Source organism: Petromyzon marinus, unplaced genomic scaffold, assembly GCF_048934315.1.
Source record: "Petromyzon marinus isolate PM22_M1 ecotype Great Lakes invasive population unplaced genomic scaffold, UKy_Petmar_22M1.pri1.0 PM_G_Scaffold_25, whole genome shotgun sequence".
Classification (NCBI taxonomy): Eukaryota; Metazoa; Chordata; class Hyperoartia; order Petromyzontiformes; family Petromyzontidae; genus Petromyzon; species Petromyzon marinus.
In genome coordinates, this window is record NW_027422817.1 from 1,171,310 (window position 1) to 1,243,398 (window position 72,089).

At 45.8% G+C, this 72,089-nt stretch overlaps 2 protein-coding genes across 2 annotated transcripts; both read left to right on the forward strand.

The window, feature by feature from the left end:
• The first annotated feature begins 28,220 nt into the window (after nucleotides 1-28,220).
• LOC142913396 (E3 ubiquitin-protein ligase Mdm2-like) lies at nucleotides 28,221-46,907 on the forward strand. Its single transcript, XM_076060936.1, has 6 exons — nucleotides 28,221-28,276; nucleotides 31,821-31,897; nucleotides 36,773-36,835; nucleotides 44,308-44,417; nucleotides 45,909-45,983; nucleotides 46,770-46,907. Exons 4-6 carry the CDS (start codon nucleotides 44,316-44,318, stop codon nucleotides 46,905-46,907), a joined length of 315 nt encoding a protein of 104 aa, XP_075917051.1. The 5' UTR covers nucleotides 28,221-28,276; nucleotides 31,821-31,897; nucleotides 36,773-36,835; nucleotides 44,308-44,315.
• Nucleotides 46,908-53,507: 6,600 nt separating this feature from the next.
• LOC142913397 (cyclin-J-like) lies at nucleotides 53,508-58,285 on the forward strand. The gene is made up of 6 exons (XM_076060937.1): nucleotides 53,508-53,537; nucleotides 53,849-54,059; nucleotides 54,174-54,286; nucleotides 55,298-55,469; nucleotides 56,027-56,186; nucleotides 57,937-58,285. Exons 1-6 carry the CDS (start codon nucleotides 53,508-53,510, stop codon nucleotides 58,181-58,183), a joined length of 933 nt encoding a protein of 310 aa, XP_075917052.1. The 3' UTR covers nucleotides 58,184-58,285.
• The last annotated feature ends 13,804 nt before the right edge of the window (nucleotides 58,286-72,089 follow it).

The following is a 72,089-nucleotide window of genomic DNA, read 5'->3' on the forward strand; positions in this document are numbered from 1 at the left end:
TTTGCAAATTCATCAAATCTTCAAGTACACCAGAGAACACACACGGGAGAGAAACCCTTCAGGTGCACTCCGTGCGGTAAGGCGTTTTCACAGCAACAACATCTTCAAGTACACCAGAGAACACAAAAGCATCAGAAGATCCACAAGGAGTGGAGTCTGAAATCAGCTTGTGAAAGTCAAAGTGCCGCAATAAGCCCATCCCTCATGAAACACGAACTGGAAGAAAATCCCAGCTTGGACACTTTTAAAGGTATCGAGGTGAAATGTGAAGAGGTGATGGTAAAGAGGGAAGAAGTGATGGTGAAGAACAAAGAAGTGAAGGTGAAATGTGAAGATGAAGATTCAACTCCAAAATGGGACCTTCACATTGATGGAGACAACGTGAAGCAGGAGGAGAATTCTGACTGTGAGGCAGAGCGAGGCAACTCCCAGCAGTTTGTGGAAGTGGAGGTGTGGGTGGACTTCCTCCGAGAGAATACAAAGTCAAGTGGAGACCCGGTAGATGTGTAAGCTTGAGACGATGTCGCTACAATAGATGCACCTTTGTCACAGGCCTTTAATGACAAGAATGTGAAGTTGGACACTCAATTCCTAGGTTCAACCTGCAGAGTAAGGGCGGCCAGTCTTTGTGGGCCCGTGGGTTGAGTAGATCTTTAACCAGGAGTGAGAGACAATAAGCCCCCAAGCATTCACTATGTTATAATAATTGCATTTACACGGTGCTTGCTTAACCGCCTCAGCAACTCGGAGTTTCGTGTCGTATCTCGCTTGAAACACTCGAAGAGCATCCCCAAGTAGCAGCTGCCCCTGTGTGGCACAGGGTGGTGGCCCTGCACTGGCCTGCATGTGGACAAGAGCCTGTCAGTAGGGGGCCATGATTGATGCGTCATCTCAATTGTGTAGTTTGTAGGCAATCTTGATTCGAAGCTTTCGTGACTGCAGGAATCCACACTCTTGAGTTCTTTCGGTAAAGTCACCACGTGGGTAGAAACATAACAGGTCACGGCGTTTAGATCACAACACAAGCAATCGTCATCAGGTGGGACAACCACAGCAAGAGGAACTGCTGAAGTAGTAGGCGCCTACTCCAGCAGTTTCCTCTTATTGCTGCTGTGCTTGTCCCACCTGATGACGATTGCTTGTGTTGCCATAGAAACGCCGTGATCTATTTGTAGCGTAATGGTTTAAATTTGCTACATTTTGACCCAGACGCCAGCATGCAACGGCCTACTCGTTTTGAATGACGCAACAATAGTACGTTGTACATACACTGTTAAGTAGACGGTGCGTATTTGTAAAATAACTTCTTGTTAATACGATGTAACGTGATGCAGTCAATTTCGCTGCAGTAATTCAATGTTGTTAATATGCCCGTCAATATGCCCGTCAATAATTTAGAATTAATACTTGTCTGATTGTGCGCGTACATGTAACATTTTATCTGAGGGTCACACATTGAATAAGTGATGTTAGGACAAAGTGTGTGTGTGTGTTTGGAAGTAACCTGTACAGAGAACTCAGGTGAGACCCGTTGTTCTTGTGATACAGGTCAAAGGGTACTTTTGTGTTTCACGAAGCGTCTGCCTCTGAAGCAACTCATCGTCTTTGAAATAGGGAGCACGCTCGGATCATTCATTCTCTACAACACGAATTGTAGTTTTGTCTTATCTGTTGATGTAGATTTTGTCTAACTGGGACTAGAAATGCTCCTTGCTGATTCACGTCTGGATGTTCGTACCTATCGGTTGAAGCAAACCCCACTGCTGTTGTTGAGACGCTGTGCACCAATAAGGGTCCAACACATTGACGGCCTTCAGGCCAGGAAAGTCACAACATTTGCACATGAAGGACGCATTCACGCAAGTACCCCATGCTCCGTTTTGAAGTCTTTAAAATGAAACATCTTTGAATTGTGTTGTGTTTTGAATTAGATGATTTTATTTCTTCATTAAAAGCATGTATCAATTTACATGTGGAAGACTTCATTGAAAAGGACATTTCGTGTGAATTTTCTCTCGTCATTAAGTAGATGGCCTTGCCGGGGGTTCGGTTCAATGCGGACACAAACAGTGTACACACACAGTGTACACACACACAGTGTACACACAGTGTACACACACAGTGTATACACAGTGTACACACACACAGTGTACACACAGTGTATACACAGTGTGCACACAGTGTACATACAGTGTGCACACAATGTACACACACATTGTACACACACAGTGTACACACACATTGTACATACAGTATATACACAGTGTACACACACGGTACACACACAGTGTATATATACACACACAGTGTACACACACACAGTGACACACAGTGTAGACACACAGGGTATACACAGTGTACACACACACAGTGACACACAGCGACACACAGTGACACACACATTGTATACACATAGTGTACATACACACAGTGCACACACACACAGTGTATACACAATAATGTCCACGTTGTTGTAGCTGAGCTCACACACCCAAGGGAGGGAGCAATGGAAAATGAATCTAAATCAACTTAAACTCCAACTCTGTGACGTCACCACTCTGCATTACCTCATTGGCGTGAAACGCCAGGGGGAGGTTTCCCTCCGTAGTGACGTCATGTCACCAAGGTATTCATCAGTCCACCGCATTCTTGAGCGTGACGTCACCTCCGCCTGGGTCGCTGCCGATATCGTTCCAGTGGCAATCCTTATTTGGGCAAAACTACGCCCAGTGACTGGTGGCTCATTAACATAATGTTTTCGTTAAAGCCGTCGCGAGTTTATTGCGACCGGTTCAGCGCCCACGCCCCCATCGCTCGACATATGGGCCGGCCTCATTAACATAATTTATTCAGTTACAGAGCCGCTCGTGGGTGGGAAGGGACGTCATACTACTTCCTGCTGTCGCTAGGCAACAGGAAGCTGCCGTGTGCGCGCCTGCACTGAAATCCGAGGTGAGAAATTCTCATCGTTGTGGTGGTGGTGGTCGTTGTGGTGGTGGTGGTTGTTGTTGTTTACCAAGGTAGAGCCTCTCTCTCTCGTAGGGATGTCAGTTGAGTAGCAGCGAGCATGGGAATCGATGTCCAGGTTGGAACTTTACAACGCGGGGCCTAGCCACGCGGGGCCTTGCCTCCTGCCCTCGCCTGATTGCGTTTACTTTCATGATCTCACTTAAGTTTAATTTGTCTTCACCCGGCTCGCCACTTTGTAACTTTGTTTTATTGTCAATATTCACGCAGTTTTTATTTTTTTCACCAGGCCAAGCCCGCTTGAGCTGCTATACCGCTCTTGTTATCAGAAGCGACCTTCCCACAACAACACAAGGTGGGGCTTTGTCAACGTGTGTGAATGTTTTGACTTAAAACTTTGGTGACTGCAGGAATTAATATTCTTGGTTCTTTCGGTAAAGTCACGTAGATAGAAAATTTAATGAAAATAACAGATTATAAATTAAATGAAAAATAAAAAATGGGAAATAAAGCAAAAAAACCACGACGTTTCGATCGCAACACAAGTGGTCTTTATCTTATTAAATTTAATCTGTTATTTTTATTTTCTATCTACGTGACTTTACTGAAAGAACCAACAATACGTGCGTCAATGTATCTATCGGTCAAAGACGCTAAGCGCGTGCCGCTGTTGACTCTGAATGTGTGGAGGGGAACACCTTCACCACGGGGAGAGAGAGACAGAGACACGGATAGCCTCGGCTATGTTGATTGATCCTCGATTCATTACTTGGTGGAGTGAGGAAGAATTAATGCTGAGCAGATGAAGGTGGCCAGGCATGGTGCTGGTCACACCACCACCTGTTTACTCATGGCAGTGTGTGACAGTGTCAAGTTTGTATTTGCTGTAAAGTCTATTAACTCTGTTGAACACAGAAGTTATATCAAGACAATAGTTTATTTTTGTTTTCCTCTGGAACGCTTTGTAAGAATGGAAACAGGAGGCGAACACAGCACACACATGCAGCTGAATTCGGAACTGTTCATCCCAGCATTCAAGGACATCTGAGCCTGGATTCACACCTCTAAGTTGCGATTGAACATTAATTTCTGCATAACACAAATAGTATTGTTTTCAACACCCTTTGCTATGTCAGCTGAATTTAGCTCTCATAAATATTCCTTTTGTAGTCAGACAGCCGAAATTGTGTGCTTAGAGTTTTGAGTTAACATTCATCTTGAAGATATGAAGGCTTCCAGGCATATTAATGACATTTGCCCTCTCATTGTGTGCCATAGCAGCCCGTGGAGAGAAACCCTTCAGGTGCACTCTGTACGTGAAGGCGTTTGCACAGTCACCACATCTTAAAGTACACCAGAGAACACACACGGGAGATAAACCCTTCAGGTGCACTCTGTGTGGAAGGCGTTTGCAAATTCATCAAATCTGATTAATTTGGGAAACTTTTTCATTACATCATGAATATATTAATAAGTATAGACGTGTAAGTCACGTGTGCATTCCTCTGTGCCTGACGTGTAGATGGTGTGGATATTCTTTTTTTCTGTCTGCAGCTGACGCTTCCTCTGCAGATTTGGTCTGATGGAGCAAAGGCACTCAGCGCAGCTCGGTACGACAAGTCAACAATGCGACCGGTGTGCATACAGCACGGATCGGACTGGAGATTTCAGACGGCACGAGAGAACTCACACAGGAGAGAAACCCTTCAAGTGCAGTGTGTGTGAGAAGGCGTTTGCACGTTCATCTGCTCTTGTAAAACACCAGAGAACACACACAGGAGAGAAACCCTTCAGGTGCACGATGTGCGGGATGGCGTTTACACAGTCATATAATCTCGTATTACACCAGAGAACACACACGGGAGAGAAACCCTTCAAGTGCAGTGTTTGTGGGAAGGCATTTGCACATTCATCAAATCTTGAAGTACACCAGAGAACACAGAAGCATCAGAAGATCTGCAAGGAGTGGAGTCTGAAATCAGCTTGTGAAAGTCAAAGTGCCGCAATGAGCCCATCCCTCATGAAACACGAACCGGAAGAAAATCCCAGCTTGGACACTTTTAAAGTTATCGAGGTGAAATATGAAGAGGTGAAGGTGAAATGTGAAGAAGTGATGAGCGAAGAAGTGATGGTAAAATGTGAAGATGAAGATTCATCTCCAGAATGGGACCTTTACATTGATGAAGGCAACGTGAAGCAGGAGGAGAATTCTGACTGAGGCAGAGAGAGGCAACTCCCAGCAGTTTGTGGAAGTGTGGGTGGACTTCCTCCTAGACAATATAAAGTCAAGTGGAGACCCGGTAGATGTGTAAGCCAGATTCGATGTCGCTACAATAGATGCACCTTTGTCACAGGCCTTTAATGACAAGAATGTGAAGCTGAACACTTTGTGGGCCCGTGGGTTGGGTCGATCTCTAACCAGGAACAAGAGACAATAAGCTCCCATGCATTCACTATGTTATCATAATAATTGCTTTTACATGGTGCTTGCTTAATCGCCTCAGCAACTCGGAGTTTTGTGTCGTACCTCGTCTGAAACACTCGAAGAGCATCCCCAAGTAGCAGCTGCCCCTGTGTGGCACAAGGTGGTGGCCCTGCACCAGCTTGCATGTGGACAAGAGCCTGTCAGTAGGGGGCGATGATTGATGCATCATCTCAGTTGTGTAGTTTGTAGGCAATCTTGATTCTAAGCTTTCGTGACTGCAGGAATCCACACTCTTTAGTTTTTTCGGTAAAGTCACCACGTGGGTAGAAACATAACAGATCACGGCGTTTAGATCACAACACAAGCAATCGTCATCAGGTGGGACAACCACAGCAAGAGAAACTGCTGAAGTAGTAGGTGCCTACTACTCCAGCAGTTTCTTCTTCTTGCTGCTGTGCTTGTCCCACCTGATGACGATTGCTTGTGTTGCCATCGAAGTGCCGTGAACTATTATTTGTAGCGTAATCTTTAGAATTTGCTACATTTTGACCCAGGCGCCAGCATGCAACGGCCTACTCGTTTTGAATGACGCAACAATAGTATGTTGTACATACACGGTTAAGCAGACGGTGCGTATTTGTAAAATAACTTCTTGTTAATACGATGTAACGTGATGCAGTCAATTTCGCTGCAGTAATCAATGTTAATATGCCCGTCAATGATTTAGAATGAATACCGTGTCTGATTGTGCGCGTACATGTAACATTTTGTATGAGGAACAAACATTGAATAAGTGATGTTAGGACAAAGTGTGTGTCTGTGTTTTGGAAGTAACCTGTACAGAGAACTCAGGTGAGACCCGTTGTTCTTGTGATACAGGTCAAAGGGTACTTTTGTGTTTCACGAAGCGTCTACCTCGGGAGCAACTCATCGTCTTTGAAATAGGGAGCACGCTCGGATCATTCATCAGTTACAAGGCATACCACTTGAAAGTTACACGTATAGGAGGAGGTACATTCTCTACAACACGAATTGTAGTTTTGTCTTACGTGTTGACATAGATTTTGTCTAACTAGGACTAGAAATGCTCCTTGCTGATTCACGTCTGGATGTTCGTACCTATCGGTTGAAGCAAACCCCACTGCTGTTGTTGAGACGCTGTGCACCAATAAGGGTCCAACACATTGACGGCCTTCAGGCCAGGAAAGTCACAATATTTGCACACGAAGGACGCATTCACGCAAGTACCCCATGCTCTGTTTTGAAGTTTTAAAATGAAGCATCTTTGAATTGTGTTTTGAATTAGATGATTTTATTTACTCATCAAAAGCTTGTATCAATTTACATCTGGAAGACTTCATTGAAAAGGACATTTCGTGTGAATTTTCTCTCGTCATTAAGTAGATGGTCTTGCCGGGGGTTCGGTTCAATACGGACACAAACAGTGTACACACACACAGTGTACACACACACAGTGTACACACACACAGTGTATACACACAGTGTATACACACACACAGTGTATACACACTGTACACACACTGTACACACAGTGTGCGTATACACACAGTGTGCGTATACACACTGTATATACAAAGTGTACACACACACTGTATACACACAGTGTATACACACAGTGTACATACACAGTGTGTGTATACACACTGTGTATACACACACAGTGTACATACAGTGCACACACAGTGTATACACACAGTGTACACACACACAGTGACACACACAGTGACACAGTGACACACATAGTGTGCACACAGTGACACACACACAGTGTATACACAGTGTACACACACGCAGTGACACAGTGTATACACAATGTACACACACACAGTGACACACACACAGTGTACACACATACAGTGTATACAGTGTACACACAGTGTACACACACAGTGTATACAGTGTACACAGTGTATACACAGTGTATAGACACTGTGTACACACACAGGGTACACACAGTGTATATACACACAGTGTACACACACACAGTGTACACACACAGTGACACAGTGACACAACAACCGCCATTCGTGGCGATGACGTCACCACGACGCTTGTGCCAGGCACAGTGACACACACACAGTGACACAATGACACACAGCGACACACAGTGTACACACACAGTGTATGTACACATAGTGTACATACACAGTGTAAACACACAGTGCATACACAATAATGTCCACGTTGTTGTTGCTGAGCTCACGCACCCAAGGGAGGGAGCAATGGAAAATGAATCTAAATCAACTTAATCTCCAACTCTGTGACGTCACCACTCTACATTACCTCATCGGCGTGAAACGCCAGGGGGAGGTGTACCTCGCTAGTGACGTCATGTCGCCAAGGTATTCACCCATCCTCCGCGCTCTTGAGCGTGGCGTCACCTCCGCTGGGGTCACTGCCTATATCTGTTCCGGTACAATCCTTATTTGGGCAAAGCTACGCCCAGTGACTGGTGTATCATTAACATAATGTGTCCGTTAAAGCCGTCGCGAGTTTATTGCGACGGGTTCAGCGCCCACGCCCCCATCCCTCGACATATGGGCCGGCTTCATTAACATAATTTATTCAGTTAGAGAGCCGTTCTTGGGAGGGAAGTGACGTCATACTACTTCCTGCTGTCGCGAGGTAACAGGAAGTTGCCGTGTGCGCGCTTGCACTGAAATCCGAGGTGAGAAATTCTCATCCTTGTGGTGGTGGTTGTTGTTGTTGTTTACCAAGGTAGAGCCTCGCTCTCTCTCGTAGGGATGTCAGTTGAGTAGCAGCGAGCATGGGAATCGATGTCCAGGTTGGAACTTTACAACGCGGGGCCTAGCCACGCGGGGCCTTGCCTCCTGCCCTCGCCTGATTGCGTTAACTTTAATTATCTCGCTTAAATTTAATTTGTCTTCACCCGGCTCGCCACTTTGTAACTTTGTTTTATTGTCAATATTCACGCAGTTTTTATTTTTTTCACCAGGCCAAGCCCGCTTGAGCTGCTATACCGCTCTTGTTATCAGAAGCGACCTGCCCACAACAACACAAGGTGAGGCTTTGTCAACGTGTGTGAATGTTTTGACTTAAAACTTTGGTGACTGCAGGAATTAATATTCTTGGTTCTTTCGGTAAAGTCACGTAGATAGAAAATAAAATAAAAATAACAATAAAATTAAATGAAAAATTGAAAATAAAGCAAAAAACCCATGAGGTTTCGATCGCAACACAAGTGGTCTTTATCTTATTAAATTTAATCTGTTATTTTTATTTTCTATCTACGTGGCTTTACTGAAAGAACCAACAATACGTGCGTCAATGTATCTATCGGTCAAAGACGCTAAGCGCGTGCCGCTGTTGACTCTGAATGTGTGGAGGGGAACACCTTCACCACGGGGAGAGAGAGACAGAGACATGGATAGCCTCGGCTATGTTGATGATCCTAGATTCATTACTTGGTGAAGTGAGGAAGAATTAATGCTGAGCAGATGAAGGTGGCCAGGCATGGTTCTGGTCACACCGCCACCTGTTTACTCATGGCAGTGTGTGACAGTGTCAAGTTTGTGTTTGAAGTAAAGTCTGTTTACTCTGTTAAACACGGAGGTTATATCAATACAATAGTTGATTTTTGTTTTCCTCTGGAACTCTTACTAAGAATGGAAACAGGAGGTGAACACAGCACACACATGCAGCTGAAGTCGGATCTGTTCATCCCAGCGTTCAAGGACATCTGAGCCTGGATTCACACCTCTAAGTTGCGATTGAACATTAATTTATGCATTTCTGCATAACACAAATAGTATTGTTTTCAACACCCTTTGCTATGTCAGCTGAATTTAGCTTTCATAAATATTCCTTTTGTAGTCAGACAGCTGAAATTGTGTGCTTAGAGTTTTGGGTTAACATTCATCTTGGAAGATATGAAGGCTTCCAGGCATATTAATGACATTTTCCCTCTCATTGTGTGCCATAGCAGCCCGTGGAGAGAAACCCTTCAGGTGCACTCTGTACGTGAAGGCGTTTGCAGATTCATCAAATCTGATGAATTTGGGAAACTTTTTCACCACATCATGAATATATTAATAAGTATAGACGTGTAAGTCACGTGTGCATTCCTCTGTGCCTGACGTGTAGATGGTGTGGATATTCTTTTTTTCTGTCTGCAGCTGACGCTTCCTCTGCAGATTTGGTCTGATGGAGCAAAGGCACTCAGCGCAGCTCGGTACGACAAGTCAACAATGCGACCAGCGTGCATACAGCACGGACCGGACTGGAAATCTGACACGGCACCAGAGAAGTCACACAGGAGAGAAACCCTTCAAATGTACTGTGTGTAACAAGGCATTTGCATGGCCATCAGTTTTTCAGAACCACCAGAGAACACACACAGGAGAGAAACCATTCAGGTGCACGATGTGCGGGATGGCGTTTACACAGTCATGTAATCTTGTAACACACCAGAGAACACACACGGGAGAGAAACCCTTCAAGTGCACTGTGTGTGGGAAGGCATTTTCACAGTCATCAGCTCTTAAAAATCACCAGAGAACACACACGGGAGAGAAACCCTTCAAATGCACTGTGTGTGGGAAGACATTTTCAGATTCATCTACTCTTAAAACACACCAGAGAACACACACAGGAGAGAAACCCTTCAAGTGCAGTGTGTGTGGAAAGGCATTTTCAGATTCATCTACTCTTAAATCACACCAGAGAACACACACAGGAGAGAAACCATTCAAGTGCAGTGTGTGTGGAAAGGCATTTTCAGATTCATCTCATCTTAAAAGACACCAGAGAACACACACAGGAGAGAAACCCATCAAATGCACTGTGTGTGGGAAGACATTTTCAGATTCATTTGCTCTTAAAACACACCAGAGAACACACACGGGAGAGAAACCCTTCAAGTGCAGCGTGTGTGGGAAGGCATTTTCAGATTCATCTAATCTTAAAAAACACCAGAGAACACACACAGGAGAGAAACCCTTCAAGTGCAGTGTGTGTGGGAAGGCATTTCCAGATTCATATATGAAAAAACACCAGAGAACACACACGGGAGAGAAACCCTTCAAGTGCAGTGTTTGTGGGAAGACATTTTCAGATTCATCTACTCTTAAGTCACACCAGAGAACACACACGGGAGAGAAACCCTTCAGGTGCAGTGTTTGTGGGAAGACATTTTCAGATTCATCTACTCTTAAGTCACACCAGAGAACACACACGGGAGAGAAACCCTTCAGGTGCAGTGTTTGTGGGAAGACATTTTCAGATTCATCTACTCTTAAAACACACCAGAGAACACACACAGGAGAGAAACCCTTCAAGTGCAGTGTGTGTGGAAAGGCATTTTCAGATTCATCTTCTCTTAAAAAACACCAGAGAACACACACGGGAGAGAAACCCTTCAAGTGCAGTGTTTGTTCGAAGACATTTTCAGAGTCATTTGCTCTTAAAACACACCAGAGAACACACACAGGAGAGAAACCCTTCAAGTGCACTGTGTGTGGAAAGGCATTTTCAGATTCATCTACTCTTAAAAAACACCAGAGAACACACACGGGAGAGAAACCCTTCAAGTGCAGTGTGTGTGGGAAGGCATTTTCAGATTCATCTGCTCTTAAAACACACCAGAGAACACACACGGGAGAGAAACCCTTCAGGTGCAGTGTGTGTGGGAAGGCATTTTCACAGTCATCTGCTCTTAAAACACACCAGAGAACACACACGGGAGAGAAACCCTTCAAGTGCGGTGTGTGTGGGAAGACATTTTCAGATTCATCTGCTCTTAAAACACACCAGAGTACACACACGGGAGAGAAACCCTTCAAGTGCAGTGTGTGCGGGAAGGCATTTGCACATTCATCAAATCTTCAAGTACACCAGAGAACACAGAAGCATCAGAAGATCCACATGGAGTGCAGTCTGAAATCAGCTTGTGAAAGTCAAAGTGCCGCAATTAGCCCACCCCTCATGAAACACGAACCGGAAGAAAATCCCAGCTTGGACACTTTTAAAGGTATCGAGGTGAAATGTGAAGAGGTGATGGTGAAATGTGAAGAGGTGATGGTGAAGAGGGAAGAAGTGATGGTGAAGAGCGAAGAAGTGAAGGTAAAATGTGAAGATGATTCAACTCCAAAATCGGACCTTCACATCGATGGAGGCAACGTAAAGCAGGAGGAGAATTCTGACTGTGAGGCAGAGCGAGGCAACTCCCAGCAGTTTGTGGAAGTGGAGGTGTGGGTGGACTTCCTCCGAGACAATACAAAGTCAAGTGGAGACCCGGTAGGTGTGTAAGCTTGAGATGATGTCGCTCCAATAGATGCACCTTTGTCACAGGCCTTTAATGACAAGAACGTGAAGTTGGACACTCAGTTGCTAGGTGCAACCTGCAGAGTAAGAGCGGCCAGTCTTTGTGGACCTGTGGGTTGGGTAGAACTTTAACCAGGAGCGAGAGACAATACGCCCCCCAGCATTCACTATGTTATAATTGCATTTACACGGTGCTTGCTTTATCGCCTCGGCAACTCGGAATTTTGTGTCGTACCTCGTCTGAAACACTCGAAGAGCATCCCCAAGTAGCAGCTGCCCCTGTGTGGCACAGGGTGGTGGCCCTGCACCAGCCTGCATGTGGACAAGAGCCTGTCAGTAGGGGGCGATGATTGATGTGTCATCTCAGTTGTGTAGTTTGTAGGCAATCTTGATTTCGAAGCTTTCGTGACTGCAGGAATCCACACTCTTGAGTTATTTCGGTAAAGTCACCACATGGGTAGAAACATAACAGACCACGGCGTTTTGATCACAACACAAGCAATCGTCATCAGGTGGGACAACCACAGCAAGAGAAACTGCTGAAGTAGTAGGCGCCTACTCCAGCAGTTTCTTCTTCTTGCTGCTGTGCTTGTACCACCTGATGACGATTGCTTGTGTTGCCATGGAAACGCCGTGACTTATTATTCGTAGCGTAATGTTTTAAATTTGCTACATTTTGACCCAGACGCCAGCATGCAACGGCCTAGTCGTTTTGAATGATGCAACAATAGTACGTTGTACATACACTGTTAAGCAGATGGTGCGTATTTGTTAAATAACTTTTTGTTAATATGATGTAACGTGATGCAGTCAATTTCGCTGCAGTAATCCAATGTTAATATGCCCGTCAATGATTTAGAATGAATACTTGTCTGATTGTGTGCGTACGTGTAACATTTTGTATGAGGAACAAACATTGAATAAGTGATGTTAGGACAAAGTGTGTGTGTGTGTTTTGGAAGTAACCTGTACAGAGAACTCGGGTGAGACCTGTTGTTCTTGTGATACAGGTCAAAGGGTACTTTTGTGTTTCACGAAGCGTCTGCCTCTGGAGCAACTCATTGTCTTTGAAATAGGGAGCACGCTCGGATCATTCATCAGTTACAAGGCATGCCACTTGAAAGTTACACGTATAGGAGGAGGTCCATTCTCTACAACACGAATTGTAGTTTTGTCTTACGTGTTGACATTGATTTTGTCTAACTGGGACTAGAAATGCTCCTTGCTGATTCACGTCTGGATGTTCGTACCTATCGGTTGAAGCAAACCCCACTGCTGTTGTTGAGACGCTGTGCACCAATAAGGGTCCAACACATTGACGGCCTTCAGGCCAGGAAAGTCACAACATTTGCACACGAAGGACGCATTCACGCAATTGCCCCATGCTCCGTTTTTGAAGTTTTAAAATGAAACATCTTTGAATTGTGTTGTGTTTGAATTAGATGATTTTATTTCTTCATTAAAAGCTTGTATCAATTTACATCTGGAAGACTTCATTGAAAAGGACATTTCGTGTGAATTTTCTCTCGTCATTAAGTAGACGGTCTTGCCGGGGGTTCGGTTCGATGCGGACTTTCACCTGTTTGGGATTGCAGGATCGAGATAAGGCGACACGGAGCTGGCTGTGCGAGAAGACCGCCGTCTGCAGATCGATTCCAACGTAATCGAACGTCTGTCCCTGCGCCTCCGTCGTCCATGCAGGGGGTGCGTAGGTGTGCATCGCCCCCAGCATGAAAACAACGGAAAGTGCAGCGCTCATCACAGATAAAGTTGTGCGCTTATATTTAAAATGTTATTCTTTTATAAGGTGATGTTGAAATCGAAAAGTGTTTAGCCAGTTGATGATTTCAATCAGATTGATTAATTTATTATTAACCAATATCTGAGCTTTTGTGGTCCTGTTGAGCTAAAGTTGGAAAAAGTCCGTGACTATAACTTCGCTCAATATTGTAAACGTCTTTCTATTATTTAGTTATTGTTTAATACAAAGTACTTCAGATAATGGGTTTCAAGATGTACTTGAATGGCACGTTCGTTGTTCTGGTGTTTAATGGCTTGGACGTCATGGCAAATGGCTTCCATCGATGTGGAAGTCAATGGTTGATGATGATTTGACATTTAGGTGTTGATTTGGAGTAGATTGTTTAACTGTTGCATACCGGGTGGTGAAATGCTTTGCCGAGTACGTGAACTGTTTGACCAAGTGAATTCACGAAGAGTTCGATACGAGTTTGAGCGTTAATATTCTTGCGGAACAACAAAGGTCTGATATTTTAAAGATTCCTGATCGTACGTTTATTGCGACAATGTTCAAGGGGAACACGTGTGGAGGAGAGTTCCAGGTGAGGTCTCCCCTTACCTGGCAACCATGGTGGCTGTCCGCTGATCACTCTCGCTCCGTCACAGCTACGAGCTGTAGGGATCAGGATTCTCCACCCTGGCGCTGTTTTAATTCACAGCACCAAGACTGGAGAGCCTCATCCCTGCAGTTCCCTCCTGTTGTGCCGCATCATTTACCGCGTAACGAGGCAACGTTTTCATGAGCAGTGCGTTCCACTACACACCCACACGAGCGAACCATGTGCAACAGTGCGTACATACAGACACGAACAAACACGCGGGTGCACATACACACACGAGCGCTTACTTGCAAACACGGACGAGTGGAGATGCACGCACGAGTGTGGTCACCACCTGACTAGCTACACTAGTCACGTGATAACTAGTATACTAAACTATACACTACACTATACACTACTATACACTACACTATACTAAACACTATTATACACTACACTATACACTACTATAGAATACACTATTATACACTACACTATACACTTATACACTACAATATACACTACTATACACTACACTATACACTACAATATACACTATTATACACTACACTATACACTACACTATACACTATTATACACTACACTACTATACAATACACTATTATACACTACACTATACACTTATACACAACAATATACACTACAATATGCACTTCTTTACACTACACTATACACTACACACTACTATACACTACACTATACACTACACTATACACTAAGCTATACACTACACCATACACTACTATACACTACACTATACACTATACTATACACTACACTACTATACACTACTATACACTACACTATACACTACACTATACACTACTATACACTACACTATACACTACACTATACACTACTATACACTACACCATACACTACTATACACTACACTATACACTACACTATACACTACTACACACTACACTATACACTACTATACACTACACTATACACTACTATACACTACACTACTATACACTACACTACTATACACTACACTATACACTACTACACACTAGTGCTGCACTAGTCCCCAAACTGCAAAGACAAAGGCTCCCCAATGTAGACTGACGCATCCACAGACCCACACGTGGACCCACGGACTCGCACAGAAACCCACGGACTCATCGACTCCCACTGGGCGTGCGCTGTTAGCGAGCACCGGTGAGGGTCGCAATGGAACACCACCAGGGGCTGGTGTGGACAGAACCACGGCTGGCCGCTCATCTCTCCAATTCTGATGTTAGCACCCCCACCCACATCACCACCTCCTTAATTATGGCTGAGTCCACCTAAGTGACGCTCAGGACTGCTTCAGGTAAGGGGCCGACCTTAAATGACGTCACGTGATTTTAGAGGATTTTTGACCCCCTCCAATCGTCACACAACGTCACAAAAAGTCAGACCCCTCCCCCTCAAATATGACGCCACAAAGCTCTGCCCCCCCCCCCCCAAAAAAATATATAAAACATGCTTCAAATCGCTTTAAACTATTGTTGTCATTGTAGTGCGTAGTTAATGTGGCGCTGCACTCTGATGTTGTAGGAGAAAACATTTATTAAAATGTCTAATTATGCAAACCGACACACCTGAAGACGACCGTTTGTGTTATGGTCGAAACGTCGTGAGAATTTTTATTGTTTTATATATATTTTATTATTTTGTTGTTTCCCTTCAACGTGACTTTACCGAAAGAACTAAGAATATAAGTAGAACGTGTTGTCGATTTAAAGTTGCGCAATTTGATGTGACGTCACTTTTCTCAAACCCCCCACCCCTTGTCACACATCGTCACAAACGTCTGACCCCGCCCCCCCCCCTCTAGGTGCGTGACGTCATTCACGGACGGCCCCTAATTGTCGCTGGCATTGGCCGTGAGCGAGAATGGCGCAGCGCCGCTAACCGCTACGCCGTGATGGTGCCCTTACCTACCTGAACGGAGACGCGGTCAGACGATGCGTGAGCCGTTGGTGCGGGCAGGACGAATGATCTCGGGCGTACCTCCTGACGTGGAAGGCGAGGGAGGTCGGAGTGCGCGTGTGAAGAGAGACGGCAAGGGGCGGGAGGAGAGGGGGGCGATCGGACGGAGCGGAAGCAGGAGGACGAGGGCAGGAGAGGCAGCGGAGCCGTGGAGGAGTCTGGGCGCGCTTGATGGTGAAAGTTGACGTGGACGCACACTGCGGAAGAGAAGAAAATCTTCACGCTCGGCGCCACACACAGCCAGACGTAGCTCACCTCATCCGTCTTGCTGACGATGTGTAGGACGACTAGACTCTGATTGTCTTGTAGCTCTGTGGAAAGAAGGAGAGGTGTCTTGGGTCAAACAAGGCCCTCTGCCACCGGTGTGGGCGGGGGGGGGGTACCCTAGTGGAGGGCTGAGCGTGGGAGTGAGTCGAGGGGAGGGTGAGTGGTGGTTGACATGAATTTGAATTCTTATACATGCTATGTATTGTAACATTTATTGTCGTATGGGTTTACATATGGTAGAACATATAGGCTATTAGACGAGGACCAATTCAGTACTAACATCGTTAACACGGACCCAGATCGTCATCAGGGACCCACATCGTCAACAGGGATGCTCGCCGCGTCAATAGAGACTCACATCAAAAGGGACGCTCACCTCTTTAATCCGGACCCATATCTTCAATCGGGACCCACATCGTCAACAGCGACCCACAACATGAATATGGACACTCACCTCGTCAGTAGGGACCTACATCGTCAACAGTGACCCACAACATGAATATGTTCACTCACCTCGTCAGTAGGGACCCACATCATCAACAGTGACCCACAACATGAATATGTTCACGTTTTTGTTTGTTGCAGTTGCACCCGAGTCAAGAGCCGCACGGCTCACAGGGCTCTACACCTGACACGTGAAACTTAAATTAAACTGAAGACAACGTCTCGCCAGCATGCGTCTATCCTCCACGTGTGGTTTCTGTCACACGACTTCCACGATTTCGCCTGAGAGTCTCCCGCCGCGTGCCCCCATAGGTCTTCTCCATCGGTCGCTCGACTCGCGTAGACCGTTCATCCGCGTGGTCCATGTGGTCAAAGAAGAAGTTGGTACCAGCCAAGGCAGCACAACGCCAGTAACACAGACTTATGTTAATGGTCGCTAAGAGTGAAGTACAGTACGTCATAACCCACTCATTTCAAATGTTTTGCCTCATAATTCGTCGCTATTGGTCACAAAGAACTTGGAATTGCTAATGCTGTGCCACCTCAGGTTCTAAGGCAAAGTGAAATGTCTGCTCTGGGCCGATCAAGGACACCATTTCTGGGATGAAACTATCACATTTACGACACGTGATAAAGCATATAAGCAGTATGCACTGCTGTCACCTTAGCAGGTACCCACCACAGTCAGTATGCACTGCTGTAGTGAAAGCAGGTACCACCACAGTATGCACTGATGTAATCATAGCAGGTACCACTAGTCAGTATACCTGCTGTAATCATAGCAGGTACCACCACAGCAGTATGCACTGCTGTAGTGAAAGTAGGTAACCACCACAATATGTACTGCTGTAATCATAGCAGGTACCACCACAGCCAGTATGTACTGCTGTTATAGCATAAAAAAATATAACGATACTATCATAGAATGTTAACTAAACGAGCATAAATTTTTAACTAATTTAGGATAAACATTAAGCTTAATGAGTATGGATAAATGTACTGCATTAGCATACATATTACAATTAATTAGCATACCAAAATTAGCATAGGACAACCGTTGACCAATCACTGCGCACCATCGCCGGAGACGCGGCCAGGTTTGCCTCTCGACCAATCGGATCGCTGGCCCTCCCCCCCCTTCCTACTTTGGCACGTGGCGACCAATCAGATCGCGGGAGGACGCTACCATTTTTAATGCCCTACACGCTGAACGCCGCGCGCCATGTGCGTGTGGGTGTTTAGTTTTGTTTTAATTATTTTAATCTTTAAAGTTCGCGACTGTCAAGGTAAGCTACGTTGACTTTTTTAAAAAGCATTTTCTCAAGAGAACCGTTGTTGCTGCTGCTGTTGTGAAAGGCCCGGTACACCCTGAGGCCTTGCCTAGACTAGGACAGCCTTGATGTCACGTGGGTCCACACTCTTTGCGTCTTTCGGTGAAGTCACGGAGGTAGAAAATAAAATTTATTTATTATTGAATTTAATGCATTTTATTTTATACCTACGTTAAATTTAATTTCAAATTTTAATTAATTTAATTAAAATGTATTTTATACCTACGTATTTTTTTAAATAAATGAATGAGTTTTTATAATTTAATTTAAATTTATTTTATACCTACGTTAAATTTAATTTAAATTGTAATAAATAAAATTTTATTTAAATTTATTTTATTTCATACCTACGTTAAATTAAATTGAAATTTTTAATAAATTAAATATATTTTATTTAAATTACATTTTATTTAATACGTACGTTTAATTTAATTTTTAAAATATATTACATTACTTTATTTAAATTAATTTTATTTTATACCTACGTTAAATTAAATGTTTTAATAACTAAAATTTATTTTATTTTAATTACATTTATTTTATTTCATACCTACACATGTACAGTCATTTTAACTGCTCTGATTGCTACAAGCTAAGTGCGGCCTGGAAGCGTATTATTAAGTAATACATTTTACAATTACAATTCCTTATAGAGGAACCCCCTACTAATGAACTGACTACGTATCTATATAATTAAAAGACCGCACGCAGATACCGCAAAAGCGGACCCCGTTGTCACTGATATAATTTGATGTACGTACAGCAGTTGCTGTACGTACATCATTAAAATTACACCGATTGCAATATGTCACCAAAGACACAATTTTAATTTGACCCCCGGGTCTGATCGCGTTAACTGTGCAGGTGGCGGGGGTCGAGAGGTTACTTGCACGTGTGTGCAGCTTGTTGAATATTGACGTGCGATGACTTGTGAAGAGGAAGAATTATGATGATGGTGGCGATGCAAGTCTTGAAGTCTGACGTTCTCCGAGTCGTGTAGCCTACCGCGTGCGACTTTGGGGATTGCGTAATGTCATTTTAGTTTCCTCTGTGGAACTTTTTATTTTGTTGATTCTCACGATGTAACTGACGTAGGGCGGGCTTGGGAGCGGCGTTGACGATGTGTTTTGGCGTCGCACCAACCAGCACCTTTGCATTCAGAAGTTGGAGGTGCTTTGATTGTTACAGCGAGAGGTGGAATCATCACCGCCATCGTCATGGGTTTAAGTGGGCACGGAGCCCGTCAAGGGAATGGGTAGGTAGAGGAATGGGGTTGGAGAGTATACACAACTTGCATTTCTAGTCATTTCAACAATTTATGGGCATGCGCATCATTAACAGTGTCCTGATTGATGAGCAAAACAAAATCGCAATTTAATCATGAATCTATTGTCATAAATGAGTCCGAAATATCAATCAATAGTCATGCTCAAAACCGCATTCCTATTGTTATAAAAAATAATTGTACCCCCCATTCATGATGACAATTCCAATGTGGTCATTATGATGCTCAGAATTACACTTATATTCTCAGAATCATGAACATTTATTAAAACAGCAGTGTGCTCAAAATGCTCATTTAACAATTGCAACATGTACACAATCGATTCGAAGATTCTAATCAAAGTAAGTCCTATGTATCGTGGTGTTTTCATGCTTATCCATTATTGCGCGCCCCCCCAAAAAAATATACAAAAGTCTATTTTTATAATGTTTGCATGGTGTACAGTCTGGAAATTACCCCAAGGGCAAATTTCAAGCTTGGTGCGTGTCGGGAAGTACGCTAAACATTTTGAACAGACACACACATTCACAACTTTGCCTTTGATGTATATGCAGATTAGTAATAAATTGTTAATTTAATTACTTTCATGTTGACGGATTGGAAATAGGAATAGCACTGTCTCACCACGGGGCTTATCGCGTGGTATCTGGGCACTTTATTTGAAACGTAAACCCCACAGTGTGTGAGTACAATTCCTCGCAAGTTGCGTCCACAGAGACAGACAGACAATGACGTTTCTAGGTAAGAAATGAATCTACGTGTCGAGGAGAGACGAGAGAGCCAAGAGGTCACCTCGGGAGACGGGGCGGCTTGGCAACCTTAGTCACGTGACTGAAGGAGTGTGGGCGTGCCGTGCGTGTGTGTGTACCGTGTGTGTGTACTGTGCGTGTGTGTGTGTACTGCGCGTGTGTACTGTGCCTGTGTGTGTACCGTGTGTGTACCGTGTGTGTGTGTGTGTACCGTGCGTGTGTGTGTGGGGGAGCGGTAGTGTAGCGGTTAGCGCGCTGCGCTATGAACCTGGCGAACCGGGTTCGATTCCCGCTCACGGCCAACACCAGTGACGATTATCTGAACCGGTCCCAGGCCTTCCCTAGGTCGACTCAGCCTCAAATGAGTACCTGGTGCGGTGGATAAAAACATTGCCACTGGGGAGACAAATGCGGTCGGGCGTGGTTGCTGGCCACCCATCCCCTCGTGTACCGTTCCGGCCTTCTCGCTAACAGCACTTGCCCCTACAGTCTGTCAAGGCTATATGGGGGATCTTTGTCTTTGTGTGCGTGTGTACTGTGTGTGTGTACTGTGCATGTGTGTGTATTGTGTGTGTGTGTACCGTGTGTGTGTACACTGTGTGTGTGTACCGTGTGTGTGTGTAGTCTAGCGGTTAGTGCGCTGCTCTACAAACATGACGACCCGAGTTTGATTCCCGCTCACAGCCAACACCCAGTGACGATTCTTTAGGATATGTTCAAACGAATGGTTGTTTGGGTTGCGTTGTGTTCATTAAAGTTACTTGCAATTCAAATACAGGTGTGTTGTTGGTGGTTGTGATGCCAGACGATAACATTGCGAGGAGCAATGCCTGAATCCTTACCCTTGGGGTTCCTCTAGAAATGGCAAAAAGCCACTGAAAGTGGCCACGTGGAGGAGAGGCTGCTACTCTGTACAGAGCTGGACCGGTACCGCCTGGATCTCTGTGGCATGCAGGAGATCCAGTGGACTGGCTCTAGCTCCAATCATCATGAGGGGTGCAGAGTCCTCCACTCGGGGCAGGAGACTGCCAAACAACAAGGAGTGGCTCTTATTCTGAAATAAGAATGAAGGCGGCGTGGGAAGCTGGCGGCGAGGTGTGGGAAGCTGTAAGCCCCAGGCTACTTTGGGCTCGCCTCCCCATCAACAGGAGGCAGAGAATGGTGGTGGTGGTGGCTGCTTACGCCCCCACCGAAGATGAACATCAGTGGAGGAATGCAGGCATGCCCGTGGATTCAGATTCCTTCTATGACCTCCTGTCACAGGTGTTAGCTAAAAGTGGCCCCTCGGGATAGAGTCATCCTGTTGGGTGACTTCAATGCCCGAGTTGGTCATGATGCTGGCACCTGGTCTGGAGCGATTGGAACAACTCAATAACAACGATAGGAGGCTGTTAGACTTCTGTGCAGCCTGTGGGCTTGTCATTGCCAACACGCTGTTCTGGCATCTGTGCATCCAGACAACATCATGGATTCACGCCGGGTCCAAGCAAGAACATCCGCTGGACTATATAGCAGTGGACCAGCGAATGCACGCCCATGTCCTTGACACCAGAACCTACAGTGCTGCTGACCTCACTGACCATTAGCTTTTCATATGTAAGATCTGTGGGCTGGGTAAATCTGTGAGCAGGAGCGAGAGATAATTAAACTCCCAAGCATTCACTACGTTATAAACAACATTTTCACTCATAAGTCGCTTGCCTAATTGCCTCAGCAACTCGGTGTTTCGTATCGAATCTCATCTCAAACAATCGAAGGGCGCCCCTAAGTGGCAGCTGCCCCTGTGTGGCACAAGGTGGCCCTCCACCGGCCAGCACCTGGTATAATTCTCTCGGTAGGGAGCGATCATTGACGCGTCATCTACGTTGTGGAGTTTCCGGATAATGTTTTGGAATTACCACAATTTTGACCGTGACACCAACATGCAATGACCTGTGCGTTGTGAGTGACACAATACTCTGTTTGACATCCGCCGTGAAGAAGAACAGCGCATATTGTAGTGAATGTTACTGGGGTGGCCAGGTGTGCCTGTCGGATTTGAACTTTGAATCTCTGCAACAAATAGAGAATGCGCTACCATATTCCTGGTTCTTTCGGTAAAGTCACGTAGATAGAAAACAAAAAATAAATAAAATAAAAGATTTAAAAATGATAAAATGTAATACAAATAACAAATAAAAAAATAAATTTAAAAATAATAATTAAAAGATGCCATGGGTCGACTGACTCAGATGACTGGCCAATGCACCGCCTTTGCGCTCCACTACACACTGTGTGTGTGTATGTACGTACACTGTGTGTACGTACATACATACACTGTGTACACACACACAGTGTGTACACACACACAAGGTATTCACACTCCCCCAACCCCGTCCACCGCGCTCTTGAGCGTGACGTCACCTCCGCTTGGGTCACTTCCGATATCAATCCAGTGGCAATCCTTATTTGGGCAAAGGTACGCCCAGTAACTGGCGGTTCATTAACATAATGTATTTGTTGAAGCCGTCGAGTGTTTATTGCGACGGGTTCAGCAGCCACGCCCCCATCCCTCGACATATGGCCCGGACTCATTAACATAATTTATTCAATTTTTGATTTAAAGCTTTCGTGACTGCAGTAATTCATATTCTTAGTTTTTTCGGTAAAGTCACGTTGAAGAGAAACAACAAAATAACAAAATATATATAAAATATATATAAAACAATAATATATATTTTGTTATTTTGTTGTTTCTCTTCAACGTGACTTTACCGAAAAAACTAAGAATATAATTTATTCAGTTACAGAGCTGCTCATTGTGGGAGGGGCGTGTTTCTTACCCCAGAAGTGACGTCATGTTACCTGCTTACCCGCGTGACGTCGCAAAGTAACAGGAGGCTGCCGATCCACGCTTGCACTGAAGTCCGAGGTGAGAAATTCTCAAGGTGGTCGTGGTTGTTGTTGTTTACCAAGGTAGAGCCTCTCTCTCGTAGGGATGTCAGTTGAGTACCAGCGAGCATGGGAATCGATGTCCAGGTTGGAACTTTACAACGCGGGGCCTAGCCACGCGGGGCCTTGCCTCCTGCCCTCGCCTGATTGCATTCACTTTAATTATCTCGCTTAAGTTTAATTTGTCTTCACCCGGCTCGCCACTTTGTAACTTTGTTTTATTGTAAATATTCACGCAGTTTTTATTTTCTTTTGTTAGCAGGCCAAGCCCGCTTGAGCTGCTATACCGCTCTTGTTATCAGAAGCGACCTGCCCACAACAACACAAGGTGAGGCTTTGTCAACGTGTGTGAATGTTTTGACATAAAACTTTGGTGACTGTAGGAATTAATATTCTTGGTTCTTTCGGTAAAGTCACGTAGATAGAAAATAAAATTAAAATAACAAAAATAAATTGTAAATAAAGCAAAAAAAACACGTCGTTTTGATCGCAACACAAGTGGTCTTTATTTAATGTAATTGTATTATCTGTTATTGTTATTTTCTATCTACGTAACTTTACCGAAAGAAACAAGAATACGTGTGTCAATGTCTATCGGTCAAAGACGCTAAACGGAGTGACGCGCAAACTCCAAATATACAGCAGGCGTCAGGGTCGGGATCGAACCCACGACTTCCTGTATACCAGGTGAGGTAGTTAACATCTCACCACGGAGAGAGACACGCAAACTCCAGTTAGCCTCGGCTGTGTTCGTTGATCCTCAATTAATTACTTGGTGGAGTGAGGAAGCATTCATGCCAAGCAGATGAAGGTGGCCAGGCATGATTCTAGACACGCCGCCGCCTGTTTACCCAGTGACAGTGTACAGTTTGTGTTTGCAGTAACGTCTATTAACTCTGTTGAACACGGACGTTATAGCACAACAATATTTTACTTTTGTTTTCCTCTGGAACTCTTTATAAGAATGGAAACTGGAGGTGAACACAGCACACACATTCAGCTGAAGTCGGAATTGTTCATCCCAGCATTTAAGGACATCTGAGCCTGGATTCACACCTCTAAGTTGCGATTGAACATTAATTTATGCATAACACAAATGGTATTGTTTTCAACACCCTTTGCTATGTCAGCTGAATTTAGCTCTCATAAATATTCCTTTTGTAGCCAGACAGCCGAAATTGTGTGCTCGGAGTTTTGGGTGAACATTCATTTTGAAGATACGAGGGCTTCCAGGCATGTTTATGACCATTTGCCCTCTCATTGTGTGACATAACAGCCCTGTGATGAATTCGGGAAACTTTTTCACTGCATCATGAATATATGAATAAGTATAGACGTGTAAGTCACATGTGACTATATATGCATTCCTCTGTGCCTCGATACTGACGTGTAGATGGTGTGGATATTATTTTTTTCTGTCTGCAGCTGACGCTTCCTCTGACGCTTCCTCCGCAGAATTGGTCTGATGGAGCAAATGCACTCAGCGCAGCTCGGTATGACAAGTCAACAATGCGACCAGCGTGCATACAGCACGGATCGGACTGGAAATTTGACACAGCACCAGAGAACTCGCACAGAAGAGAAACCCTTCAAGTGCAGTATGTGTGACAAGGCATTTGCACAGTCATCTGTTCTTAAAATACACCAGAGAACACACACGGGATAGAAACCCTTCAAGTGCAGTGTGTGTGGGAAGGCATTTGTGCAGTCATCTGCTCTTGTAGCACACCAGAGAACTCACACGGGAGAGAAACCCTTCAAGTGCAGTGTGTGTGGGAAGGCATTTGTGCAGTCATCTGCTCTTGTAGCACACCAGAGAACTCACACGGGAGAGAAACCCTTCAAGTGCAGTGTGTGTGGGAAGGCATTTGTGCAGTCATCTGCTCTTGTAGCACACCAGAGAACTCACACGGGAGAGAAACCCTTCAAGTGCAGTGTGTGTGGGATGGCATTTGCACAGTCAGCTGCTCTTATAGTACACCAGAGAACACACACGGGAGAGAAACCCTTCAAGTGCAGTGTGTGTGGGAAGGCATTTGCGCAGTCATCTGCTCTTGTAGCACACCAGAGAACTCACATGGGAGAGAAACCCTTCAAGTGCAGTGTGTGTGGGAAGGCATTTGCACAGTCAGCTGCTCTTATAGTACACCAGAGAACACACACGGGAGAGAAACCCTTCAAGTGTACTCTGTGCAGGCAAATGTTTGCACATTCATCAAACCTTCAAGTACACCAGAGAACACAGAAGCATCAGAAGATCCACAAGGAGTGGAGTCTTAAATCAGCTTGTGAAAGTCAAAGTGCCGCAATGAGCCCATCCCTCATGAAACAAGAACCGGAGGAAAATCCCAGCTTTGACACTTAAAGGTATCGAGGTGAAATGTGAAGAGGTGATGGTGAAGAGGTGATGGTGAAGAGCGAAGAAGTGAAGGTAAAATGTGAAGATGAAGATTCACCAAAATGAGACCTTCACATCGATGGAGGCAACGTGAAGCAGGAGGAGAATTCTGACTGAGACAGAGCGAGGCAACTCCCAGCAGTTTGTGGAGGTGTGGGTGGACTTCCTAGACAATACAAAGTTAAATGGAGACCCGGTAGATGTGTAAGCCAGAGACGATGTCGTTACAATAGATGCACCTTTGTCACAGGCCTTTAACGAAAAGAATGCGACGTTGAACACTCAGGTCCTAGGTTCATCCTGCAGAGTAAGAGCGAGCGGATAGTCTTTGTGGACCTGTGGGTTGGGGAGATCTCTGACCAGGAGCGAGAGCCAATAAGCTCCAAAGCATTCACTATGTTATAATAATTGCTTTTACACGGTGCTTGCTTAATCGCCTCGGCAACTCGGAGTTTTGTATCTCGTCTGAAACACTCGAAGAGCATCCCCAAGTAGCAGCTGCCCCTGTGTGGCACAGGGTGGGGCCCTGCACCGGCCTGCATTTATTATTTTTTTCCGCCTGAGGACGACCGCTTGTGTTACGATCGAAACGTTCTGATCTATTATTATTTTGTCTACCTATGTGACTTTACTGAAAGAACCAAAGAGTATGTGAACAAGAGGCTGTCAGTAGGGGGCGATGATTGATGTTTCATCTCAGTTATGTAATTTGTTGCTAATGTTTAGAATTCGCCAGCATGCAATGGCCTACTCGTTTTGAATGACACAACAGTATGTTTTACATCCACTGTTAAGCAGACGCTGCATATTTTTTGTTTAAATAGCTTCTTAATCAGATGTTATCTGATGCAGGACATTTCACTGCAGTAATTAAATTTTGTTAAAATGCCTGTCAATTATTCAGAATGAACGCTTGTCTTATTTTGTGTGTACATGCATCATTTCATTTATAAGGGTCAAACATTGAATAAGTTACGTTAGGACAAAGTGTGTGTGTGTGTTTTGGAAGTAACCTGTACAGAGAACTCAGGTGAGACCCGTTCTTGTGATACAGGTCATGAAGCATCTGGAGCAACTCATTGTCTTTGACATAGGAAGCACACTCGGATCATTCATCAGTTACAAGGCATACCGCTTAAAAGTTACACGTATAGGAGGAGGTACATTCTCTACAACACGAATTATAATTTTGTTTTACGTGTTGACGTAGATTTTGTCGAACTAGGACTAGAAATGCTCCTTGCTGATTCACGTCTGGATGTTCACAACCAATGGTTGAAGCAAGCCTGACCGCCTGCCCCGCCCCTCACAACCATTTGCGGCCTTGGGCCAGGAAAGTCATGAAAAAAATTGCACACGAACAACGCCTCCACGCAAGCTCCCGATGCTCCGTCTTGAAGTCTGAAAATGAAACAACTTTTAATTGTATTATGTCTTGAATTGTATAATTGTATTTCTTCATTAAAAGCTTATTCATTGAAAACGATATTTCGTGTGAAATTTCTCTCGTCATTAAGTAGACGATGGCCTTGCCGGGGGTTCGGTTCGATGCGGACTTTCACCTGGTTGGGATCGCCGGATCGAGACAAGGCGACACGGAGCGGCTGACCGTCTGCAGATCGATTCCAACGTAATCGAACGTCTGACCCTGCGCCTCCGTCGTTGGTAACAGGGGGTGCGTGTCTCCCTTGTGGAGTTTCTGGATAATGTTTGGAATTGCCACAATTTTGACCGTGACACCAACATGCAATGACCTGTGCGTTGTGAATGATGCAACGTTATGTTTTACATCTGCCGTTTAGCAGACTGCGCATATTGTGGTGAATGTTACTGGGGTAGCCAGGTGTGCCTGTCGGATTTTAACCTTGAACGTCTGCAATAAATAGAGAATGTGCTACCACATTCTTGGTTCTTTCGATAAAGTCACGTAAATAGAAAATAACAAAAACAAGAAAATTGGAAAATAATAAATTGATGAAAAGATGCCCATTGGTCGACTGAGATGACTGTGCCCCCCACAGTGTACACACAGTGTACACACACACAGTATACACACATACAGTGTACACACACACAGTGTACGTACACACAGTGTGTACACAATAATTTCAGTTTATATATTTTGGTATACCCCTGTGAGCCATTCGGCTCTTGAATCAAGTCCAACCACAACAAACACGAACAAGAAACATCTTAAAGTGACTACTTTGTGTGACTCTGCAAACAGAAAATCCATGAAAAAACAGCAAAATATTCCTGACAAAAGCACCGTACACCAACGCTGTGTGCTAAAAATCCCAGTGGGATGCAATGTCCACGTTGTTGTTGTTGCTGAGTTCAAGGGAGGGAGCAATGGAAAATTAATCTAAATCAACTTAAACTCCAATCCCGCTCTGTGACGTCACTACTCAGCATCACCTCATCGGCGTGAAACGCCAGGGGGAGGTGTCCCTCGCTAGTGACGTCATGTCACCAAGGTATTCACCCCACCCCGTCTACCGCGCCCTTGAGCGTGACGTCACCTCTGCCTGGGTCACTTCCGTTATCTGTTCAAGTACAATCCTTATTTGGGCAAAGCTACGCCCGGTGACTGGCGGCTCATTAACATAATGTGTTCGTGTCGACCGTCGCGAGTTTATTGCGACGGGTTCAGCACCCACGCCACATCCCTCCACGTATGGGCCGGCTCATTAACATAATTTATTTAAATTAAGACCCGCTCATTGCGGGAGGGGAGTGTTCTTGTACCACGCAAGTGACGTCACCTCCTGCTGCTGCGTGACGTCACGAGGTAACAGAAATCTGCCGCTCCGCGCATGAACTGAAATCCGAGGTGAGAAATTCTCATCGCGGTTGTGGTGGTGGTCGTGGTGGTTGTGGTGGTGGTTGTTGTTTACCAAGGTAGAGCCTCGCTCTCTCTCGTAGGGATGTCAGTTGAGTAGCAGCGAGCATGGGAATCGATGTCCAGGTTGGAACTTTACAACGCGGGGCCTAGCCACGCGGGGCCTTGCCTCCTGCCCTCGCCTGATCGCGTTTGCTTCAATTATCTCGCTTAGTTGAGCAATCTTTGTAAGAAAGTAATCTACCAGGCTATGCGTTTATTGTGTGTTGACCGACTCTCTGTGTTGCATTGCATTACATTTCCAAGTTTTACTCAGTTTGTTTGATTAAGTGTGCTTTTGATTTAAAGCTTTCGTGACTGCAGGGATTCATATTCTTGGTTCTTTCGGTAAAGTCACCACGTAGAAGGGAAACAATAAAATAATAAAAATATAAAATAATAAAAATATGAAACAATAAAATTGTCACGACGTTTCGACTGCAAGAAAATGTTCTTGCTGTGGTTTTTCTTGCTGTGGTTTTCACACCTGATGATGATTGTGTTGCAGTCGAAATGTCGTGATAATTTTATTGTTTTATATATTTTTTATTTTATTGTTTCCCTTCTACATGGTGGTGACTTTACCGAAATAATCAAGAATATAAGTGTGCTTTCTCTCTCTCTGCGTGTCCTCGTGTTATTATTATTTACTGCAGTCACCAAAGTTCCAAATCTCTTATTGACACAAGGCCGTAATTATAATATATTATAATAATTATAATATGTTATAATAATTATAATATATATTGGTGGGGGACATATCCCCCCACAATAATCAAATATGGTCAAAATGCCCCCCCAATATATTGCTATAAAAATATATATTTTTTAAATAATAATTGCTATGCTATGTTAATAAAAACAATTTGCTAAACCTTGGCCACAAAATGTGGACTTGTCTTCATATAACAATGCGTAGATTTGTGTTTATATGATTGTGTTGTACTTTATGAATCCCTAATCTCTGCCATTATATACTATGAAACAAGAAAAGTTAAAAAGTAAAAACAGAGCAATGTAATACAATACAATATTATACATGATTGTATCAAATAACAAAAACATTCCATCCCATGTGTTAGTGAAATTTTTCAATATTTTAGGAAATGTCAGGAAATTAGTTTTCAAATTTAGATTTTTTTCTGGGGGGGGGGGACCCCAGACCCCCTGGTAGATTTGTTCCCCCCCAATGTTGACTCCATGGCTACGGCCTTGCATTGACTCGCGGATTTCTCTACACCCCTCCCCTCTCTCTCTCTGCCTCTCTCTCTCTATTTAAGGCCTCAACACAGAGGCGTTGTTTCTCTGTGCGTACAGTGAGGGAAAAAAGTATTTGATCCCCTGCTGATTTTGTACGTTTGCCCACTGACAAGGAAATGATCAGTCTATAATTTTAATGTTAGGTTTATTTGAACAGTGAGAGACAGAATAACAACAAGAAAATCCAGAAAAACGCATGTCAAAAATGTTATAAATTGATTCGCATTTTAATGAGGGAAATAAGTATTTGACCCCCTCTCAATCAGAAAGATTTCTGGCTCCCAGGTGTCTTTTATACAGGTAACGAGCTGAGATTAGGAGCACACTCTTAAAGGGAGTGCTCCTAATCTCAGCTTGTTACCTGTCTAAAAGACACCTGTCCACAGAAGCAATCAATCAATCAGATTCCAAACTCTCCACCATGGCCAAGACCAAAGAGCTCTCCAAGGATGTCAGGGACAAGATTGTAGACCGACACAAGGCTGGAATGGGCTACAAGACCATTGCCAAGCAGCTTGGTGAGAAGGTGACAACAGTTGGTGCGATCATTCGCAAATGGAAGAAACACAAAAAAACTGTCAATCTCCTTCGGCCTGGGGTTCCATGCAAGATCTCACCTCGTGAAGTTGCAATGATCATGAGAACGGTGAAGAATCAGCCCAGAACTACACGGGAGGATCTTGTCAAAGATCTCAAGGCAGCTGGGACCATAGTCACCAAGAAAACAATTGATAACACGCTTCACCGTGAAGGACTGAAATCCTGCAGCACCCGCAAGGTCCCCCTGCTCAAGAAAGCACATATACATGCCCGTCTGAAGTTTGCCAATGAACATCTGAATGATTCAGAGGACAACTGGGTGAAAGTGTTTTGGTCGGATGAGACCAAAATGGAGCTCTTTGGCATCAACTCAACTCGCTGTGTTTGGAGGAGGAGGAATGCTGCCTATGACCCCAAGAACACCATCCCCACCGTCAAACATGGAGGTGGAAACATTATGCTTTGAGGGTGTTTTTCTGCTGAGGGGACAGGACAACTTCACCGCATCAAAGGGACGATGGACGGGGCCATGTACCGTCAAATTTTGGGTGAGAAACTCCTTCCCTCAGCCAGGGCATTGAAAATGGGTCGTGGATGGGTATTCCAGCATGACAATGACCCAAAACACAGGGCCAAGGCAACAAAGGAGTGGCTCGAGAAGAAGTACATTAAGGTCCTGGAGTGGCCTAGCCAGTCTCCAGACCTTAATCCCATAGAAAATCTGTGGAGGGAGCTGAAGGTTCGAGTTTCCAAACGTCAGCCTCGAAACCTTAATGACTTGGAGAAGATCTGCACAGAGGAGTGGGACAAAATCCCTCCTGAGATGTGTGCAAACCTGGTGGCCAACTACAAGAAACGTCTGACCTCTGTTATTGCCAACAAGGGTTTTGCCACCAAGTACTAAATCATGTTTTGCAGAGGGGTCAAATACTTTTTTCCCTCATTAAAATGCAAATCAATTTATAACGTTTTTGACATGCGTTTATCTGGATTTTTTTTGTTATTCTGTCTCTCACTGTTCAAATAAACCTACCATTAAAATTAGACTGATCATTTCTTTGTCAGTGGGCAAACGTACAAAATCAGCAGGGGATCAAATACTTTTTTCCCTCACTGTATGTGTGTATCTCTCTGTGTTTCTCTGTGTTATATCTCTCTCTGTGTGTCTCCGTGTCTGTCTTTTGTCTCTCTTTCAAATTGAGCAACCTTTGGAAGAACGTTATCAACCAGGTGGGGTGTTGACTGTTATGTTGGCCGACTCTGTGTTGTATTGCATTACATTTCTAAGTTTACTAGGTTTGTTTTCTCTTGCATTTGTACCTGATGATGATTGCTTGTGTTGCAATTGAAACGTCGCATGCTATGTGCACACAGCGTTGGTGTACGGTGCTTTTTGTGGAATATTTTGCTGTTTTTCCCTGGATTTTATGTTTGCACAGTCACACATAGTCACTTCAAGATGTTTTCTTGTTCATGTTTTTTGTTTGTTGTGGTTGCACCCAATTCAAGAGCCGAATGGCTCACAGGTCTATACCAAATAAATGAAACTGAAACTATTAATTAATTAAATTTCCCTACGTGACTTTACCGAAAGAACCAAAGAGCATCTTAAGTTTTCATTTCTCTTCACCTGGCTCGCTACTTTGTAACTTTGTTTTGTTTTAAATATTCACAGTTTTTTTTTATTTTGTACCAGGCCACGCCCACGTTGAGCTGCTGTACCGCCCTTGTTTACAGAAGCAACCTGCCCACAACAACAACAATATCAACAAGGTGGGGCTTGTCAACAGCGTGGTGGTGTTCACTCTAGACACGTGGCGGTGTTCACTCTAGACACGTGGTGGTGTTCACTCTAGACACGTGGCGGTGTTCACTCTAGATGCGTGGCGGTGTTCACTCTAGACGCGTAGTGGTGTTCACTCTAGACGCGTGGCGGTGTTCACTCTAGACGCGTGGCGGTGTTCATTCTCTAGATGCGTGGCGGTGTTCACTCTAGACACGTGGTGGTGTTCACTCTAGACACGTAGTGGTGTTCACTCTAGACGCTTAGTGGTGTTCACTCTAGACACGTGGTGGTGTTCACTCTAGACCAGTGGTTCTTAACCTTGTTGGAGGTACCGAACCCCACCAGTTTCATATGCGCATTCACCGAACCCCTCTTTAGTGAAAAATAAAATGTGATTTTTTTCAAATTCAAGACGTAGATATGTTTTTTACTGGTACACAAAATGAGCCGTGCATGAACATTACCTTGTTCAAAGAATAAAACCAACACAATGCATAAACTCACAACAAATTACATACCTGGAAATCAATGTGACTTCTGCTGTTGCCTTTGAGAGATCAGTTCAGATATGCGTGGCTTCACCTTGGCAAGTGCCACTCTCATGTCATTTTCACAGCAAAGTCTGTTCCTTTTCTTCGTTTTTATGTCCAGCATCCTCGAAAAGGATTGCTCACAAAGATATGTTGTAACAAATGGTGTAAAAAAATCCAGGGCTTTCTTAGCAATAACTGGATACTTGTTCATTTGTCGACACCAAAACGTTGAGAGCGTTGTTGTTCTGAAGAGTTGCTGTTGAACCTGGCTCTGCTGAATTTCAATGATTTCGTCGAGGAATTCATCATTGACATCTGCTGTTTCAACAGCAAACGTGAACGGCTGTCTCACCCATGCTGGATATGACTCTCTTGTAGGGAAATATCCGTCGAGAGACTTTGCAAGCTCATCTAAGTGCGTGGCAATTGTTTGCTTCAGTTCCGTGGATACAGAAATATCTCCGATTCCAGACACATCTTCGATCTTACTTGCACAGTCGTCCAGAAGCGGGAAGTTTGCGAAGTTATTGTTCTCTGTTCGTCGTTTCCATAACGGTAGCTTTTTTTAAAAAGCCTTCAGGTGTTCTTCCGCTTCCATGATATTGACTCCACCACCCTGCATCTGCTGATTGAGATGATTGAGAGCTGCGAATATATCAGCCATGTACGCTAAAATGAGAATGAACTCAGGATTTTTGAAGCAATCTGCATGGCAGTGTTGGTGCTCTTGCAAAAACAGGGCTAATTCCACACGCATGGCAAAAACACGATTCAGCACCTGTCCCCGGGATAACCACCGAATATTAGAATGGAGCAGAAGTACCTCAAATTCAGAGCCCATTTCTTTACACAGCTCACTGAAGATGCGGTGCCTCAGAGCACTTTTTCGCACATAGTTCACACATTCCACCACAGTTTTTAATACTTCTGCCATTTTTGGAGGTAAGGTTTTTGTTGCCAACGCATGCCTGTGCAGAATACAATGCGTCACAATGATGTGTGGTGCATCGGCCTTTACTAGCGCACCAAAACCAGACTTTCTTCCCAGCATGACTGGAGCTCCGTCCGTACAAACTGCAGAAACCATATCCCATGAAAGATTGTTGTCTCTGAAGAAGTCATCCACAAGCTTCTTCACATCGGCTGCCTTCGTTGTTGTTGTTGTAAGAGGCTTACAAAATAAAAACTCTTCTTTTATCATGTCGTCTTTCACATAGCGTACAAAAACAGCAAGCTGGCTTAGATCAGAAACGTCTGTGGTTTCGTCGAGTTGAAGGCTGAATTTTGCCGGGCTTGAAATCAGATCCGCGACTACTTGAGCCAAGATGTCTTTACTCATGTCTTCTATTCTGTCACTGACGGTGTCATTTGAAAGGGGAATTTGGGATAATTTACCTTCGGCCGCTGTTCCGAGTATCAGATTCGCCATCTTTAATGCAGCTGGTTTCACAAGTGTTTCACCAATGGTGTGTGGCTTGCCCTGCTTTGCGATCAGGTAAGCAACTTCGTACGATGCTGTCAGGATCGGTTTGTTAACAGGTACAAATCCAAGAGCAGGCAGAGTGGCCCTTTCATCGAATCTGGCTCTCTTCACCCTGAATTCAGCAAGTGTTGTGTTCTTGTATTCCCCGTCTCCATGCAGCTTCAAGAAGTGTTCCTTTAGTTTTGCCGGTGCAAGACTAGAGTTGCTCAACTTGGCGTTGCAAATCATGCAGATAGGACGCTCACTCCCATCACGTTCCGTGATACATGAGAATCCATGTTGTACATATTCGTCCGACCACTTTCTTCTTTTGCCCAACATAGTATGGATAAAATATTAAAGAAATCACACGACGTACGACAACAACAGTCACACGTTGACTACTGAGTACGCACTAAATTCCCCGCAGCGCTGATTGGCCAAGCAGTGTAGCATGATCATCTGCAGCCAGTGATGGCCAAGCGGGCCGTGTGTGTCATCACAAATTTACACAATAATTCAAGTGTGTCCGGACCTCCGTGGCGGGGGCTCTGCCGAACCCCTGAGATCGACTCACCGAACCCCTGGGGTTCGATCGAACCCAGGTTAAGAACCACTGCTCTAGACGCTTGGTGGTGTTCACTCTAGACACTTGGTGGTGTTCACTCTAGACGTTTGGTGGTGTTCACTCTAGACGCGTGGCGGTGTTCACTCTAGACGCGTGGCGGTGTTCACTCTAGACGCTTGGCGGTGTTCATTCTCTACATGTAGAGGGGAAACCGGGGGATCGGGAAGGAAATCCACACGACCACGGGGAGAGAGACACGCAGCCTCGGCTGTGTTGATTGATCCTCAACTACTTGGTGGAGTGAGGAAGCATTACTACTGAGCAGGTGAAGGTGGCCAGGCGTGGGTCTGGACACACCACCACCTGTGAACCATGCCAGTGTGTGACAGTGGTGGAGCCAGTGGGGGGTAGGGTGGCACGTGCTTCCCCAACGATCCGATAGAAATCCCTCATTTTGATAGGATCATTGAGGTTTATTAGTAACGAGCTTCACTACCCAGCTTCGCCCGGGACTTGGATTCTTGTCTTGGATTAACTTCACATTCCCTTCTATTTCACTGAAAAACCCTGGAAAAAATTGATGCTTGCAAGAAAGAAAAAAGCCGAAACAAATAAATTTACCTAAATCGGATGTTTTCACTCAAGGAAATTCAACCCTAACGCACTTCTACGTAAGGTCGATTTTGGCCACTCGGGGAAGGGAATAATGACGTGGCGAGCTGAAAATAGTCACGTTCACTTAGAAATTACAGACAGCGTCAGCCGTGCAAATTTTCACGACGCCAGAGCTCAGCGTTGGAGAGGTTTTTGCTGCTTCGCACAAACAAACAGATGGAATGTTCTGCTTCATATTTTAGATAGCAGTTCTACCCGTTCTTCGCACGGAGGATGTGTGTTGAACTCCGAGAAGCCAATGGCTTCATCGGCCAGGAGCGAAGCGCCAACTAAAATCTCCCGGCACGCTGTTAACAGCTCTAAGCATTGCAGAGCGCTTGACTCAGAGGTGTTGCGGGTTGACGGCAGACACTTCATGGTCATTTCCCCCCCCCCCCCCAAAAAAAAAATACAAAATACTTTTTACATTTTTTACATTGTGTACAGTATGGAACATACCCACATGCCAAATTTCAAGTGTGTGGCACGTTGGGAAGTATGCTAAACATTTCGAACAGACACATGTATCCACACATTTCCCTTTCATATATATAGATAAATCAGCATTTTGCGACCCCCACTGCCACCGTGTGGCATATTATTACGTGCCAGGGACTCTATGAGAGTACAACAGTCCGAGTCCATAATTGGCAATAAGTAACGGCAAAGCAGTTATAAGTGGCTCACAGAATTTTGCGCAGTTGCGTATACAGTACACGACTTCCCTGAAGGCAAACACCTTCAGCGAGTGCAATGCCGATCACACGCGTCGAATAAAAAGTAAGGGACAAGTCATTACTTACTAACAACTCCTTACTAACAACTCCTTACTTACTAACAACTCCTTACTAACAACTCCTTACTGACAACTCCTTACTAACAACTCCTCACTAACAACTCCTTACTAACAACTCCTTACTTACTAACAACTCCTTACCAACAACTCCTTACTTACTAACAACTCCTATCATTTTTCATTGCTGGAGGGGTTTCCCCCCTTACCTGAAAATCCTGGCTCCGCCTCTGAGTGTGTGACAGTGTCAAGTTTGTGTTTGCAGTAAAGTCTATTAACTCTATTGAGCACGGAGGTTATATCAAAACAATAGTTTCTTTTTGTTTTCCTCTGCAACTCTTTATAAGAATGGAGTCAGGAAGTTAACACAGCACACACGTGCAGCTGAAGTCGGATCTGTTCATCCCAGCATTCAAGGACATCTGTGCCTGGCTTCACACCTCTAAGTTGCGATTGAACATTAATTTATGCATTTCTTCATAACACAAACAGTATTATTTAAACACCCTTTGCTATGTCAGCTGAATTTAGCTTTCATAAATATTCCTTTTGTTGCCAGACAGCTGAAATTGTGTGCTCGGAGTTTTTGGTGAACATTCATTTTGAAGATACGAGGGCTTCCAGGCATGTTTATAACCATTTGCCCTCTCATTGTGTGCCATAACAGCCCGTGTGATGAATTTTGGGACACTTTTCCACTATATCATGATTATATGAATAAGTATAGACGTGTAAGTCACGTGTTACTGTGTATATATGCTTTCCTCTGTGCCTCGATACTGACGTGTAGATGGTGTGGATATTATTTTTTTCTGTCTGCAGCTGACGCTTCTTCTGACGCTTCCTCTGCAGAATTGGTCTGATGGAGCAAATGCACTCAGCGCAGCTCGGTAGGACAAGGCAACAATGCGACCGGTGTGCATACAGCACGGATCGTACTGGAAATTTCACACGGCACAAGAGAACTCACACAGGAGAGAAACCCTTCAAGTGCAGTGTGTGTGGGATGGCGTTTGCACATTCATCTACTCTAGTAGAACACCAGAGAACACACGGGAGAGAAACCCTTCAGGTGCAGTCTGTGTGGGAAGGCGTTTCCACGTTCATCTGCTCTTGTAATACACCAGAGAACACACACGGGAGAGAAACCCTTCAAGTGCAGTGTGTGTGGGAAGGCGTTTGCACAGTCATCTAATCTTGTAGAACACCAGAGAACACACACGGGAGAGAAACCCTTCAAGTGCAGTGTGTGTGGGTATCCGTTTGCACATTCATCTACTCTTGTAATACACCAGAGAACACACACGGGAGAGAAACCCTTCAAGTGCAGTGTGTGTGGGAAGGCGTTTGCACATTCATCTGCTCTTGTAATACACCAGAGAACACACACGGGAGACAAACCCTTCAAGTGCACTGTGTGTGGGACGGCGTTTGCACAGTCTAATCTTGTAGAACACCAGAGAACTCACACAGGAGAGAAACCCTTCAAGTGCAGTGTGTGTGGTGTTGTATACGGCCCTTTTTCCACAATTAATATCCATAAGAATATTTACGGATGCATACACCTAGATTTCTTTTTCCTTTCTTTCGTGACAAACAATATATATATTTTTTTTAATGAATCAAACCAGTAAGCCAGAAACACGAAAAACCAGATGTCGGTCATAAACAGACCATTAAAGAATAAAGAAATAATAAAACTCTCAAGGCGAGGATGTAACAGCTATCGGCGAAAATCTCCAGATGAACAAGAGTTTGATGGGCCCCTTAGGAAAGGTCCCTCCGAGGTCAGAACACCAAGAGAGCAGACACCAGACGCCAACAGGGTAAATCGTATACATATTCTTTTCCTTATTTTCCAGTAAAACAACAACAAAAAAAATTAAAAGGCAACAACAAGAATAAGATAAAAGTAGCGAGCCTAACGCTCACTCCAATTAAGAACAGGCCACCAGACACATCAGTGAATTATTATCCAATAATTAATTCGCTATCAAATGATTTTCACCTTTAATACTTTTACTGTTAAAGCAAAGCTTGGAGACAAAATACCGAGTCACATCAAAGGTTATCGAGAAGGAATGAGGCGAACGGGCAAACTTACGAAAGAGTTTAAACAATATCCCAAGCAACCCCGACCATCTTTGTCTCTCTCACAGCGCGGAGAAGCAGGAATTACACCTTATCACAAGGGGCCATCTGGAAAAGCCAGCCGGGTTTGATGAGGAGACACACCCCACCCCACACACGGCAACCAGACAAACAAGTTTTAAAGAAATTGCAAAATAACATTAATAATAATGTGTTAACCTTAAACGATATTCCATTATAGAACCTTACAGAACCAAGGGATATGGATTCCAACAATCTGGAAACAGACCTCTTAAACTCAGGATGAAAATTATTTTTCTTTTTAATAATTCCATCATAACAATTCGAACCTCGGTAAACCGAGAGGTGTCGGGAGGACGTAGTTACAAACACGAGTCGTGGCGAACATGGAGTCGAAATGATATTTGCAAAGTATAGAGAGATGGGAAGATCCCGGCCACCTTTGTCTTTCCCTGCAGCACGTGATAAAATGCATACGCTCGGAAGAGCATCTTCACTTGGAAATAAATCAAATACTATCAATCACAAGCAGGATCATAACTGTGTATGATAAGATACCAACTGTGATGTGAAATGTTAAACTTAAAAAAAATCTTAACCATTTCTTTGTGCGTCGGAACGTGAACGGAAAAGGGGGGGGGGAACCCGCCCCTCTCTCTGGGTGGAGGGATCAGACAACCAGACGCCACCGAGATGAATCGAGGTGTCTGTTGTCTTGATGTTTATGGCTTGAGGAAAGACCCGAACAGGACCGTGTCATAAATGACACACACACAAACATACACACTGACACACGAACCCCCCCCACCACCGACACACGAACCCCCCCCACCGACATACGATCAGATCAAAGATAGCTCCACCTCGTGAGGGGGAGCCGAGAAGGGGAGAGATTTTTGGCATAAAAAGGAGCCGTTTCAGCATTGAAACCAGCTCATCAGCCCTCGGAGCCAACTCATCAGCCCTCGGGGGCAGCTCAACAGAAGAAGACTCATCTCAACTCAGCTCAACAGAAGAAGACTCATCTCAACTCAGCTCAACAGAAGAAGACTCATCTCAACTCAACTCAGCAGAAGAAAAACTTGACCTGTCGCTCGCGAGCGCAGCGTCAGCTACTACAGCAGCGGAAAGAGCGCGCGCCGGCGTAGCTCATCCAGCAGTGGAGGAAACTGCTGTCAGCGAATCAGCACGGGCGCGTTCGCGCATCTTCAAGGAGAAAGAGCGCGGCCAGCAACGCCAAGCAAGAGCGTGCAGCAGCTCAGCCAGCAGTGGAGAGAAACTGCTATCAGCGAACCAGCACGGGCGCGTTCGCGCGTCTTCAAGGAGAGGAAGCGCGCGCCACCAGCGTGCCATCAGCACCAGCCATCAGCACCAGCGCGCCGCTGCGGGCGTGCTTCTAACGCCGTCTACCAGACGGTCATCTCAGCTACAACAACGCATCTACTCGTTCACCAACGTCCGTCGAGTCCGAACCAACTACTGAAAGAAGAATCAACTGATACGTATGATACACTGCCCCCCACTACACACAAACCAGACGTCTGCTTGACGCAAAGAATCGATTCCGAACATTGGCCTACTCTTTCACCACTCACACCATTCAACACACACACACACGGGTCATTAACAAAGCCTAAAAACCTCAAGCCATTGAACCATCCGTGATTGTGGAAACATCGCAACGACCGAGTGAATAATCCATCGTTTTTAAGAGTGTTCATAATTTTTCTCTGTAATATTGTGCTGGGGCTGTACTTCTAACCGCATAAATTACCAACTGACCCATTAACAAGGATTAATTCTTGGCTCCTCACCACGGAGCGCCGCTCGCGGGGTTGAAGAGCGGGTTCAACCGGTTCCCTGTCAGGGGTCTGGCCACAATCAATTAAAAGATTGGCCCGAGATAAGGATCTCAAAAGGAAACATCGCCACCCATTGAGTCGCGTTGAGAAGTTGATTAGGAATACTTGAGTCGTTCGTTAATATTTGTCTGTCTGCATAATCTTGCCGGTATCCACGAATGAAATAACGAATTCAAACGCATATTTGTGCCTCCAAGAATAATACTGGTTGGAGTGCCCTGTCAACGAGTAGCGTTGCATAATAATCAGTCATCCTATTGTTAACAACGTGACAATAATTGCATTAAGGGCCGCGCATGATCAGTGACCGAATGCTGTTTTGTGTGACAATTCAAGTAACGAAGCATTGTGGCCATCGAGTGGTGTTGATAAGGCAATTAGAAGTATTACAGTCGAACGCTTTAAATTCATAATCGTTATGAATCAATGAACGAACATCAACGTGGTACTGTGCTGACGATTTCAAGCATAATAACTTCGCATATCAGAATGTATTAAGGATTGGATACGAATCAAAGACCAAGTGCCGTGTTGTGTAACAATTCAAGCATACGAGTTTGCATATTATAAAGTTAAGGTTTGATAGAATAGTTCGCATGTTTTTAATCTCTCTCTCAACAACCGATCGATTGCGTTACGCGTCGGGAATTAACCACAGGTGCCGCTATCGAGGTGAAACAACGCAATCGTGATGGTATCGTGTTAACGCTGTGTTGAAATTCCAAATCCCGAGATTGAGTTTTTCATATATAAGTTAGCTAGAAATAAAATTGATTAAAGCAGAAGGTTTGTGTGTGATTCTTCCTGAAATTCTGCATAATATTGTTCTGCGTATGAGATCTGAATCCTGGGGACCTATCATAAGCACACTATCACCACATGATCCATAACACACATAATCCGTAATGTTCAATCGAGAGTAATCGTATCCTTATCGATAATACGGAATTGAAGAGCAGAGTCGAATCGTCTCTCTCTCATTCACGCTCACAACGCCTGCGTCACTGCATACGATTAATTGCGTTATTCCAATTCATAACACAATCCTCGTCACCGAGGCTCGACCTGATAATCCATAACGACCTGCATTATCATAACCACGCCCACTCGCATAAATTAATACGATTATCTCTCGAATCAGCATAATTTATGCACATAATTACACTAATTAACATAATTTCGGATAAATTATGCAAATCTCAAATTTCATTTAATTTTCATTATTTTCATCAATTTTCATAACACCTATATATACAACAGTGGGAAGGCATTTGCAGATTCATCAAATCTTCAAGTACACCAGAGAACACACACGGGAGAGAAACCCTTCAGGTGCACTCCGTGCGGGATAACGTTTGCACAGCAACCACATCTTCAAGTACACCAGAGAACACAGAAGCATCAGAAGATCCACAAGGAGTGGAGTCTGAAATCGGCTTGTGAAAGTCAAAGTGCCACCATGAGCCCATCCCTCATGAAACATGAACCGGAAGAAAATCCCAGCTTGGACACTTTTAAAGTTATCGAGGTGAAATATGAAGAGGTAATGGTGAAGAGGGAAGAAGTGATGGTGAAGAGGGAAGAAGTGATGGTGAAATGTGAAGATGAAGATTCAACTCCAAAATGGGACCTTCACATTGATGGAGGTAACGTGAAGCAAGAGGAGAATTCTGACTGTGAGGCAGAGCGAGGCAACTCCCAGCAGTTTGTGGAAGTGGAGGTGTGGGTGGACTTCCTCCGAGACAATACAAAGTCAAGTGGAGACCCGGTAGATGTGTAAGCCAGAGACGATGTCGCTACAATAGATGCACCTTTGTCACAGGCCTTTAATGACAAGAATATGAAGTTGAACACTCATTTCCTAGGTTCAACCTGCAGAGTAAGAGCGGCCAGTCTTTGTGGACCTGTGGGTTGGGTCAATCTCTCACCAGGAGCGAGAGACAATAAGCTCCCAAGCATTCACGATGTTCTCATGATAATTGCGTTTACGCTTTGCTCGCTTAATCGCCTCGGCAACTCGGAGTTTTGTATCTCGTCTGAGACGCTCGAAGAGCATCCCCAAGTAGCAGCTGCCCCTGTGTGGCACGGAGTGGTGGCCCTGCACCGGCCTGCATGTGGGCAAGAGACTGTCAGTAGGGGGCGATGATTGATGCGTCATCTCAGTTGTGTAGTTTGTAGGCAATCTTGATTTCGAAGCTTTCGTGACTGCAGGAATCCACACTCTTGAGTTATTTCGGTAAAGTCACCACGTGGGTAGAAACATAACAGATCACGGCGTTTAGATCACAACACAAGCAATCGTCATCAGGTGGGACAACCACAGCAAGAGAAATTGCTGAAGTAGTAGGCGCCTACTCCAGCAGTTTCTTCTTCTTGCTGCTGTGCTTGTCCCACCTGATGACGATTGCTTGTGTTGCCATCGAAGTGCCGTGATCTATTATTTGTAGCGTAATGTTTAGAATTTGCTACATTTTGACCCAGACCCCAGCATGCAACGGTCTACTCGTTTTGAATGATGCAACAATAGTACGTTGTACATACACTGTTAAGCAGACGGTGCGTATTTGTAAAATAACTTCTTGTTAATACGATGTAACGTGATGCAGTCAATATCGCTGCAGTAATCAATGTTAATATGCCCGTCAATAATTTAGAATGAATACTTGTCTGATTGTGCGCGTACATGTAACATTTTGTCTGAGGGTCACACATTGATTAAGTGATGTTAGGACAAAGTGTGTGTGTGTTTTGGAAGTAACCTGTACAGAGAACTCAGGTGAGACCCGTTGTTCTTGTGATACAGGTCAAAGGGTACTTTTGTGTTTCACGAAGCGTCTGCCTCTGGAGCAACTCATTGTCTTTGAAATAGGGAGCACACTCGGATCATTCATCAGTTACAAGGCATACCACTTGAAAGTTAAACGTATAGGAGGAGATACATTCTCTACAACACGAATTGTAGTTTTGTCTTACGTGTTGACGTAGATTTTGTCTAACTAGGACTAGAAATGCTCCTTGCTGATTCACGTCTGGATGTTCGTAACCATCGGTTGAAGCAAACCCCACTGCTGCTGTTGAGACGCTGTGCACCAATAATGGCCCAACACATTGACGGCCTTCAGGCCAGGAAAGTCACAACATTTGCACACGAAGGACGCATTCACGCAAGTACCCCATGCTCCGTTTTGAAGTTTTAAAATGAAACATCTTTGAATTGTGTTGTGTTTTGAGTTAGATGATTTTATTTCTTCATTAAAAGCTTGTATCAATTTACATCTGGAAGACTTCATTGAAAAGGACATTTCGTGTGAATTTTCTCTCGTCATTAAGTAGATGGCCTTGCCGGGGGTTCGGTTTAATGCGGACACAAACAGTGTACACACACACAGTGTACACACACACAGTGTACATACACAGTGTTAACACACTACACACACACACACAGTGTATACACAGTGTACACACACACACAATGTACACACACACAGTTTACACATACAGTGTACACACACAGTGTACACACACAATGTACACATACAGTGTACACACAGTGTACACACACACAGTGTACACACTGTACATACACAGTGTTCACACACTACACACACACAGTGTATACAGTGTACACACACAATGTACACACACACAGTGTACACATACACAGTGTAGACACACACAGTGTACACACAGTTTACACACACAATGTACACACATAGTGTACACACACAGTGACGAGTGTCGCTGTCTTCCTGCTGTCTCCACAGCTGCCGTGACGAGTGTCGCTGTCTTCCTGCTGTCTCACAGCTGCCGTGACGAGTGTCGCTGTCTTTCTGCTGTCTCACAGCTGCCGTGACGAGTGTCGCTGTCTTCCTGCTGTCTCACAGCTGCGGTGACGAGTGTCGCTGTCTTCCTGCTGTCTCCACAGCTACCGTGACGAGTGTCACTGTCTTCCTGCTGTCTCACAGCTGCCGTGACGAGTGTCGCTGTCTTCATGCTGTCTCTACAGCTGCCGTGACGAGTGTCGCTGCCTTCCTGCTGTCTCTACAGCTGCGGTGACGAGTGTCGCTGTCTTCCTGCTGTCTCCACAGCTGCCGTGACGAGTGTCGCTGTCTTCCTGCTGTCTCTACAGCTGCCGTGACGAGTGTCGCTGTCTTCCTGCTGTTTCCGCAGCTGCCGTGACGAGTGTCGCAGTCTTCCTGCCGTCTCACAGCTGCCGTGACGAGTGTCGCTGTCTTCCTGCTGTCTCACAGCTGCCGTGACGAGTGTCGCTGTCTTCCTGCTGTCTCTACAGCTGCCGTGACGAGTGTCGCTGTCTTCCTGCTGTCTCCACAGCTGCCGTGACGAGTGTCGCTGTTTTCCTGCTGTCTCCACAGCTGCCGTGACGAGTGTCGCTGTCTTCCTGCTGTCTCACAGCTGCCGTGATGAGTGCCGGTGACTCCAGGTTGTCTCTGGCCGCTGCCGTGATGAGTGCCGGTGACTCCAGGTTGTCTCTGGCCGCTGCTGGAGCTCACAGGAACATTCTGGTGAGTCGCTTTTAGGGGGGCTCACCGGTGCTCTGTGTACTACTATACACTGTACACTACTATACACTGTACGCTATACTATACACTGTACAGTTTAACACGTAGGCTTTCGCGACCAATATTATTCATAATAAAGTTTTTTGGGTTAGATCACGTTTATTTATAAATTTGTCGTAACCCTCCACCACCCGACACGGCCAATCAGCAAAAAAAGTGTCACGTTGACAAAAGACAAATAATTCACTACTTCAGCCCACCGGTGTGTTGAAGAGTTAATCCACATTTACAGTTTGAGTACGACGTTTCGCTGGTAAATACATCCAGCATCATCAAGCAATTCGCCAGAATGGTAAAGCCCTCGCTTGCTCCCGGTTTTTTATATAGTGTGGCCTGGAAGCGTATTATTAAATAATACACATTACATTTAAATAATTACTAATCTACAACTCATTACTAATCATAAACAATGACTGATTACTAATCGATTATATAATTACAATACCCCCCCCTCCGCCTCTAATCGCTGCACCTGATATGAGTTAAGTGATGACGTCACCCTGCTGCTCTATATAAAAACCGGGAGCAAGCGAGGGCTTTACCATTCTGGCGAATTGCTTGATGATGCTGGATGTATTTACCAGCGAAACGTCGTACTCAAACTGTAAATGTGGATTAACTCTTCAACACACCGGTGGGCTGAAGTAGTGAATTATTTGTCTTTTGTCAACGTGACACTTTTTTTGCTGATTGGCCGTGTCGGGTGGTGGAGGGTTACGACACATTTATAAATAAACGCGATCTAACCCAAAAACCTTTATTATGAATACACTGTACACTATACACTGCACACTATACACTGTACACTATACTATACACTGTACACTATACTATACACTGTACGCTATACTATACACTACTATACACTGTACACTATACACTGTACACTATACTATACACAACTATACACTACATTACTATACACTTCACAACTATACACTGTACACTATACACAACTATACACTACATTACTATACACTACACAACTATACACTGTACACTATACACAACTATACACTACAATTACTATACACTACACTACTATGCACTACATTACTATACACTACACTATACCCTACACTACTATAAACTACAGTACTATACGCTACTATACACAATGCACTACTATACACTACAATGTAATATACACTACTATACACTACAATCGGTCCTGGGCCTCCCCTAGGTTGACTCAAAAGAGTAGCTGGTGTAGCGGTGTGTCGTAGTAAACAAAGCCACTGGGGAGACAAAGGCGGTTCGGCGTGGTGCTGGCCACCCACCCCCTCATGTGCCACAGTGCCGGCAGCCTTGATAGGTGCTTCTCTTCGCTAACAGCACTTGCCCCTATAGCCTGCCGAGGCTACACGGGGGACCTTTGTGTCTGTGTGAGTGATGACATGTGGCTCCGTGATGCCTCTGTCCGCTGGGACGCAGCTGAAGCCGGTGCCTGCAATGCTTCGTCTGCTGCAGTCGGTCGGTGTCGAGGGCGACACATTCACGTGGGAGCAGGTGGGTCCCATCACGGCCACCAACACCATCATCATCTGCGTGGCTAGGAGATGTTGACTACCTCGCCTGGTGTACAGGAGGTCGTGGGACCCACCATCATCATTATCAGGGTGGCTAGGAGATGTTGACTACCTCGTCTGGTGTACAGGAGGTCGTGGATTCTATCGCGACCCAGACACCTGCTGTATAATTTGGATTTGCAGGATTATCACAGATGGCTACGTGCGGTGCGAAAGAAGTTCAACATAGTACAGACGTTACACTCACCCACCCACTCACCCAACCACTCGTCCACCCACTCATTCATTGACCTACTCAGCCACCCACTCACCCAACCACTCACCCACTCCATTTACCCACACACTAACACTCACTCATCCAACCACTCACTCATCCACTCACTCACCCAACCACTCACTCTACTCACCCTCTAACCCATCCACTCACCCTCTAACCCATCCACTCACTGACTAGTCCATCTCTTCCGCCCATGCCACTAAATCACTGATCCACCCACTCACTCACTGATTCTCTCACTGATCCACACACCCACTCACTCACCTACTCACTCACCTACCCACCCACTCACCCACTCAATCACTCAACCACCCACTCACTCACCTACCCACCCACTCACCCACTCAATCACTCAACCACCCACTCACTAACTCATCCACTCACTCACCCACTCACTCACCCACCCACCTACTCACCCACTCAGTCACCCACTCGTGTGTGTGCATGCATGCGTGTGTGTGTGCATGTGTGTGTGTACGTCCCACGTAGGCGTACCACTACGTGGGACAATACATCAAGCGGAGACAACTTTACGATGTAGAGAGGCCGTACCTGGTGAGGTGTGGCGGGGACCCCCTGGGGGAGGTGTTTGGTGTGGAGGGATTCTCACTCAGAGATCCCAGGTGAGGGAGATAGAAAGAGGGTGGAGAGAGATTTGGTGGGTGGGTGAGTGAGTGTGGGTGAGCGGATGAGTTATTTAGTGAGTGAGTGGGAGGGAGGGCGAGTGGGGGAGTGAATTATTGAGTGGGTGGGTGAGCTGTTTAGTGAGTGGGTGAGTGATTGAGTGGGTGAATATTCTTTGGTTCTTTCACTAAAGTCACGTAGATAGAAAAATTATAATTTAAAAAGTGAAATAAAAAGAAACAAACGAGAGAGAGGGGTGGAGAGAGAGAGAGAGGGGCGGTAGATAGAGCCTGCATCCAAACCCAGCCTGGATCTCCCTGTCTCTCTCTTCCAGACACTCGGTGGTAGCGCTGTTCGTGAAGTCATTCTCCATAGTGACGGCCGACAGCAGGCGAGGTGAAGTTCCCCTCCCTCCTCCTCCTCACTCCCTCCTTCTCACTCCCTCCCCGGGTTCATAGCGCGATGTAGCGCTAACTACAATACCGCTACCCATATACAGTCATACACTCACTCACACACTCACACACACTCACACATTCACTCACATACACACACTCACACATTCACTCACTCACACTCACATATTCACTCACTCACACACTCACACACACTCACACACACTCACACACTCACTCACACACACACTCACTCACACACTCACACACACTCACACACTCACACACACTCACACATTCATTCACTCACACACTCACACACACTCACACACTCACACACACTCACACATTCACTCACTCACATAATCTCTTCTTTTTCTTCCCCTTCAGCCGGTGTCAACGTCACCACCACCTCCACCACTTCCTCTCCATCTTGCGCTCCAGCCGGTGGTGTTGGTGTGGGTGGTGGTGGTGGTGTGGGTGGTGGTGGTGGTGGTGGTGATGGTGGTGGTGTGGGTGGTGGTGTTGGTGTGGGTGGTGGTGTGGCTGGTGGTGGTTGTGATGGTGGTGGTGTAGGTGGTGGTGTGGGTGGTGGTGGTGATAGTGGTGGTGTAGGTGGTGGTGTTGGTGTGGGTGGTGGTGGTGTTGGTGTGGGTGGTGCTGGTGGTGTGGGTGGTGGTGGTGTGGTTGGTGGTGTTGGTGTGGGTGGTGGTGCTGGTGGTGTGGGTGATGGTGGTGTTGGTGTGGGTGGTGTTGGTGGTGTGGGTGGTGCTGATGGTGTTGTCGTAGGTGAGTGCGTGGTGTGCCGGAGTGAGCCGCATAGCTGCACGTTAGTTCACGGCGACAGCGGCCACCTTGCCACGTGCCGCCGCTGCGCCTTGGAGCTGCAGCAGCGTGGCATGGCCTGCCCACTCTGCCGCAGGGAGATCCACTCTGTGGTGCACACGTTCCTGTCCTGACACGACACACACACACAGACAGACACACAACAACAACAACCGCCATTCGCCACTAAGTGGCGGTGACGTCACCACGACGCTTGTGCCAAGCTATGTGCACCCTGAGGCCACGTGAAGTGTCGAACGCCCGCTGGCAGGAGGTCACGGGGCAGACCCAGGTGCCAGGGGTCGACTGACTGAGATCACTGGCTGATGCACCACCTGTGCCCCCTACTGTGCCAACCTGCTGTGCTTTAGCCACCCGGCGCTCCGCTCGTTGTTCTGAGCGTCGCTCCTCCGCCCTCCGTTGTTGTTGGAGGGCAACTACCTCCAACTGCCCAGTAGCATCCTTCACGAGCCTCCACAGAAGCCGATCTTGACACCGCTGTTACCAGTCATCGGCAAGTCCACTCAGCTCCACGTCCTCCTGTACCACATCACTCCATCTCTTCTCTAGCCCGTGCCGCGCCCGCTTAGCCCCCTCGATCCGGCCGAACAAAAGCTGTTTCGGCATGCGGTGGCTGGGCATGCGGGCTACATGACCCAGCCATCGCAGCCTTGCCCGCCGGAGGAGCTCACCGACGGGACCTTGCCCAGATCTTTCAAGGATTTGTGAGCTCCTCACACAATCCAGTCTGGTTAAACCCAGGATGGATTGTAGGCAGGCCAGCCTAAATGTTTCTAACCGGCGAAGATGTTCCATTAGGGGGGGTCCACGTTTCGCAAGCGTAGAGAAGGGAGGGAATGACCGTGGCCGAGAAGACCTGAAGCTTAGTGCGGAGCGACAGACCAGGTAGCTTCCACACAGTGTTACGCAACCGATGAAAAGATATTGCCGTGATGCTGAATAATCCTTGCCAGGACCTTTCCCGGCACACTGAGGAGTGAGATGCCCCTGTAGTTGTTACAGTCTGTGCGGTCCCCCTTCTTAAAAAGGGGGACCACCAGGGCATCCTTCCAATCCTGCGGAACCCGTCCAGTGGTCCAGACCGTTATGATGTCATATAGGGCAGTCTGTGCACAAACGCCACCCTCAGCATTTCGCTTGGGAGATCATCTCTGCCCGCTGCCTTTCCTGGTCTCAGACTCCGGATCGCCTTCAGTACTTCCTCAACAGATGGCACCTCAGCCAGCCACTCACAGGGGGTGACTTCTTCCAATATTTGAGGCACCGCAGCCACAGCAGGGTCATCCTCACTTTGTGCCACGATGTTTTCCTGGCTGAGGGATTTTCCCTCCCCCAGGACCTCACAGAAATGCTCAGCAAATCTGCAAACCTGTTCCTGGGGGTCGGAGATTGGATCACCGTTTTTTCCCCTAATGATGGTAATAGTAAACAGACACAGACACACACACAGACACACACACACAGACACACAGACACGCACAACAATAACAACAACAACCGCCATTCACCACTCAGTGGCAGTAATGTCACCACGACGCTTGTGCCAGGCTATGTGCACCTTGAGGCCACGTGAAGTGTTGACCGACCGCTGGCAGGAGGTCACGGGGCAGACCCAGGTGCCACGGGTCGACTGACTGAGATGATATACACACACAGAGACACACAGACAGATACACACAGACACAGATACACACAGACACACACAGACACACACAGACACAGATACACACACAGAGAGACAGATACAGACAGAGAGAGACACACAGAGACACAGAGAGACAGATAGATACACAGAGAGCGTTTGTTAATGTATGTCTCATTAAGGACAATTTAATGTTCATATCTTTACCTCAGAATGTAAAAAAAATGTTCCTCAAGGTTCAAAATATTTTTTGTTTACCTCAGAATATTTATAAAAAATACTGTTATTTTTTTTACCTCAGAATGTAAAAAAGATTTGTTTTTACCTCACAATATAAAAAAATTGTTTACCTCAATGTAGAAATTCTATTCTTTTACCTCACTCACACTCTTGAATGCGTTTATTGCCGTTTAATATATTAAACTTTTGCACATTTAACCTCATCGTTTCCTGTTATCACTTTACGAGTTCACCGTGTGTGCGTGTGTGTGGGGAGCGTTGGTGCGGCAAAGCAAACCCCTCCAGTGAAGGCCCCCCGTGTGGCATCTAACAGACTGTAGGGGCAAGTGTCTCTTAGCAGCTCGCAGCAGCTGCGACCACCGTCACGACAAAATTATCTTACATCCACGTCCACCCTCTGTGAATATTCACACGCACGTGGGAGACGCGCTAACCCATCCCTAGCGATCCGAGCGGTGCGTCTTAAGAGTGCGAGGATTATTCTCCTGGCCGCTCTAACGCCGTTCCCACGTGACGAGCGACCTGACGGAGCTGCTTTCACTTGGTGCAGGGCAGGCCGCTCGCGTGGACCAAGATTGGCACAGCAGCTCAGTGGGGGGCCCCCTTACACCCTGGTGGCAATACACTTAGTTTAGTTTTACTTAGGGTCTCTGTTAGTGTGGGTCTCTGTGGGTATCTGTGTGGGTCTCTATGGGTCTCTGTGGGTCTCTATGAGTATGGGTCTCTGTGGGTCTCTGTGGGTATGGGTCTCTGTGGGTCTGTGTGGGTCTCTATGAGTATGGGTCTCTGTGGGCCTGTGTGGGTCTCTATGAGTGTGGGTCTCTGTGAGTCTATGTGGGTCTCTGTGAGTCTGTGTGGGTCTCTATGAGTATGGGTCTCTGTGAGTGTGTGTGGGTCTCTATGGGTCTCTGTGGGTCTATGTGGGTCTCTATGAGTATGGGTCTCTGTGGGTGTCTGTGTGGGTCTCTATGAGTATGGGTCTCTGTGGGTGTCTCTGTGGGTCTGTGTGGGTCTCTATGAGTATGGGTCTGTGGGTCTATGTGAGTGTGGGTGTCTGTGGGTCTCTGTGAGTCTATGTGGGTCTCTATGAGTCTCTTTGGGTGTCTGTGCGTCTCTATGAGTCTCTGTGGGTGTCTCTGTGGGTCTCTATGAGTCTCTGTGGGTGTCTCTGTGGGTCTCTATGAGTCTCTGTGGGTGTCTCTGTTGGTCTGTGTGGGTCTCTGTGAGTCTGTGTGGGTCTCTATGAGTATGGGTCTCTATGAGTATGGGTCTCTATGAGTCTCTGTGGGTCTCTGTGAGTATGGGTCTCTATGAGTCTGTGTGGGTCTCTGTGGGTCTCTGTGGGTCTCTATGAGTCTCTATGGGTCTGTGTTGGTCTCTATGAGTATGGGTCTCTGTGAGTATGGGTCTCTGTGGGTCTCTATGGGTCTGTGTGGGTCTTTCCCTCCCCCCCTTTATCCCCTGGCCGTCGCCTCCCCCTCGGGTGCGGCCACGCCCACACCTCATCCAATCAGGAGTCTCTGGCTCACGGATGACGCGTCACCTCCGGCTTCCGGTGCTCAGCAGCACTTCCGGGGGCGTGGAGAGTCCTGGGAGTCGGCGGCTGCGTCACATGACGACTCCCACGTGGCTGCGTGCTGCCCGCTCCGTCCGTAGTTACCGTGAAAGACTTGAGACTTGCTGTATTTAGACTATATCGTGACATATTGAGGCGTTTAAACAATCACGGTTTGTTACTTGAACGATTTCCCTTCCCGCCGTGTAATAATGGACAGTGTTTGGTAAGACTTTGTTTTATTTTTCATCATAACGGGACACATTTTTTACATTATTCCACATGCATAGCGGGGGGTAGGGTGTGAGCTTGAGACGTTTGGAAGCCGGTTTAGCATGAGCACTTTTAAGATTTCGTCAATAATGTAATCGGTGTTGCTCAAGCAAATGCATTATGAAGTTTGCACACGTGTCAATAACAAATTGCATTTATTTTTTACACATGGGAAAATGTGTTCATTTTTTTTTGCAGAAAATTGCAAATGTAGTTTCTTTTCCAAGAGTTGTGAAAATTCTGCCTTTATTCTTAATGCTCTGTTGAGCACGAAGTGCCCGTGGCGTAACCTGTGGTAATCTCCATATATATGAAAGGCAAAGTTGTGATTGTGTGTGTTGTCTGTACTTCTCCACATGCAACAAACTGGAAATTTGCCATGTGGGTACTTTCCAGACTGTACACCATGCACAAATTATGAAAATACACTTTTGTATATTTTTTTAGGGGGGGGGGCTCAATAATGTATTTATTTTTTGCACGGCAAGTGAGCTGTGACGTCAAATCTGTCACGTGACCACTTGTGTGCACCCAGCACGTGCCTGTCCGAGTAATAAACTCCACTTGTGAACACTTGTGTGTACCCAGCACGTGCCTGCCCAAGTAATAAACTCCACTTGTGTGTACCCAGCACGTGCCTGTCCGAGTAATAAACTCCACTCGTGAACACTTGTGTGAACCCAGCACGTGCCTGTCCGAGTAATAAACTCCACTCGTGAACACTTGTGTGAACCCAGCACGTGCCTGTCCGAGTAATAAACTCCACTCGTTAACACTTGTGTGTGTACCCAGCACGTGCCTGTCCAAGTAATAAACTCCACTCGTTAACACTTGTGTGTACCCAGCACGTGCCTGTCCAAGTAATAAACTCCACTCGTTAACACTTGTGTGCGCCCAGCACGTGCCTGTCCAAGTAATAAACTCCACTCGTGAACACTTGTGTGAACCCAGCACGTGCCTGTCCGAGTAATAAACTCCACTCGTTAACACTTGTGTGTACCCAGCACGTGCCTGTCCGAGTAATAAACTCCACTCGTGAACACTTGTGTGAACTCAGCACGTGCCTGTCTGAGTAATAAACTCCACTCGTGAACACTTGTGTGTACCCAGCACGTGCCTGTCCGAGTAATAAACTCCACTCGTGAACACTTGTGTGTACCCAGCACGTGCCTGTCCGAGTAATAAACTCCACTTGTGTGTACCCAGCACGTGCCTGTCCAAGTAATACACTCCACTCGTGAACACTTGTGTGTACCCAGCACGTGCCTGTCCGAGTAATAAACTCCACTTGTGTGTACCCAGCACGTGCCTGTCCAAGTAATAAACTCCACACGTGAACACTTGTGTGTACCCAGCACGTGCCTGCCCAAGTAATAAACTCCTGAGCACGAGGCGCGAGCGACTAACCAAGACATGGACAGAAGCGAGTGGTGGCAAGGCGAGTTGGCAGACGACGTCTACCGCGTCCTTCGAGAGAAGGTATCCGCCTCTCTCATTAATAGGCCTCCTACACGCAGACGCAAATCCCACGAACTGATTTACACGGCACGTACGTTTGAGTGCTCGACTCGCAGTGGGAAAGTTGCAAGTTTAATCCTGGCCAGCGGGTCGACCCGGCCCCCTATCTCTCCGGGGACTATAACACGAGCGATATGGTACCTTGTGGAAGAATAAAAGTGGCTGTGCTTTGGAGGTACGGATCTCCACACCTTATGGTTTTTTTTCATCATAGGCTGAGGACTACCGAATGAGTTCTTCGCCATCTTTCACTCGCTTGAACAGGGAGACAATTTGGCCCGTGGCTTTTGTCACTCTTGGTTTGCGTGACGGCGAAAATTAACTGCTGTGGCCCACCGTAACCGGGCACGTCGCCTCCTTAGACCCCCAGAATAATCTATTATCGTTTAAAAACACCTCTTGACCTCTTGACCCAACTCTACAGCGTCCCAACTGCTCTCCCAACCCCGTGTCCTCTGTTTTTTCCCCCTCGCAGGAGCTGTCACTGCCTCGGTTTTGCGCACGCTCGCCCCAGCTGCACCTCCGTCGCCACTTCGTCGACCTCCTGGCAACTCTGAGCGAGCAGCTGCAGCTGGGTGTGGCCACGCACCACCTGGCCATCCCGATGTTAGACGTGTTCATGGACCGCCACAACATCACCGTCCGCTGCCTCTACACCTGCTCAATCTGCTACCTCATTATAGCAGGTCGGTCAATCGCTCACGTGACCCACCCACCCACCCGATCACTCGCTCATCTCTCGCTCGCACGCTTGGTCGCTTGTTCACCGTCGGCATGCGTGTCCCTGACACCCTGCGCAGCCAAGTTCGAGGAGATGGGTGAGCAGGTGCCGCGACTGGACTGGGTGAACCGGCTGGAGGTGATGACCAAGCAAGGGCTGAGTCTGTCCAAGGAGGAATTGCAGCAGACGGAGGTAGCTGCATGCCCATATTAATTTGGCATGCAATGTTTCACCCCAGAACCGTTCCGTGCATTGTCATGATTCAAGGTCGCGATTTGATTCAAGAAACCAATTGTTTTGTCTTGTTACTTTACAATCTTACTCTTTGGGTCTGTCGGTAAAGTAACGTAGATAGAAAAATAATTTTAAAAATCTCGACGTTTCGATGGCAACACAAGCAGTCGTCCTCAGGTGATTGCTTTTGTTGTGATCGAAACGTCAAAGACCCAAAGAATATGAACACATCATCTCTGTTTCATGCCAACTAATTATTCTGTAGACAATTTGAATGTACAGCCCGAATTTGAATATAGAAGCGTGTCTTTTTACTAGATAACAGGAAGGCAAAAGCTGCAGAATAACATTACCACAGCAGACCTGACGAATGAACGTGGAGTGGTGCTCATTTATTTGTATGGCACTGGAACAAGTGCAGGAAATTCTCCCATCCTATGGTGGGGCTCAGTCTCTCCATAAAACAATCACCCCGTGACGATTTGCTTGCGATGCGATGGAAACGTCGTGATATTTTTTATTAATTTTTCAAATCTACGTGGCTTTACCGACAGACCCAAAAGAATATGATGGTCTTCTTTGGTTCTTTCGGTAAAGTCACGTAGAATGAGAATAAAATAATAACTTGATAAAATAAAATAACACAATAATGAGAATATTATTGTGTTATTTTATCAATTTATTATTTTATTCTCATTCTACGTGACTTTACCAAAAGAACCAAAGAAGATGAATCCTTGCAAGTCACGAAAGCTTCAAATCGAAATTTAATATGATGGTCATTGCATTTACCCGTGCAGACGAAGGGCCGAGTTGACTCCTTGACCAGACATTTGAACTGTTTTGCGAGCCATGCACCAAATAAACCCTCCAGGCAACACGCAGCAGCGTGGCGGACTGAATGCTTCACGGAGTGGTGGCAGCTGTGCCGTGCCAGCCCACTCTCCCATCTGCCTCCCCCCTGCACAGTTCCTGCTGCTGCGTACACTCGACTGGAACCTGTGCACGCCCACAGCGGCGCACTTCGTGGACCACTTCCTGTGGCTGTCGCGGCGTGAGGACGCCCCGGCTGGAGGCTCGTCCTACCGGCACGCGTACACCATCAAGTACACGGCCCACTTCCTTCAGCTCGCCCTGCAAGGTGCTCGCAGAGCTGTAGAGGAGCGCTTCGTAGGCACCGGCCTTGCAGCGCTAAGGTGACCGGCGACAGAAGGGGCAGTGCCTGAAACGTCACCGAATATATATATTTTTGTCCAACGTCGGAATGTTTGTTCAAATGTTCAGGGTGCCGTTGGCCCAACGTTCCTCATTCACTGGGTGCTTGTGCGTTTAAGCGTCTGTGTGCCTGCCTGTCATTCCTGTGTGCAGGGTAGAGGTGGCGTAGCGGTTAGCGCTACGCTGCAGCTACGACCCTGGACACCCTGGTCCAACGCCCGCTCACGGCTATCACCGGTGACGATTATCTGAACCGGTCCTGGGCCTCCCCTAGGTCGACTCGGCCTCAAATGAGTAACTCAATGCGGTGTGTAAACATCACCAGCACTGGGGAGACAAAGGCGGCCGGGCGTGGTGCTGACCGCCCACCCCCTCGTGTGTCGTGCCGACCTTCATAGGTGCTGCTACTCGCTAGCAGCACTTGCCCCCAACAGTCTGTTAAGGCTAAACGGAGGGTTATTGTCTTTGTTTGTGTGTATGCAGACCACGTATTCCTGAGTTTCCGTCCATCCGTGGTGGCGGCTGCAAGCATAGCATTGGCCCGTATAGAAGTGAAGCTGCCCTCTGCGTGGACTCTGTACATGCAACACTTCACTGGCCTTGCCTGGGAGATGATCCTGCCATGCGCGGAGCAGCTGATTTGGTGATTTGCACGACAAACAACACAAAGCTCTCCTAAGTGACCGTTTAAGAGACCTATTAAGGCTGAGTTGTGGCTCACGAGGCAGCAACGTGCTCTTTTCTCTCCACAATTTATGTTTACAAACCATACCGGTTACCCGTTAAAGCCGAATTTACCCAAGGGAAATTGAATACAGGTTATGCATCGCTGCCCAAACCATCACTGCTGCCCAAACCATCACTGCTTTAAGATTAACTGTTAGTCACAGGAAGGTGAAAGTGTCTCCCAGATCAACTGAGCAATGTCGGTGCGACCAAGGTAGTCATGTCGATTCAACATTCACACGGTGGAGGCCAGTATCTCCAGAGGACAAATACTGTTGTCAAGTTGGCATGACGAGAGACTACTAAAAAAACCAACGAGTATGCCATTGTGCAACAGATGGCAAATATTTTAAACAATATCCATGACGACTAAATGAAGCTGATATGTGGATTCCTGTGCGTGCGAATTTCACGTCCTAGTCCATCACGGATGCCCTGAGACTCGGTGAGGGGCCCCAGCATTACCCATGGTGCCTTGTGACTCATTGGTAGATGGGCCCTTATGGTTGAGGTTTCTCATCACCTTGCTGAATTAAATAAGCAGATGAACGCTAAACGAGTAGACATTCTTACAGTGCTGTTGCTGGCTTCTTAGCATTTTGGGCCTGTGCTTAGCAACCGTTATTTAAACTTAACAACATTAAGTTGCACACTCTTAATTTTTAGAGATTGGGAAGTATGCTTTTCAGATTTTGCCCCAGGGTTTTTTCCACTTATGCTATATTGAGGACAAACTACTACAAACGACAGTACTATGCAGTGGTGTTAATTACTGCAGTACATCCCATGTGTTTTTATTGATGTCAAATTATTATATTGCTGTCAAGGGTACGGTGTGATATTGGGTTCAAGGATTACAAGATGGCTTGAACCTAACATGATTAGACACACAGGCATGGACCTGTGTGTGTCAAGATGGGCTTGAACCTAATATGATTAGACACACAGGCATGGACCTGTGTGTGTCAAGATGGGCTTGAACCTAACATGATTAGACCCACAGGCATGGACCTGTGTGCGTCAAGATGGGCTTGAACCTAACATGATTAGACACACAGGCATGGACCTGTGTGTGTCAAGATGGGCTTGAACCTAACATGATTAGACACACAGGCATGGACCTGTGTGTGTCAAGATGGGCTTGAACCTAACATGATTAGACCCACAGGCATGGACCTGTGTGTGTCAAGATGGGCTTGAACCTAACATGATTAGACACACAGGCATGGACCTGTGTGTGTCAAGATGGGCTTGAACCTAACATGATTAGACCCACAGGCATGGACCTGTGTGTGTCAAGATGGGCTTGAACCTAACATGATTAGACACACAGGCATGGACCTGTGTGTGTCAAGATGGGCTTGAACCTAACATGATTAGACCCACAGGCATGGACCTGTGTGTGTCAAGATGGGCTTGAACCTAACATGATTAGACCCACAGGCATGGACCTGTGTGTGTCAAGATGGGCTTAAACCTAACATGATTAGACACACAGGCATGGACCTGTGTGTGTCAAGATGGGCTTGAACCTAACATGATTAGACACACAGGCATGGACCTGTGTGTGTCAAGATGGGCTTGAACCTAACATGATGAGACCCACAGGCATGGACCTGTGTGTCTGTTCTAACTCTACATCCTCCCCCTGTGTTCGAACTCTTCAGTAAATACAACTTCAACAGGAAGCAGGTCATGGAGCTTCAGGAAAATCCTGCTGTCCACTCTGAGCAGCCCTCCCACTCAGCCTCAGCCATACCACGTGTGCCTCGTCACCAGTCAACTCAACAGCAGCAGCAGCACCCACAGCCACTACAGCAGCCACAGCAACAGCAGCAACAGCAGCAGCAACAGCAGCAGCCACAGCAGCAGCAACAGCAGCAACAGCAGCAACAGCAGCAGCAGCAACAGTAGCAACAACAGCAACAACAGCAACAGCAACAACAGCAACAGCAACAACAGCAATAGCAGCAGCAGCCACAGCAGCAGCAGCAGTCACAGCAGCAGCAACAGCAGCAACAAATGATGCAGCAGCAACAGCCACAGCAGCAGCAGGAGGAGCAGAAGCACTGAGTGCCCACGCCATGCCCCCCACGCCGTGCCCCCCACGCCGTGCCCCCCACGCCGTGCCCCCCCCCCCCCCACGCTGCCTCGTGCCGGCCAAGCATCTGGTGCCCAAGTCGGTGCAGACGCCACCTGTGGAGGTGGGTCAGGAGATGGAGTCGTCGTCGCCGCCGCTGCCGCCGCCGTTCAGCAAAGAGACCCTTGGCAACATTTGGGATGACCACGATTTGGCCGCGCAAGCCGCGTGTCAGCAGGAACCTGGCCATCGAGCCGCACAACAGATATATCGGCGGGCTGTGCGGCGCTTGATGTTGCGTTTTCGGCAGGGCACTGATTTCAGGAATGCAGAACGCGGAGCGAGTTGTCGGTCAAAGCTCAGCTCGTCAGAGCTTTGGTCGGCAAGCTGGGGGGGTGGGGGGTGTTCAAGGGGGCTGTAGATTACCGGCAACGAAAGCGTCGCAGAATCTTCGTGACGGTTGCAAATTTCAATTAATGAGGTGTCGTGCTGCACGCAATCCCACGAATATCGCAAACCGACTTCCGCTGGTCAAGAGGCCAGCCGAACGCCGACAAATAGTGGGTCGGCCTGCAGTTAAAAGCCACGCTGTTGGGGCCCGGCTCCGCTCTGGCCATTTTATGTTTGGCCATGAATTCAAATGGCCAAAGAGACATAGTAAGAATTGTCTTCAAGCCTAAGTGAGCATTGGTTGATGCTTATTTTCACGGGAGTTTCTCAGCCAATGAAGGTATTTTTTAAGGACATGTCTGTGAAGCGATCGTTGCCGTTCCACAAAGCGGTACTTACTGCGTCAATCCCGGAGGAATAATTGGTCGCGAAAGCCTACGTGTTAAACTGGAATAATTGTAGAATCCACCTCTGTGTGCGAATTGAACTGGCGACTATCTGGTTATAGGTTGGACACTTTTATCACTGCGCTACACTGAACAACATTACCAAATACACTGAACATAATGTGCCATCTGTTTAGCCGTTAAAAGAATTGAGGAGAAAAAAATAACCACGCGTGGAATTTGTACCAATCTCATGTCTCTGTTGCGGGGCATAGTGTTAGCCCAAAGCCACCCAGACACTTCCATTAAACAGTGCGAACTCTCTGCTACTTGTTTTTATATATTGCGACCTTGTCACTTATGCATCTCTCAGAAAGAATGTGTATTAATGAAATTACGTGAAATTGTAGGGATGGCAAAGTCAGGTTCGCAGTTTTCTACATCGACATGTGAAAGATGCTGCTACGGACAGGTGTAATGCTGTAATTTCATTGTGGATAATTATGTACACTTTAAATGGGCACATTTAATCCTGTGTGTGACTGGGTGACAGCATTTAGATTCAGAATTATCTCTTGCATGTGAGACAAGGGAATCATTCATTGTTTTAGACTATTAATCTAGAGAAAATTGTGTTACTGATAAAACTGTCTTCCTGCTCAAACGATCATGGCATGATATTCGTATTTGTGGTCCTGATCCAGTGTTGGTAATTCCTTTAATATCACCATCAAAGACTAGTTAAACCTGCAATTGACGAAAAAATCCGATCATAACAGCGCAGGTTGTAAAATCATGTTTTACTTGCGAATAAACACCAACGGTTTCTTCTTAAGCAGTGCATTGTGGTTCTCTTACCTTTGGTCACTGTCAAAATAAATCTGAGCAAATCTGACCGACTGTCAGGTAGCACCAATACAGAGATGGGTAACTCTAGGCCCATTTAGTCATTGATCAGACTCATCAGTGTGGTATCATCACCAATACAGAGATGGGTAACTCTAGGCCCATGTAGTCATTGATCAGACTCATCAGTGTGGTATTATCACCAATACAGAGATGGGTAACTCTAAGCCCATTAAGTGATTGATCAGACTCATCAGTGTGGTATCATCACCAATACAGAGATGGGTAACTAGGCCCATGTAGTCATTGATCAGACTCATCAGTGTGGTATCATCACCAATACAGAGATGGGTAACTCTAGGCCCATGTAGTCATTGATCAGACTCATCAGTGTGGTATCATCACCAATACAGAGATGGGTAACTCTAGGCCCATTTAGTCATTGATCAGACTCATCAGTGTGGTATCATCACCAATACAGAGATGGGTAACTCTAGGCCCATGTAGTCATTGATCAGACTCATCAGTGTGGTATTATCACCAATACAGAGATGGTTAACTCTAAGCCCATTTAGTGATTGATCAGACTCATCAGTGTGGTATCATCACCAATACAGAGATGGGTAACTAGGCCCATGTAGTCATTGATCAGACTCATCAGTGTGGTATCATCACCAATACAGAGATGGGTAACTCTAGGCCCATGTAGTCATTGATCAGACTCATCAGTGTGGTATCATCACCAATACAGAGATGGGTAACTCTAGGCCCATTTAGTCATTGATCAGACTCATCAGTGTGGTATCATCACCAATACAGAGATGGGTAACTCTAGGCCCATGTAGTCATTGATCAGACTCATCAGTGTGGTATTATCACCAATACAGAGATGGTTAACTCTAAGCCCATTTAGTGATTGATCAGACTCATCAGTGTGGTATCATCACCAATACAGAGATGGGTAACTAGGCCCATGTAGTCATTGATCAGACTCATCAGTGTGGTATCATCACCAATACAGAGATGGGTAACTCTAGGCCCATGTAGTCATTGATCAGACTCATCAGTATGGTATCATCACCAATACAGAGATGGGTAACTCTAAGCCCATTTAGTGATTGATCAGATTCATCAGTGTGGTATCATCACCAATACAGAGATGGGTAACTCTAGGCCCATGTAGTCATTGATCAGACTCATCAGTGTGGTATTATCACCAATACAGAGATGGGTAACTCTAAGCCCATTTAGTGATTGATCAGACTCATCAGTGTGGTATCATCACCAATACAGAGATGGGTAACTAGGCCCATTTAGTCATTGATCAGACTCATCAGTGTGGTATCATCACCAATACAGAGATGGGTAACTCTAGGCCCATGTAGTCATTGATCAGACTCATCAGTGTGGTATCATCACCAATACAGAGATGGGTAACTCTAGGTCCATTTAGTCATTGATCAGACTCATCAGTGTGGTATCATCACCAATACAGAGATGGGTAACTCTAGGCCCATTTAGTCATTGATCAGACTCATCAGTGTGGTATCATCACCAATACAGAGATGGGTAACTCTAGGCCCATGTAGTCATTGATCAGACTCATCAGTGTGGTATTATCACCAATACAGAGATGGTTAACTCTAAGCCCATTTAGTGATTGATCAGACTCATCAGTGTGGTATCATCACCAATACAGAGATGGGTAACTAGGCCCATGTAGTCATTGATCAGATTCATCAGTGTGGTATCATCACCAATACAGAGATGGGTAACTCTAGGCCCATTTAGTCATTGATCAGACTCATCAGTGTGGTATCATCACCAATACAGAGATGGGTAACTCTAGGCCCATGTAGTCATTGATCAGACTCATCAGTGTGGTATTATCACCAATACAGAGATGGTTAACTCTAAGCCCATTTAGTGATTGATCAGACTCATCAGTGTGGTATCATCACCAATACAGAGATGGGTAACTAGGCCCATGTAGTCATTGATCAGACTCATCAGTGTGGTATCATCACCAATACAGAGATGGGTAACTCTAGGCCCATTTAGTCATTGATCAGACTCATCAGTGTGGTATCATCACCAATGCTCACTGCAGTGAAGACTGCCTCTGGCAAGCCACACATGTAGAGTTACCACTTTCACACCGCGGGGTCAATTAGCTGGGCTAAATCAAAGCTGCTTGAGAAAAATACAATACAAACTCAGCGTCTGATGTCACGCTACTGCTAAGGCAAGATGAGCCTATCATAATAGTAACACTGTGTGTCTGTGTACACCTATGTTAATCACACTGTTGTTGTATATATAGGTGTTATGAAAATTGATGAAAAAAATGAAAATTAAATGAAATTTGAGATTTGCATAATTTATCCGAAATTATGTTAATTGGTGTAATTATGCGCATAAATTATGCTGATTCGAGAGATAATCGTATTAATTTATGCGAGTGGGCGTGGTTAGGATAATGCCGGTCGTTATGGATTATCAGGTCGAGCCTCGGTGACGAGGATTGTGTTATGAATTGGAATGACGCAATTAATCGTATGCAGTGACGCAGGCGTTGTGAGCGTGAATGAGAGAGAGTCGATTCGACTCTGCTCTTTAATTCCGTATTATCGATAAGGATACGATTACTCTCGATTGAACATTACGAATTATGTGTGTTATGGATTATGTGTGGTGATTGTGTGCTTATGATAGGTCCCCAGGATTCAGATCTCATACGCAGAACAATATTATGCAGAATTTCAGGAAGAATCACACACAAACCTTCTGCTTTAATCAATTTTATTTCTAGCTAACTTTAATTTTTGGATAATATGAAAAACTCAATCTCGGGATTTTGGAATTTCAACACAGCGTTAACACGATACCATCACGATTGCGTTGTTTCACCTCGATAGCGGCACCTGTGGTTAATTCCCGACGCGTAACGCAATCGATCGGTTGTTGAGAGAGAGAGATTAAAAACATGCGAACTATTCTATCAAACCTTAACTTTATAATATGCAAACTCGTATGCTTGAATTGTTACACAACACGGCACTTGGTCTTTGATTCGTATCCAATCCTTAATACATTCTGATATGCGAAGTTATTATGCTTGAAATCGTCAGCACAGTACCACGTTGATGTTCGTTCATTGATTCATAACGATTATGAATTTAAAGCGTTCGACTGGAATACTTCTAATTGCCTTATCGACACCACTCGATGGCCGCAATGCTTCGTTACTTGAATTGTCACACAAAACAGCATTCGGTCACTGATCATGCGCGGCCCTTAATGCAATTATTGTCACGTTGTTAACAATAGGATGACTGATTATTATGCAATGCTACTCGTTGACAGGGCACTCCAACCAGTATTATTCTTGGAGGCACAAATATGCGTCTGAATTCGTTATTTCATTCGTGGATACCGGCAAGATTATGCAGAAAGACAAATATTAACGAACGACTCAAGTATTCCTAATCAACTTCTCAACGCGACTCAATGGGTGGCGATGTTTCCTTTTGAGATCCTTATCTCGGGCCAATCTTTTAATTGATTGTGGCCAGACCCCTGACAGGGAACCGGTTGAACCCGCTCTTCAACCCCGCGAGCGGCGCGCCGTGGTGAGGTACCAAGAATGAATCCTTGTTAATGGGTCAGTTGGTAATTTATGCGGTTAGAAGTACAGCCCCAGCACAACATTACAGAGAAAATTATGAACACTCTTAAAAACGATAGATTATTCACTCGGTCGTTGCGATGTTTCCACAATCACGGATGGTTCAATGGCTTGAGGTTTTTAGGCTTTGTTAATGACCCGTGTGTGTGTGTGTTGAATGGTGTGAGTGGTGAAAGAGTAGGCCAATGTTCGGAATCGATTCTTTGCGTCAAGCAGACGTCTGGTTTGTGTGTAGTGGGGGGCAGTGTATCATACGTATCAGTTGATTCTTCTTTCAGTAGTTGGTTCGGACTCGATGGACGTTGGTGAACGAGTAGATGCGTTGTTGTAGCTGAGATGACCGTCTGGTAGACGGCGTTAGAAGCACGCCCGCAGCGGCGCGCTGGTGCTGATGGCTGGTGCTGATGGCACGCTGGTGGCGCGCGCTTCCTCTCCTTGAAGACGCGCGAACGCGCCCGTGCTGGTTCGCTGATAGCAGTTTCTCTCCACTGCTGGCTGAGCTGCTGCACGCTCTTGCTTGGCGTTGCTGGCCGCGCTCTTTCTCCTTGAAGATGCGCGAACGCGCCCGTGCTGATTCGCTGACAGCAGTTTCCTCCACTGCTGGATGAGCTACGCCGGCGCGCGCTCTTTCCACTGCTGTAGTAGCTGACGCTGCGCTCGCGAGCGACAGGTCAAGTTTTTCTTCTGCTGAGTTGAGTTGAGATGAGTCTTCTTCTGTTGAGCTGAGTTGAGATGAGTCTTCTTCTGTTGAGCTGAGTTGAGATGAGTCTTCTTCTGTTGAGCTGCCCCCGAGGGCTGATGAGTTGGCCCCGAGGGCTGACGAGCTGGTTTCAATGCTGAAACGGCTCCTTTTTATGCCAAAAATCTCTCCCCTTCTCGGCTCCCCCTCACGAGGTGGAGCTATCTTTGATCTGATCGTATGTCGGTGGGGGGGTTCGTGTGTCGGTGGTGGGGGGGGTTCGTGTGTCAGTGTGTATGTTTGTGTGTGTGTCATTTATGACACGGTCCTGTTCGGGTCTTTCCTCAAGCCATAAACATCAAGACAACAGACACCTCGATTCATCTTGGTGGCGTCTGGTTGTCTGATCCCTCCACCCAGAGAGAGGGGCGGGTTCCCCCCCCCCTTTTCCGTACGCGTTCCGACGCACAAAGAAATGGTTAAGATTTTTTTTAAGTTTAACATTTCACATCACAGTTGGTATCTTATCATACACAGTTATGATCCTGCTTGTGATTCATAGTATTTGATTTATTTCCAAGTGAAGATGCTCTTCCGAGCGTATGCATTTTATCACGTTCTGCAGGGAAAGACAAAGGTGGCCGGGAGCACCTCTTTATACTTTTGACTTATATTGCTCAAATACCATTTGGTCCCATGTTCGCCAAGACTCGTGTTTGTAACTGCGTCCTCCCGACACCTCTCGGTTTTACCGAGGTTCGAATTGTTATGATGGAATTATTAAAAAGAAAAATAATTATCATCCTGAGTTTAAGAGGTCCGTTTCTTGATTGTTGGAATCCATATCCCTTGGTTCTGTAAGGTTCTATAATGGAATATCGTGTAAGGTTAACACGTTGTTATTATTAATATTATTTTGCAATTTTCTTTAAAACTTTCTTTGCCTGGTTGCCGTGTGTGGGGTGGGTGTGTCTCCTCATCAAACCCGGCTGGCTTTTCCAGATGGCCCCTTGTGATAAGGTGCAATTCCTGCTTCTCCCCGCTGTGAGAGAGACAAATGTGGTCGGGGTTGCTTGGAATATTGTTTAAACTCTTTCGCAAGTTTGCCCGTTGTCTCATTCCTTCTCGATAACCTTTGATGTGACTCGGTATTCTTGCTCCAAGCTTTGTTTTAACAGTAAAAGTATTAAAGGTGAAAATCATTTGATAGCGAATTAATCATTGGATAATAATTCACTGTTGTGTCTGGTGGCCTGTTCTTAATTGGAGTGAGCGTTAGGATCGCTAATTTTATCTTATTCTTGTTGTTGCCTTTTAATTTTTTTGTTGTTTTACTGGAAAATAAGGAAAAGAATATGTATACGATTTACCCTGTTGGCGTCTGGTGTCTGCTCTCTTGGTGTTCTGACCTCGGAGGGACCTTTCCTAAGGGGCCCATCAAACTCTTGTTCATCTGGAGATTTTCGCCGATAGCTGTTACATCCTCGCCTTGAGAGTTTTATTATTTCTTTATTCTTTAATGGTCTGTTTATGACCGACATCTGGTTTTTCGTGTTTCTGGCTTACTGGTTTGATTCATTAAAAAAAAATATATATTGTTTGTCACGAAAGAAAGGAAAAAGAAATTTAGGTGTATGCATCCGTAAATATTCTTATGGATATTAATTGTGGAAAAAGGGCCGTATACAACATTCCGCCCTTTTAAAAATGATCGGTGGTCTGCCACCGGTTATTTTTAATATTAAAGAAAAATGCCTTTTTCCACCATGAACTATCGATTGTCTTCAAGTTTGTGATTTTTCCTTACAACGCGCGCGTACGTGTCACAACTTAGCATGATTACATTTGAAATAAGAAAATAAAAGAACAGGAAAAAGAGAAAAATTAAGGCAACATGTTACATCGGGTCTTATCAATTATTGCTTTGATTTTTGTTTCAGTTCCTGGGAAACACTGGATAGCGGTTTCGAGCCCGGTGGTACACCGTTTCCCTCCTGGCATCTCTTTGTTTAATGTTTACCAAGTTATTGGCAACCTTACTGCCACGTTTGGTCAAAAGTACAGAATAATTTTTCTCATGACCAGGTATTTTCGAGTAACCTGTGACCTTTCCATGCAACATCATCACATCGTCGTTTTGGTTCATCGTCGGTATGGCTTTAGCCAAATGAGCACGGTTCCTTGGTTCGTATCGGTAATTTTTTTTATCCCTCGCCTTCCCTGTGGGTTTATGTGGCGTGAAGCCATGTCGAGCGCCACCAGGATTAGTACACAACACGAGTTTCCGTGCTCGACTGTTGGGGTCATTTGCCTTCTCCGCAGCCATGTGCAGATTTGCTGACTCCGTACCACGATTCGATTCCATGCCTCGATTCGATTCCATGTTTTTGCGTGTGCTGGATTTCCACACATTCCCCGATCCGTCATGGATTTTTGTCTCCGTAACGCGTTTCCCTGGCACTTTTACAGTATTCTCACGCAATTTTGCGACACAATTGATCGCGTTTCCATTTACCAAACAAGCATGTTTCTCCTCCCGATCCTGTTGGTTATCATTTCCTGTTAGATCACGCTTCATGGTTAATTTTCCTTGTTCAATAGGTGTGTTCACCACGGGAGCGACTCTCGCGTTCCCCACCACATCAAAGCGTGTGCATGGCGCATTTAGTTTTCCACAATCATGGTTCCCCTCTTGGTTCTGTTTGTAACCTCCAGCCTGCTTGATTTTTTCCAAGGGCTGTGATTTTTTTTTCAGATCAGCGGACACCTCTTTCCCTGTCATTTTCCTCTCAACCAGTGTGAGCGATTTGTCACGTGCCCATGTCACCCTCTTTGTTACAGCCAAGCCATGTGTGCCCCTTGTGTATCGTGGAATGGGGAATCGGCGTGATTCTGCTCTTGGCCTATACACGCCGTGATTCTCGCGATTATGTGTCTTTGTGTGTCGTGGCCGCCCATTCTCTATGTGCCACTGTCGACCGTAATTGTTATCTCGCCATCTGTGTGGGTAATTTTGGCCGGCTGTGTGCCGCTGCATTGGGTGAAGATATGGTCCTGCTCTTTGCTTCCACCCGTGGCGATTGTCGCAAATACGCGTCTCTGCACGCTGCGAACGCTCTCGGTCTGTGTGCCGTGGAATTGAGCACTGGTCTGACTTTGCTCGTGGTCTCCACACGTTGCAATTCTCGCAAATACGCGTCCCTGCATGCTGCGATCGCTCCTGGTCTGCGTGCCATTGTCTCGTGTAATTGTTATTTGACCACCCGTGTATGTAATTATGTTGGTAATCCGTGGGTGCTTTTTGTTTTCTGCACTGTGGGCCTGCGTGCATCAAATGCCTCACATGTTTTTTATTTTCGTCTGATAGGCTGGTTGCCTTGTCCCGTTCACTGTGTGCTGTGAAATCATTGTTTTTAGCCCGGTACAGCCAAGCCATGTGTGCCCGATCCACTATGTGGTCTAAGGAGGCTGTCTCTGGATTCAAGACCATTCCCACAATTTCTGTAATCTCCGGACTCAAAGATCCAAAAAACATAATTTTGAACCTTTTGTCACCTTCGTGATACTGATCCACATCGCCCGCATAGTACGCTCTTTTAAATCGCATGAGGTAATCCCGAGGATCCTCGTCTGCACACTGGGTCATAGATTTTGCAGAGTTAAATCCCTCAGACAGTGTTAAATATTCTCCAAACTTCCGAATCACTGCCAGGCTCAGCTTTTTAAAATCGTTCCGAACCTCGTATGGTAGCGACTTTACCCATGATATGGACTGTCCATGCAAGCTGCGTTTCAGCAAACTCGCTTTTTCATCCGTTTTCCTCAGACCCCTGATCATTGCTTCTGCTTCTACCGTTGCGATGTGAGTGTGAATGTCCCTGTTCTTATTGTGTGGATCAAAATAGGGAATTCTGACGAGCGCTTTGTCCATCAAGTTCAGAGTGTTACTACTGAACGAGTATTCGGAAAGTTGATCATCGTCATCCGAGTCAGATTCGGATGAGTCATTAACATCACGGTGGCGTTGCTTAACATGATTTTTGTAGTGTATTTTGCGCCTGTAACGTGGGTCAACTTTGCTCGGTGACTCCTGTTTTCCCCATGGCTCATACTTAGGTGGTTTTTGTGGGGTGTTTGATTTATATTTGTCTGGTGCGTCGTGCCTGTCGCGATGTTTGTGTCGGCCGTCTGTGCGTGGTGTGCGTTTTCCTGGAGAGTTGCCTCGGAGCTTCGGCTCCGCCCTTTCTCGCGTTATTAGTACATAATCTCCTGGTGATTTAGTTTTGATATTCTGTCTCACTCTGACTTCGGGGTTATCAGTCCCACCTGTTTCTTTTCCGAAATTTTCCTCATCCCATAATCTCTGTTTGTCTGTCTGTGCGAGAGGGTCTGAGTTCAGCGTAGCTATTCCTGATGTTTTTACATCGTGTTCGCTTTTCTCCCATTTTATCCAGTTCATAAGCAGTGTCCCAATGTCATCAATACAGCTCCCCTTCCATGTGTCTCCCTGATTTGTTTGCTCTGTAGCAGATCGGCCTGACCGTTTTGGTACAAGTTCCCAATATCCCGCAATCCACTCAAAAATTACTCTTAATACGAGCATCTCTGGAATTTCACTTCAGAGTGCATATCAAAACAGTTGTATCCAGAATGCATCAGTTCAACTCCTGTGACTCTGGTATTCCCTTCAGAGTACGTATAAACAATTGTATCACAGGATATGGTCAGTTTGACTCGAGCAAATAATCTTACTTCAATTGTCTTTGTTATACCCTGCTACTCTGGAATTTCCCTTCAGAGTGCGTTTTTTTGTTTGCTTTACACCCGTTACAGTCACAGGGCAACGTTAGATCATAAAACCTTGGTTAATACAACAGTGATTTGTTCCTTAATTCAAGCATAAACTGTCTGCGAGAGATCCCGGACGACGCCCCCAATATGTTGTATATATAGGTGTTATGAAAATTGATGAAAATAATGAAAATTAAATGAAATTTGAGATTTGCATAATTTATCCGAAATTATGTTAATTGGTGTAATTATGCGCATAAATTATGCTGATTCGAGAGATAATCGTATTAATTTATGTGAGTGGGCGTGGTTAGGATAATGCCGGTCGTTATGGATTATCAGGTCGAGCCTCGGTGACGAGGATTGTGTTATGAATTGGAATGACGCAATTAATCGTATGCAGTGACGCAGGCGTTGTGAGCGTGAATGAGAGAGAGTCGATTCGACTCTGCTCTTTAATTCCGTATTATCGATAAGGATACGATTACTCTCGATTGAACATTACGAATTATGTGTGTTATGGATTATGTGTGGTGATTGTGTGCTTATGATAGGTCCCCAGGATTCAGATCTCATACGCAGAACAATATTATGCAGAATTTCAGGAAGAATCACACACAAACCTTCTGCTTTAATCAATTTTATTTCTAGCTAACTTTAATTTTTGGATAATATGAAAAACTCAATCTCGGGATTTTGGAATTTCAACACAGCGTTAACACGATACCATCACGATTGCGTTGTTTCACCTCGATAGCGGCACCTGTGGTTAATTCCCGACGCGTAACGCAATCGATCGGTTGTTGAGAGAGAGAGATTAAAAACATGCGAACTATTCTATCAAACCTTAACTTTATAATATGCAAACTCGTATGCTTGAATTGTTACACAACACGGCACTTGGTCTTTGATTCGTACCCAATCCTTAATACATTCTGATATGCGAAGTTATTATGCTTGAAATCGTCAGCACAGTACCACGTTGATGTTCGTTCATTGATTCATAACGATTATGAATTTAAAGCGTTCGACTGGAATACTTCTAATTGCCTTATCGACACCACTCGATGGCCGCAATGCTTCGTTACTTGAATTGTCACACAAAACAGCATTCGGTCACTGATCATGCGCGGCCCTTAATGCAATTATTGTCACGTTGTTAACAATAGGATGACTGATTATTATGCAATGCTACTCGTTGACAGGGCACTCCAACCAGTATTATTCTTGGAGGCACAAATATGCGTCTGAATTCGTTATTTCATTCGTGGATACCGGCAAGATTATGCAGAAAGACAAATATTAACGAACGACTCAAGTATTCCTAATCAACTTCTCAACGCGACTCAATGGGTGGCGATGTTTCCTTTTGAGATCCTTATCTCGGGCCAATCTTTTAATTGATTGTGGCCAGACCCCTGACAGGGAACCGGTTGAACCCGCTCTTCAACCCCGCGAGCGGCGCTCCGTGGTGAGGTACCAAGAATGAATCCTTGTTAATGGGTCAGTTGGTAATTTATGCGGTTAGAAGTACAGCCCCAGCACAACATTACAGAGAAAATTATGAACACTCTTAAAAACGATAGATTATTCACTCGGTCGTTGCGATGTTTCCACAATCACGGATGGTTCAATGGCTTGAGGTTTTTAGGCTTTGTTAATGACCCGTGTGTGTGTGTGTTGAATGGTGTGAGTGGTGAAAGAGTAGGCCAATGTTCGGAATCGATTCTTTGCGTCAAGCAGACGTCTGGTTTGTGTGTAGTGGGGGGCAGTGTATCATACGTATCAGTTGATTCTTCTTTCAGTAGTTGGTTCGGACTCGACGGACGTTGGTGAACGAGTAGATGCGTTGTTGTAGCTGAGATGACCGTCTGGTAGACGGCGTTAGAAGCACGCCCGCAGCGGCGCGCTGGTGCTGATGGCTGGTGCTGATGGCACGCTGGTGGCGCGCGCTTCCTCTCCTTGAAGACGCGTGAACGCGCCCGTGCTGGTTCGCTGATAGCAGTTTCTCTCCACTGCTGGCTGAGCTGCTGCACGCTCTTGCTTGGCGTTGCTGGCCGCGCTCTTTCTCCTTGAAGATGCGCGAACGCGCCCGTGCTGATTCGCTGACAGCAGTTTCCTCCACTGCTGGATGAGCTACGCCGGCGCGCGCTCTTTCCGCTGCTGTAGTAGCTGACGCTGCGCTCGCGAGCGACAGGTCAAGTTTTTCTTCTGCTGAGTTGAGTTGAGATGAGTCTTCTTCTGTTGAGCTGAGTTGAGATGAGTCTTCTTCTGTTGAGCTGAGTTGAGATGAGTCTTCTTCTGTTGAGCTGCCCCCGAGGGCTGATGAGTTGGCCCCGAGGGCTGACGAGCTGGTTTCAATGCTGAAACGGCTCCTTTTTATGCCAAAAATCTCTCCCCTTCTCGGCTCCCCCTCACGAGGTGGAGCTATCTTTGATCTGATCGTATGTCGGTGGGGGGGTTCGTGTGTCGGTGGTGGGGGGGGTTCGTGTGTCAGTGTGTATGTTTGTGTGTGTGTCATTTATGACACGGTCCTGTTCGGGTCTTTCCTCAAGCCATAAACATCAAGACAACAGACACCTCGATTCATCTTGGTGGCGTCTGGTTGTCTGATCCCTCCACCCAGAGAGAGGGGCGGGTTCCCCCCCCCCCCTTTTCCGTACGCGTTCCGACGCACAAAGAAATGGTTAAGATTTTTTTTAAGTTTAACATTTCACATCACAGTTGGTATCTTATCATACACAGTTATGATCCTGCTTGTGATTCATAGTATTTGATTTATTTCCAAGTGAAGATGCTCTTCCGAGCGTATGCATTTTATCACGTTCTGCAGGGAAAGACAAAGGTGGCCGGGAGCACCTCTTTATACTTTTGACTTATATTGCTCAAATACCATTTGGTCCCATGTTCGCCAAGACTCGTGTTTGTAACTGCGTCCTCCCGACACCTCTCGGTTTTAC

Excerpts from the sequence above, each read along its gene's own strand:
- LOC142913397 (XM_076060937.1), top strand. The coding sequence starts at position 53,508 with ATGGTACCTTGTGGAAGAATAAAAGTGGCT. Across the intron at positions 53,538-53,848 it reads GTGGAAGAATAAAAGTGGCT|GAGCTGTCACTGCCTCGGTT; the intron begins GTGCTTTGGAGG and ends TCCCCCTCGCAG. Across the intron at positions 56,187-57,936 it reads TGCGCGGAGCAGCTGATTTG|TAAATACAACTTCAACAGGA; the intron begins GTGATTTGCACG and ends CGAACTCTTCAG.
- LOC142913396 (XM_076060936.1), top strand. The coding sequence starts at position 44,316 with ATGAGTGCCGGTGACTCCAGGTTGTCTCTGGCCGCTGCCGTGATGAGT. Across the intron at positions 44,418-45,908 it reads GAGCTCACAGGAACATTCTG|CTGAAGCCGGTGCCTGCAAT; the intron begins GTGAGTCGCTTT and ends GCTGGGACGCAG. Across the intron at positions 45,984-46,769 it reads ACACATTCACGTGGGAGCAG|GCGTACCACTACGTGGGACA; the intron begins GTGGGTCCCATC and ends CGTCCCACGTAG.